At 41.3% G+C, this 72,089-nt stretch overlaps 4 protein-coding genes across 15 annotated transcripts in view; 2 read left to right on the forward strand and 2 right to left on the reverse strand.

Annotated features, from left to right (window-relative positions):
- Nucleotides 1–2,523: 2,523 nt before the first annotated feature.
- Nucleotides 2,524–21,021, reverse strand: LOC117432311 (vesicular glutamate transporter 2). The gene is made up of 12 exons (XM_034054031.3): nt 20,103–21,021; nt 17,784–18,039; nt 16,729–16,847; nt 11,925–12,039; nt 9,717–9,804; nt 9,183–9,269; nt 8,560–8,702; nt 7,562–7,711; nt 6,420–6,552; nt 5,858–5,968; nt 4,675–4,802; nt 2,524–4,288 (listed from the first exon to the last, which is right to left on the reverse strand). Exons 1-12 carry the CDS (start codon nt 20,186–20,188, stop codon nt 3,956–3,958), a joined length of 1,749 nt encoding a protein of 582 aa, XP_033909922.2. The 5' UTR covers nt 20,189–21,021; the 3' UTR covers nt 2,524–3,955.
- A 3,294-nt stretch (nt 21,022–24,315) lies between these two features.
- On the reverse strand, nt 24,316–57,916 carry LOC117432309 (anoctamin-5-like). 5 transcript variants are annotated; one of them, XM_034054025.3, is made up of 23 exons: nt 57,631–57,916; nt 49,621–49,665; nt 48,219–48,289; nt 46,293–46,340; nt 44,635–44,676; nt 41,705–41,818; nt 40,043–40,111; nt 39,057–39,341; nt 38,713–38,826; nt 38,201–38,316; nt 37,597–37,731; nt 37,269–37,374; nt 36,842–36,902; nt 36,574–36,725; nt 34,615–34,689; nt 33,517–33,745; nt 32,650–32,819; nt 31,322–31,419; nt 31,075–31,205; nt 29,417–29,622; nt 28,650–28,852; nt 28,161–28,266; nt 24,316–28,055 (listed from the first exon to the last, which is right to left on the reverse strand). In XM_034054025.3, the coding sequence occupies exons 1-23, from the start codon at nt 57,722–57,724 to the stop codon at nt 27,855–27,857; spliced, it is 2,871 nt and encodes a 956-aa protein (XP_033909916.1). In that variant the 5' UTR covers nt 57,725–57,916; the 3' UTR covers nt 24,316–27,854. The 5 variants fall into 5 exon arrangements, with proteins under 5 accessions (XP_033909916.1, XP_033909918.1, XP_033909917.1 ...); XM_034054027.3 differs by lacking the exon at nt 49,621–49,665 and having other exon boundaries at nt 57,631–57,915; XM_034054026.3 differs by lacking the exon at nt 44,635–44,676 and having other exon boundaries at nt 57,631–57,915.
- A 9,667-nt stretch (nt 57,917–67,583) lies between these two features.
- On the forward strand, nt 67,584–71,163 carry LOC117432139 (U5 small nuclear ribonucleoprotein TSSC4-like). 8 transcript variants are annotated; one of them, XM_059002615.1, is made up of 4 exons: nt 67,589–67,687; nt 68,285–68,423; nt 68,770–68,816; nt 69,206–71,163. In XM_059002615.1, exon 4 carries the CDS (start codon nt 69,282–69,284, stop codon nt 70,215–70,217), a length of 936 nt encoding a protein of 311 aa, XP_058858598.1. In that variant the 5' UTR covers nt 67,589–67,687; nt 68,285–68,423; nt 68,770–68,816; nt 69,206–69,281; the 3' UTR covers nt 70,218–71,163. The 8 variants fall into 8 exon arrangements, with proteins under 8 accessions (XP_033909549.3, XP_058858598.1, XP_058858595.1 ...); XM_059002612.1 differs by having other exon boundaries at nt 67,592–67,699; nt 68,285–68,406; nt 68,770–68,842; XM_059002610.1 differs by having other exon boundaries at nt 67,592–67,687; nt 68,770–68,842.
- A 124-nt stretch (nt 71,164–71,287) lies between these two features.
- LOC117432205 (anoctamin-9-like) overlaps nt 71,288–72,089 on the forward strand; it is a 13,322-nt gene continuing 12,520 nt past the window's right edge. The window contains exon 1 of the mRNA XM_034053778.3: nt 71,288–72,089. This exon is cut by the window's right edge and continues 53 nt beyond it. The gene's annotated coding sequence lies outside the window, so the exon portion shown is untranslated.

Here is a 72,089-nt window from a genome sequence, read left to right on the forward strand (position 1 = left end):
TCTGCTCTGCAAAGCTGAGTGTGTCTCTTTCTGGCACAGCAGACACAGTTCTAAAAACAACTTGGCTCAGCAGTGTCTAGATTGGGTTCCATTCCCAAGCCTCACACACACACATTACAGCCTTCCATAGCTTAAGTGTGTGTGTGTGTGTGTGTGTGTCAAACGTTGATTGGGTGTTAAATGGTATTGATTGGGAATTCATTTCAGTTTGATTTGTAGCTGTTAATTTATCCTCGCTAGCTGTGGGTCAATAACTTTGTCTGATAGAGTGTTGTGACAAGTCAGGCTATTGATTGCCACAAGGCCTGGTTACCCCTGGGAGGGTCTTGGCTGTAAGGCACAGAGGAGGAGCCCAGCAAGATAGTTCAGGACTCGCACCCTGCTTTAGAAACAGGGGTGGTTTTCAGAGTGCTTGTGTCTCAGATAATGGCTGAGCGAGTGCAGGGTAATATCAAAAGCCTCTATGATCAAGAGAAGAACCGTCGGATATCATTCGTATTAATCAAACCAAAGATATCAATAACAGACTGAAAACACATTGAGAGGCACACCGGGCCAGGTGACGAGAAGCTTTTGCTCCAAAACCTGCATTATCATTTTCTTCCTAAGAATGAAAACATTTTTAATGGTACACAAACTAGCACTAAACATTTGTGTTCATGGGGTTCCTAGGCAAATTGATTTGGAAATAAAAACTGTTGAACATAAGAACAAATGAAAAAGTTCTGAACACAGAAGCGTTTCCTCAATGCATGTTTGGTTCCTAATAGCTGCTTGTTTCCAGATGGCTCTCAAAGGATACTGATGAATCAGCAACCTGGCTTGGCAATGGATTCCCTACACCCACCACTCTCTGTGTGAAAATGTGACTTCTTCCAGTCTGTCTCAAAGGAGTCCTCTGGGCTCTGCTGAGTCTGAAATGGTGACTGCATTAGGTGACTTTCTTGATGCTTTCTTTTAGTTTTAAAACTTCTATTTCCTAGACTAAAGAGGTAGTTTGCTCAACTCTTGCTCACAAGTCGTACCTTTAGCCCTGAGATTAGTCACGTTGCTCTCCTCTGAATGTTCTCCAAAGCCTCAGTACAGTACATTGCTGTCTTAGGCGTTTTCAGGTATGCTAATGGAGTATGAATGCAACCCTCCATGTGAAATATCATTCTGTCTTCTCACTTTTCTTGTTGGTTCAATAGACAACCTCCTACACCTTTGTAAAATAAATTTGCAGAGCATCCTGTTTCAACATTTCGATTGGTAATGAATAGAACTATGTAATGCCTTTTAGATTTGAAAGGCAGTGCAGCCTTGGCCTGTTCTCATTGTTGTCTGAATGTTTGCACCACCATCAACAGCTTTAGAAGTGTTTTATAAACTGCCATGAGTCACTGATTGCATTGTTGGATCCCACTGACAGAGACTTAGCCTTGAGTCTTTTGTAAACATGACTTTGTTCCTTCTGTTGACATACAACACAGTCCACCTTTTTAGCTATTGTGCGATTTTTGCCTTTCAAAACAATCGATGCTCTTTGTAAATCGCAAAGGATCACCGCTGTTGCTTTGTCCCAGAATTAGTGTCGGATGGTCTCCAGTTTCGGCAGCTCCAGACAACAATATGTTTTTATTTGTTTTTCACAAATGTGTTTCAGTTAACTGCACATCTGCCACCTGATTGCCCCGGCAGGGAGCTGAAATAGCAGACAGCCTGCTGGTGAGCAGCTTTTCAGGAATGACACATGCAATTTACTGGGGATGATCGCTCCAAAGTAGAATCATGCCCTACTTGGATCAATCAAATCATCTTAGTTCTTTATCTAGTGAACTGAACTGTTCAACAAATTGACCGTCATGTTCTCAGTGATCTTCAGACCTACTTTTATTTACTCAAAAGCCCTCAATCACAGCAATCAAAAATGTATTCAGAATTTATAGAGAAGAAGCACATCAGTGATCACCATGGCAAAGGAAGTGTGTTGTTTGAAGGTGCATTAGACAAGAAGCTGAAGCCAGAATATGGGAACCATACCGAATTGCATTTAAGACGCAAACCTCCGTTCTAGGGGACTGTACAGTTGACTGCTTTGGGTTACAGGATAAGAATGTGTGACTTGTCTTATAGCATCATATGTGAAGAAGGCCTGGGTTAAAGCGTTTTATTCTAGGAGAAAAGATCACACCAGCATTATCGTGAAAGACCAGTTGTGCCTAAAGGAAGGACACATTGATGTTATTATTTACAGGATGTGATATTGAAAGAGTTGCCCCATGGCAGCAATCCATACAGAAAATGAAAAAAAGTTCCAGTTGACATTTATTGGGTCTCCTCTCTCTCTCTCTCTCTCTCTCTCTCTCTCTCTCTCTCTCTCTCTCTCTCTCTCTCTCTCTCTCTCTCTCTCTCTCTCTCTCTCTCTCTCTCAGTGCTGAACATTGGTGGGTTATCCAGGAGGGAGCTGCTAGATTGAGCAGATTCACTCACAGACAGCACTATCAACACTCTTGCCTGTTGCACAGTACCTGAAAGAAACAACACGGGTAGCCACATCATTTTTTTTTTTTATAAAAGGATAAACAGAGCATTTTATTAACACTTTCGACAGCAACAAAGGTGACATAGTCCACACCTCTCCAATAAACACAGCAGAAAAAGGCAAACAAAAACCCACTTTACATCACTCTGAGGCACAAAGCAAAGGAAGGAACCTTGAGATCAAATAGAATACTCTGAAAACAATCCTCAAGTCGTCACAATGCAACTGGGGGGGGGGGAGGGGGCTTCAACCACTAGCACTTATACATTCCAATAAAATAAAAACAAATAAAACACCCCTTCAAATAAGATCACTTAGAACATACAGAACACTAACAGAATGTTTGGTTTGCGTCTTGAGAACCATCCATTCATAGACCCACAGTGTCGTTTACCTGAAGGCTGGAACAGACTGCTGACTTCCATTTCTTTTTATTATGATTATTATTATTTTAAACACAACCCCAAAACATCTACATTAAGCTACACTGTTACATATATTTTAGAAGATGGGATGACACCAATCTGTACCATGGGTTTATTGCTTGGTACACCAAATGCTGCAAGTCTCTTAGATACAGTATGAAAACGGATACTGAAGCGGAAGTGATGTTTTCCTCCTAGAATCCTACACTTGATGTTACCTTTGGTTTATTGTGCAATCTGGTAAGCACCTGGCTGACTAAATTATTGACCCATATGCATTTAATGGAAGTCAAAATTATTAAGCTATATGTCGATGTTGCTCGAGGCTTCCAAAGACTTGACGTAACATGTGCATAAACGTAACGTCTTTTATGAAAGTGTGCTTTGTAAATCTCAGTAAAATCTTTCAATTCACATTGTTCGCCATACTCCTCCCAACACTCTTGGGCAGGAGTACCCGCTCTGTTATCTACATTTTGATCATTGTAAACACACAAATACGAAGGACCTGTTTGGCAGACAAATCCCTGAAATGGTTTTAGATCATGACACTCCCTAGAAAACGAAATAGTTTTTTTTGCCTACATGTAAAACACAGCACAGAGGAAGGCCAAGACATAGCTAATAACTGTATTCAATAATACATTTAAAAATGCTTTGTTTTTTTTCTCTTTGTTTATTACTAAAACGGTCAGTGGTATAACCGGATACTGGCTCATACAGTGAGGATTAGTTGCCAAGTACAGATTTGGTAATCCGACCATACATCGGTCCTAAGTCTTCTACCATGGGTAAGCCTAAATGGAGGTGATAATGTTTCACAATTTTATACAGATTGCACTTAAATCAATATATTAATTTATACATTACAACCACCATTTTGATATGTGTTTTACAATAAATATATATTTTTTACACCATTTTTTTTTTTTTTTTTTGTGCAAACAACCACAATGGAATATCGTCACAAACACTACAAAAAATAATCAGCTGCATCCTGTTTCTGTTATGAGTAGTCTTCCTCTTGCTTGTAATGGTGAGCATCTTGTCCTTCTTGCACATACTTGTCTTTCTTTTCCCAGCCGTCGGGCCATCCTCCATTGAGTTGCGTTGTAGCACCGTAGGTCTTGGCCACCCCCAGGTTGCTGTAGCCCTGAGTAATGTCCCCAGTCTCTTCCGCGAGCTCGTCCTCGTTGATGAAGCCGCACTTCTCCTCGCTCGTTTGCTCTGGGTCTGCCCACGGCTGCTTCTCTCCCGAAGCAAAGATCCCATAGAATATGACTCCTCCGTAGTGGACCAGCGCAGCAATTAAGAAGACGTACTGCCACTCCTCTCGAGTCTGTGGACAAGAACACCAGTTTATTAGCAAGCTGTGGTTCACCCGCAGGACTGACTGACATTGCCCACACAAAATCAGCAAACCAACTCTTGTGTTTCAAGTGTGCTAATTTTGACTGCAGTTCTATACCGATAAAGAGGTTGTATGATTTCTGTGATGCACTTAGTGCTGGCCATCTAGTCTAAAGTTCATTACTTTTCAAAAGTAGTAACTTGATGAAGGTTGCAAGCGGGTAACCTTTTGTTTAATATTTACCCCCCTTTCTATCCATACCTTTTATATTGGCTATTATGAAGGTGATTGTCACAGTGTGCATGCATCCTATACCATTGTCTATTAGTCTAGTGAACCCCTCGCATTCTTCGTTGGTAGAAACGGTATGGTACCTTGTGCTTCGTCATTGCCCCGACTATCAGTGGGCACACCATTCCTGACAGCGTTCCCACTCCATTTGAGATGCCCATTAGGATGCTGGCATATCGCGGCGCGATGTCCAAGTGGTTGACATTGAACCCTAAGGAAAAAACGGAAAATCACCACTGGGACCATGCTCCCCTGGATACATGGGTTTGGGATCACCTGTATGGTACTGGTTTGAACAGAGGTTGTTTACACTTGGAAGAATCTTTATGGTTAGGATCATTTTCAAACAGATAACCTCAAGGAAGCCTTGGCATGATACGGCGCAATATAGGTTGTTAATAGAGAGACGATGAGAAAAAAAAGCCAAAAGACACTAAACTAAATGGAGTAAGTGTGTGTGTTTATACTTGACAAGACCAAGGGCCATGTTTTGACACAATGTTTAATAAAAGCAGTAAAAGTATAACTGCGAGTAACTAGTAAGAAACATCTACTGTTCTAATTTCTGAGTAGCATCTTGCTATTTTTTATATCTTTAATTATTATTCCTTTCTAAAAAAAAAAGTTGCCTTTGTGCTTGCTTGAAATAAAATACCCTGAAATCCTCCTCTGTGTTTTCCTCAGAAAAGCAGCTAAAGATTTCCATGGAGACCCTTTTAACTCACTGGGTCTGTGGTACCGGAGTGATGCTGTTTTAAATTAACAAAGACTTGAAGGAGACCAGCAGTATGCAGTGACTGTAATGGGGTTCTCTCAAGGGTGTGAAAATCGAACATGCATTGAAGAACATTACAATGCGATACAAAGAATTCTCACTGGAGTCCTTTTCACTGTTTTTTTTTATATTCCCTTTCATCATTTCATCTGTTAATGGAACACAAATTTGTACAATGACAATGTCACACTGCAGTTAATCTCAGTTGTAAAAAAGAAAACCACTGTGTTTGCACTTTGTTCAAATTTTGTCCAAGTTCTTGTTGGAGGATGGTGTGTATATCATGCCTATGGACCACATTATTGAACGTTGACATGTTAGATTTTGTTCACGTCCACACTCTTTTCATTGCCCCCTCACCAGTTATGACCCATAGTCTTCTCAGACATAATTATTGCAATGACATTAACCTTCATTGCAATTAATGGCACTGCAGACACTGGTAAAAGCACAGCTGGTAATAAAGAAATTAGCAGGAAAGAGCTTCTTACCTGATATAGCAAACCCACTGAAGCCCACTGCAAGGACCAGGAATGAAATGGCAATGCCTTTACTGTGAGAGTATCCCACCACGAGGAGAAACGTTGCTTCCAATCCGAAACCTGCAGGCCGTTAAACACATTATATTAGAACTCGATAAAAACATCCACTGTTGGATGAGAATGTATTGGTGTTTGAGTGGGATCGTCTAGTCTGACAGGAAGGCGGTAAATAATCTGTACTTTACACTTTTATCTCAGCATCTTCCAAAGATATGGCAATAGCGTTAACCTTTTAAGGTACAAGGGACATGTGTGTCCCACAAATAAAAATGATGTTAACTTTCTTATTTTTGCAATGAGGTGGTGCACGAAAACAGGGTTTAAAATGTACTGACAAGTTGGATCAGTTTCCTCCTCGTGATACTCGAGTCGCTCTCAAATGTATTTTAAGAAGAAATCATTTGAACTACAAGCGCTCAATTCCTTGTGTACCTGAAGGGGTTCATTGAGTGTGCTTGAGGCACTATTGGCCGTGGTGTGCTGCTGTATGCGACTGTGAGAAAGGCGTTACCTCCACAGTTCATGATCTTCCTGACGGTGGTGGTTGAAAGGATGTTTTTGGTTCTGAGGTAGTCTGCAATCTGTCCTCCGATGGGCACGATAATTGTCATGACGAGATGTGGCAGAGCTGAGAGCATGCCAACCTTAAACAGTAAAACAAAAACAACTCAACATTCAGAAAAGATGAAAGTCGGGTTTCCACTGCTGGATAAAACTCGGTTGAGAGGAGCTTGGATTTCAACAGGGACGGACGACAGAAAGGGAAAATGTTTAACACGGCAGTGAATCTTTGCAGCAAGTATCTTTCTTAATCTAAAGCCTTCCCCCCACCTCCCCACACCCATCCCAGTCTGAATTCTGATAAGTGAAAATGCCGGTCATAAAAATGAATGGCAACGCATGTTACAGATAGAGAACGGATCTGGATAGATTTATAACATTCACCTCTGTGCTAATTCATTTTCTCTCAGTCCCCATTCATCAAACCAATGGCATATTTTATGCAGATCACAGCAAATAGGCTCTGCATTAGCATTTAAGAGACACGAGTATGTAATTACAGAAAGTCTTGATGCACATAAATCTTGGAAGATGCAAATCACAGCTTCAGAGCTGTAGCTCAGGTAGCAGATTGAACACTTCCCTGTGGTGCTCTGCACTGACAGGTCACAACAAATGAATGCAAATGCAAACAGAGCGAGAGCCCCAGACTCTGCCTGGCTCAGCTGCTTCACTGGCCAGGAGTGCATCCTTTTATTCATTGTTATGCCAAGAAAATGACACGCTTATATATATACAGTATATATATATATATATATATATATATATATATATATATATATATATATATATATATATATATATATATATATATATTATTGTAGTATTTGTAAATGTTATGTTCAGGTAGGATTGTAATTACACTGAAACTGCTGGTACAGTGCTGTAACCTGAATTAGCCTAACAATGCTAAAAGTATTGTGTCTGCCTTACATATAAAAACATTATAACATTTTCTGTCAACATGGTATAACCATGAAATAACCAATAATGAGGGCGCACTGCATTCATCTGTTCATTATATTGACCTCACTTCGTGATGGACCCCTGCTTCCTGTAATTCCTGGCCAGCTTCACTTTCCCTGCACGTACCTTGCTGATTTCGAACCCAAAGACCTCCTCAAAGTAGGCAGGCTGACTGATTAGAAGCAAATAGAAAGTCCAGCTTCTACAGAAGTTTGCAACAATGATTGCATAGACAGGCATGGAAGAAAAGAACTTCCTCCACGGGGTCTTGTACTTCTGAAATGAAATGAGAATAATAATAAAATGTGTTACCTTGATCAAGGCACAGAGACACACCAGTGCCAGTGTGGTACCAGTGATCTCTAACTTCCCTTTGCCTAATGGAACAAAGGCTCTTCTTGGGCTGGGCTTGCTAGCTAGCTTGGAGATCAATTCTATGCTCAGCTGGTGCCTTCTTCTACGATCTGCTCATGCAGGGGGGAGGAAGCAGCAGCAGCAGGATAGTCTTTCTTTTACAAGGACACCGAGTTTAATGTGTGGCTGTTTCCACCCGCCCTACACCTCAGAGCCGCAGCAGCACTATGGAACAGACAGGTTGTCATCAATCCATTACTTACCAACAGCAAAAGAAGGGACATGTATTTGATTATATGAATGTGGAACCATTTAAAAATTGTTGTTTTGGTCTCTGCAGATTCTACTGACTTTGGACAAGTTATATGGGAAGAAACCAATTTAGAAAGCTGGTTGTCAGCTCAAAGAAAATAAGACAAGCACAACAGTGCTCAGTTGAAGCTTAATTAACAACTGAAATTATTCTGAACAGCTGACCCTGTCTTATGGCGTAACTGTCTCATGAGAATTTGGGACTAGAGGAAACCAAAAATGTGACTGAAGAAGTGCAAGCAAGGATTGATCAACTCCACATATTATTGAAATGTATATTTTACTGATGATTTATAAAAAAAATATATAATCTGGACATACATATTATATTCAAAAACATTTTACTGCCACCTTCATTGGTTTCCATGCAGGAGAATGCGTGAGAATCTGATAGCAAAAAGGAAGTTATGATTTTTGTTTTTTATTAACGTAGTTCAGTGGTCACTTTTCAGCCTTACATCTGCTGGTCCGAGGAGACCGGCGCTCTCCCCGATGCTCTCTTCGATGTAGGTGCGCTCCTCGGCCGTGATGGTGGGGTGGACAGCCGGACTCTCATAGGACACCAGGACCCAGAACATGTACCACAATATCCCGAAACAGCCTGTTAGCACAATCAGAGAAAGAACATGGGGCTGGAGCTACAGACGGGACTCCGGGCTCCATTGTGAACACATGGCAAAGCTGAGAAGAGCAAACTGAAAGCATCGTGTAAAGAAAAAATGCAGACAGGGTTCATCCGAGTTCAAGTGGTCAGAATCCTGGCAAGAATTTTTCCTCTGTTTGATAAACCAAAGGGGTCTAGCATAAGACTATGAGTCTGTAGTTTGTAAAAATGCCCAATTTTGATGATATTTGACCTAGACAGTAACATAAAAGATAATGTATCATTCTAAAGCTTTCCAACAAAAAAGTAATTGATAGAGCAAAATGGTCGAACCCCCCCTTCCCTTTCACTTCATTTGGTATGACCCGTAAGTAGCTGTTTATTCTAGGTCTCTCTGTCATTCCGCTGGTAGAAGCAGTTTAGATTCATTCAGGTAAAAGTACTTAACATAATACAGAAACCTGATATTGAACATACCATAAACATAGAAGACAGAAGACCACCCATTATATTGGACTAAGATCCCAGCTAAAGGCATGGCTATCACAGCTCCTGCATAGGAACCTGTCAAAAGAGAGAGGAGAGATGGTATATTAAGGGGCCAGCATACACATCTTGGACCACGTACATTTACATACATTGCAGTCTAGGGGTCTTTCAGATTTTAGAAATAATACTACTTAAATTCAATTGCAAGTGTTTTAACCAGAAGTCTTTTTGAAGGTCTTCTAAAAGACTTCTAGTCAAAATGTTTTTCATTGAATTTATTGAAGTTATTTTTAGTACAGTATTCCTAACTTAAGCAATATATTTTGCAGCTAGTGTTAAATGGAGCACTTGTTCTCTTGCAACCCAGAGTAATTCTTATGGGAGAAAGTTCCATGAGAAAGGACTCAAACAAAGCATTGGCCAGGAAACCTTATAAATCCCCCAATGGCACTTTAAATGGGTCTAGAGTGAAATGAGGATTGCTCCTGTATTCATATATCTGAAACATGTGATTTTCTTTACCGCAAAAGGAAGTTGTAGCTAGTCTGCTCCTCTCCAGTGGTGGAGCCCATTTACTCCATATTCCATGGCAGGCTGGATAGGTCACCCCCTGTAAAGAGAATCGGTCACAACCCAAATACAGCAAACCCAATTCCTAGTCCTTACCGCTAAAGCAAAAAGCTTAGAATAACTGAAAGCATGAAAATGAAAGGCAAACGTGTCTTACAATGAAGAAATCAAGAAAAAAGGCTTCCTACTGGTTGAAAGTTTTGCTCATTGCTTGTTGAAGGAGTGCACAAGAATTAAATCACAACAATGTATTGTACAGTGCTAAATGGGGCTAGTTTTTTGGTTATCAGTGTCGCCAATAATGTTCCATTTTGAGCATTAGTTTCAGATTAATCACAAATCTACCGTTTACTGCAAAAAGCCTGGCTCTTAAATGGTTCAGTTGCTCTTAGAGAGCCCTTGTTTTACATATTAGTGAGTGGTGGAGAGCAGTTTGCATTTACAGATATACATGCACATATGCGAATGCCTCCATATTGTGCTTTGCCAATCAAGAGAAAGCTAAACAGATTGGTTTTAATAGCATTCCATGGAAGCACTGAGGCTGCTTGAGATTCATTGTGACTCCCAGATAAGATTGAATTACAGCGACACTGTTCCTGTAAATTAGGTTTTATTTAAGATTAATGGGCTCAATTAGAGATTGGCAGCACATTCAAACAGATCAGTTAGTTATTTGGTAAGAAGAGATTTTTCTATTACATTTTCATTATGTTTTAATTGCCAGACAAGCAAACTATTGACAAATGTGAATTGCTCGGGTTTGCTTTGCAAGAGGCCTATGTTTTGAAATCCATTGTTTAATATCCTGTAGTTAAAATACTTACGCAAAGTAACTTGAGTTCCCTGTTTGAGGGTCAGTTAAAGAAGGTTTGTAAAAACGAATGCTTTCTCATGGGTTTCAAAACATTCTTTAACTTTTTAGGGAATGTTTGCAAACACTCTTAGAAAAAATAGTCCTTAACCATTTTCATCACGGATCTTCCTATAATTGGGAATTGGAGTCTGTTTTTGTGTCCGACATGCTCTTTTGTGGAAATTGCGCACAAGGTAAGGTCCAAACTGAGTGGACTCATATTCCTGTTCTAACCCTCAACGCTTACTCGGCTAAATCACTAAACCACACACACTACACTGACGAATAGCACACAGCATTGCAACCCCAGGCTGACCTGCCTCCTTTGCATACAGCCTGGTTGCCCTAGGCTTGCCCAGGTGCCAGCAGAGGGTCAGTGGAAACAGTGAGGGTCTGGGTCCGCTTGTGAGAGGCTTTCCAATCCAACCCTTTCCACTACTCTACAACCCAGTCCCTAATCACTGATAATCTACAAAACCTGTGTGTTTCACATGCATGTTCCAAGGGATGGAAAAATGTACATTTCATTATCCCCTGGGCACCTTTATTGAAGTAAATGACAGCTAAACACCATATTCGCTTTGACATTTCCTATTTTTTTCTGCACGTCGCAGCTTTTAAAGCAATTGCGTTTCAATTATAAATGCAAGGGGGGGGGGGGGGGGGTACTGTTTTGTGTTTTTTGTAAAATTGTTCTTGTGTTTTTAGTCACGGGGATCATACTTTCATGTTGCTTCTGCGTCATTTTTTCGGCTGTTTGTTTTGCATTCTTGCAAAAGACTTCCTATATTCCTGATTGATGCCCATGGCGCCTGTAATAAAATTGCTTCAGAGAGTAATTAAAAAGGATTCCAACTTTATCACATGCCAGCAGAGGTGGCAACCCAGTCCCTCACAATATCAATCTCTGTTGAGATTACAAAGCAGACAGCTATATCCCGCAGCATTGATTTAATATATTATACAAGTGACTTGTGTAAATGAGTGCTTCAAAGGGCACCTCTCTCTTTTTTGAGATTTGATATTTGCTGATGCTAAATCCACCAAGATCCTGTGATAGCCTGCCAAATGTAAACTGCACTGCAGGAAATTTGGGATTAGTGTGGTAAATTACATTGTAAAAGCTGCCTGGTCTTTGGGGAAACTTGAGGAGATGGCTGTGCATAAAGAAACGTGTTTACCACACGTAGAAAAAAAGATTCTAGCATTTCTGTTATTGTGGCTAAAGTCTCTTGCACTTTAAAGAGGCTGAATATTGTTAATGCATCTCAATAAAGAGAAAGTATCGAAGGATCTCCACCTACCTCGACAAGCCCCTGTAATATCCTGACGAAGATCACTAACCCGTAGTGCACCCGCGCCGCAGAGGGAATCAGCATGTTCAGAATCGAGGTGAAGAAGATAGCGGCACCAAAAACCCTGCAAGAGGAAGGACATCATTCAAGCACCTGCAGTGAACAGCCAGGGGGAAACGTGCATAGCAGATATGCTATTGCCCCATGTTCTCATCTTGCATTTATTATCGTTGATCTTAGTTTACCACGACCGTACCCATTCCTTACCATACTTTTGCGGTCCTTGCCTATGCTTTACTACGTGTTTATCATGGTGGTATGCTGTCGTTTCGCTGTTGCAACATTTCATTGTGTTAGTTCCGTTGAATAAGCAGCAGGTATGATGCACAGCTGGACTAACGGGCGGTGCACAGTATGCAGTCTGGTTAACAGAGTTATTAGATTTCTGGCTACTGTACTGTACACGCTATTTCATCTAAATTCAAAATAATAATAATACAATGAAAACGTAACAGAATGGTTTTCAACACATTCACGGTTGCTGAGTTTTGAACACATAATCCCAAATCTTACCTCCGAAATTTAAAGTAAATACTTTTAACTGAATACATGATGTTTGATTTAATTATTTATTTATGTGTTCATTCTTTTTTATGATAGCAAGCTGGGCAATATCCCATACGAACATACACAATTCAATTCCCTGTAGCCAGTACTGTAAGTCAAGTACTAATGTTTTAAATAAAGGATTTAATATATATATATATATATATATATATATATATATATATATATGCAATGGTCACTAACTAAAGGAGTGCAACATTTTGTAATAATAATAATAATAATAATAATAATAATAATAATAATAATAAACACAGAATAGATCTAAAATGCCTATAAGACAGAGACATGTTGCACAGTAATATGAAAACAAATTCAATGTTAAGTCAATTGTATTTTGTGTCATGAATAAACCATATTATAAATTAAACATCACTGGCAGGATCAGCCCCAGAGGTATGTGCGCTGGAGCCAGGGTAACCCTTTCAAACACTTTGCAACAACTACACACGGGACAACACGCGAGGCTTCTCGTCTCACAAATACACACGGGACAACACACGAGGCTTCTCGTCTCACAAATACACACGGGACAACACACGAGGCTTCTCGTCTCACACATGCATATTTTCATCAACAATAAGAATAAGAAGAAGAAAACTATAAAATCACAAATTATATTTTAGAAAACATTGCCGCCTGAACAAAACGAAATATACTCGGCCCTAAATCCATTGTATTTGCAACTGCATGATGATGATGATAATAATAATAATAATAATAATAATAATAATAATAATAATAATAATAATAATAATAATAATATGCGCTGCCTCTATTTATTGTATATGTCATAACATTAAAGGCCCTTCAACAACAGAACCCTGCTGTGCTATAAACGCAGAGCTGATATATAGGGATTTGCTGAAAGAATAAGCCAATTTGTGATATCTAGTTATACCTTTGCATTGTCTCTTCGTGCATCTGCAGAATAAGTCTTTTGCATTTTAAAACCCCCACTGTTTTATCTAGAACACCTCCACGGAGCCATTCAAATAGATTTGGGCATTTGTTATATACAGGAGAAGGACGGTAAGTATCGGTGTGGAGAGCTAGGATACACTGTCGAGGAGGCAAAGACGAAAAACCAAACTACAGCGTACGAATTTAGAAGGAAATCACACCTTCCATTTAAATGAGTGTGGAGACTGAAGAGAATACAATAATGCATTTTAATATTACTATCGACTGTAGTCTGTCTCTTTAAATAACCCAGTGCAGTCCGGGCTTTCATTTAGTTTTGACAGATGCGGCTCCGTTATTAAATCCTGCGTTAAACCCCAAGATGGCTCATTAAACATTAAAGCATTGCACTTGACAAAATTATTCACAAATAACACACACGACCATCATTAGGCTATATTGCTTAAAATGCGGGATTTCAATATTTATTAGACGTACAGCTGGTACGTTTGAGATCGCAATACTAAACCGACTTTAAAAGAAAATACTTCCAGGTATTCAAAATGAAAAGTGTTTTAATATGGTTTACACTACGTTTATTAACGCCCTCCTTGTTAAAAACAAAAATACGTAAACCAACAGCTGGTTTGACTACGTAATATGTGAAACGTTGTGCGTTGAAACATGCCAAATCTATGAGAAACCGATATGTATAATTAGCTTATAGTATATGCCTATATGTATAGTTCTTCAGTATATCCCGTATATGTAGGCCTATACCTACCTGGATTTGAATTGCTATGATATAGAACCATTCATATTAATTCAGGAATGTATGGACACAGCAACCGTGCATCCCATTATCTTTCATTATGACGTGCGTCTTAATATTCTGCAATACCTTGAGCAAGGTACTTTACCTAGATTGCTCCAGTAAAAACCCAACTCTATACATGGGTAATTGTATGTAAAAATAATGTGATACCTTGTAACAATTGTAAGTCGCCCTGGATAAGGGCGTCTGCTAAGAAATAAATAATAATAATAATAATAATAATAATAATAATAATAATAATAATAATAATAATAATAATAATAATTATTATTATTATTATATATATATATATATATATATTCAAGGGCCTGGTTTTGCTGTTTAGCCGAGTAATCAAGGCAAGAACTCTAAAATGATACTCTAGGATTATATTTAATTTATGGCGCAAGAAACCTTACAGCGTTGTTTAAAAAGCACCACCAAACAGCAGCAGTAAACGGTTAGGGTACACGCAGTATTAGCACACAATAATTACACACGCATGTAGCGAAAGAATAGGAGATACGGGCACAGTAGCGCTATAGCTGCACATCAAATTATAACATGTTTAAACATTTTAGCATTGTAGCTACTGGTGTGAATTTACTCTTGAGACTTATGATTGGTATGTTTTCCGATCCCACTTGTTTTTTATTAATATTGTAATAAATGCATACCTGTGCGTTCAGATTCCAAAATGATTTGGATACATATATTAATTAAATTCGTGTTTTCTTAACAAAAAGCGTGCACCAAAAAGCGCTAAAATTGAATGTGTATATATATATATATATATATATATATATATATATATATATATATATATATATATATATATACATATATAGATAGATAGATAGATAGATATAGATATATATAATGTGTGTGTGTGTGTGTGTGTGTCTGTGTGTGTGTGTGTGTGTGTGTGTGTGTGTCTGTGTCTGTCTGTGTGTGTGTGTGTGTGTGTGTGTGTGTGTGTGTGTGTGTCTGTGTCCGTGACTGTGTGTGTGTGTGTTATTGCCTCACCCATATTGTAATACATACTATTATTATTATTATTATTATTATTATTATTTATTTCTTAGCAGACGCCCTTATCCAGGGCGACTTACAATCGTAAGCAAATACATTTCAAGTGTTACAATACAAGTAATACAATAAAAGCAAGAAATACAATAACTTTTGTTCAAGTGTGACAAACCACAATTCAATTTTGGGTTAGCAGTTTGCTTGGTATTTTGCCAACCACTTCTGGTGTTGCTCACCTTGGTGTCCTAACCCCCCCATGTGTTAAACGCGTGTGGCACTAGGACCCAGCGTCTTTGCCGCCGCGTTTCTGCTGCAGTTAGTTGTCTCTGACTCTACCTCTCTGGGGTCCTAATTAACAGGTGGAAGAAAGCCCTCGGGGTTGTGTGATATTGCCAGATCCCCTCGCTTTCTGTGAGCGGCCTCGCCTCCACCTGCACACGCCACTGCACGAGCCTGCACCAGCTCTGTCAATAGACGTGGATTTGATCATTGGGAGGCGCCGGCAATGCTGGGAAAATAATACGTTCATTGAATTTGGGCGTTGTTTCCTTTCATTCGTCACAATGGCAAACATTAACGCTTTAATACAAATATGTGGAATAGTGGTTAGGGCTCTGGACTCTTGACCGGAGGGTTGTGGGTTCAATCCCCAGTGGGGGACACTGCTGCTGTATCCTTGAGCAAGGTACTTTACCTAGATTACTCCAGTAAAAACCCAACTGTATAAATGGGTAATTGTATGTAAAAAATAATGTGATATCTTGTAAGTCGCCCTGGATAAGGGCGTCTGCTAAGAAATTAATAATAATAATAATTAGGCATTTTTTACATTTTCAAAAACGGTATATTTTTGATGCACTTTTTTTTCTGAGAATAAAACACCAGTTGAAATCTATAGGGTAAGGGTGCATACAGTTCGTGGTAATTCAGTCTGATATCATAGAAACACAAGAAAACTAATTACCAACCCCATTATTATTATTATTATTATTATTATTATTATTATTATTATTATTATTATTATAAATGATTAAACCGCAAATTTAACGTGTGTGTGTGTGTGTGTGTGTGTGTGTGTGTGTGTGTGTGTGTGTGTGTGTGTGTGTGTGTTGTTTTTTTTAAGGGCCACAAATCAATGAAAATAAAAGATATACAAAACATGGTTTTGTGTACATTTAATTATTAAAGGCTATCTCCTGAAAACAAACTGCGTGAAATACGAAATCCCAACGTTGTGTTACAGACCCCTGGTCCCCTGTACACAAATGAAAAGGCAATTACATCATCTTCAGCTATCCGTGATTACAGTAGCGCTGCACATCTGTCACAGAGTCACACCGCATCGTACATTCTCATCCCGGAATGTTGAAATGCTGGCGGAGATCAGAGTGCAGCGCTGTGAACACAGAGTTTCATTTGGAGAGCTGTGAAGTTATTTATTACCTGTTTGCTGCCAGTCTCGATGAAATGTATCCTCCGGGGATCTGAGTGACAATATACCCCCAGAAAAAGGATCCGTGAATCATCCCGACTATCTCCGGGTCCCAGTTAAACTTTGCTTTCTTCGGGAATAATAATAATAATAATAATAATAATAATAATAATAATAATAATAATAATAATAATAATAATAATAATAATAATAATGTGCACCAGTTAAGATTATGCACTTTTTGGTTTGTTTCATCAAAATAAACACATAGAGCTATTAGTTATTGAGCAAAGTAAAACAAAAATATGTCTATCTATCTATCTATGGTTTTTGTGCAATAAATAGTAAAATACAATATAAGTGAAAAGGGCTATCAATAGGCCATACGATTTTTAGGGAATTAGTCGTCAGCTATTTTATATAGACAATCCCATTTCTTAAAAGCAGCCATTTAATGAACACAGAGGCGCAATTAAGGAACTATCCCGATTATATTGTGTAAATACAGATTCTTTAGGGTGACGCTCAACACCTTTCAGTATGTGTTTACTTTTCACACTACAATGCTTCTGATGCTTGTGTCCTTGTCATCCGTGCTTCTGAATCAAGCCTATACATTTCTATACCATTAAATACATTTCTATACCATTAAAAGGAATGATAAACTGTATGTATATAAACAAACTATGTCAAACTATGTCTCCCTTGAGAAAGATATGTACAACATATCGAAACGTTGGGCAGCTGGCTCTTTGAGCTAATATATATATATATATATATATATATATATATATATATATATATATATATATATATATATATATATATATATGATAAACTATATATATGTGCGTGTGTGTGTGTGTGCGTGCGTGCGTGCGTGCCTGTCTGTCTGTGTGTGTGTGTATGTGTGTGTGTGTGCGTGCGTGCGTGCGTGCCTGTCTGTGTGTGCGTGTGTGCGTGCGTGCCTGTCTGTGTGTGCGTGTGTGTGTGTGTGTGTGTGTGTGTGCGTGCGTGCGTGCGTGCCTGTCTGTGTGTGCTGCAAGGTGTCGTGCTGGGGGCGCACCTCTGTGATGAGTATCTTATCTCCTTCGTGGATCGTGCTGTTGTTGACCATGCCCACTATCGCCACTCCCAAGTTGCAGCGGATTCCGAAGGAAATGCAGAACCCGAGTCCGCTCATGATCGCGATGATGTACCGGCGGGGCAACCCAAAGCAGGTGCAGTCGCACAGAGGCGCTTTCTTCTCCTTGTTTTCCAAAGGACGGCCATCTTCCGTCAGTTCTATCACCTCCCCAGTTTTCTGTTTCTTTTCCAAAACCCTGCATGCAAATGAGAGAATCGCATTAAAGGGGGTTGTCTTGATGGTTGTACAGTCTTGGAATCGAATGTTCCTCTGTAGGGGTTCTGTATAGAACCCCCGAGCAAGCTCTAGAACTCTTATTTTCTTTCGGTTCCATAAATAACCATTCAAGAACCATTCAAGAACCATTCAAGGATTCTAAATACGGCACCTTATTTCTTGTAACATTTGCAATTTGTTTTTCGTCAAAAATATTGTGCAAACTTAGAAAATGTGTGGTTTATTTTTTAAATTGTATTTTAATATTTAAAAAAAGTTTTGATAAAACAGAATCAGTATTTTTATAATGAAAGAAAGTGTGAAAAGGCACCAGCATGACGATGTGGGGTTCATCTTATAATACGAGTCTGTTATATATATATATATATATATATATATATATATATATATATATATATATATATATATATATATCATTGAACAAAAACTGAGAGAAGTCTGAGCTTTATTCGTTTATATATATATATATATATATATATATATATATATATATATATATCAATCACACAAATAACATCTTTTTTTGTTTTGTTTCTGATCTATATTATTTGTAGTGAAACAATCACCTTTGAGACAAACAACTATATTCAAATGATGTGCTTTTGTTCATTAAGTTTAATAACATATTGAGTTGTCATCAAATTGATTAAGGGACTATCTCTGTGTTTGTGAAATCATGCAACTGGATAAATGTATGTGTGCATATCTATCTATCGTGTGTGTAAATATTTTATTACCATTGTTTATAAAAAATAAAATAGCTCTGCAAGAGAACAAATTATTTAAAGAAAATGTCAAATGTAATTTTTAATGTACAGGAATGGAACATATTCCTAATACCGTCATTTATAATAGGTCAAATGAAATGAACAAATACTCGTGAATACAAAAACGTCTTATTAAGAAGTAATAAAAAAAAAAAAACCAGAATAAATAAAATACCAGATTTGACTTTATTTCGCCAATAATAAAATCACATGATAGCATCAAAAATAACCGTTCATATCAGAATCATATGAACATTGTGATTCTTTGCTCTTTAGATTATTATTCTGTTAGAAACGTAAATGAAATATATGTGTTAAAATAGTTGATAATACGACATTTGAAATACAAAAGAAAATAGGACCCAAAAACATAGGAATCAACATGGTGTATCGGAATGCAAAATGCCTGTACTGGATTATCAGTGATTTCAAATGCAATGCAGCATTTCAAAGTATAAACGCTTGCATTATATGCATTATGAAAAATACGCAACATTTGTCCTTGGGTGCTTGCATTGCAATTTTCCTGTTGTGTCTGTCTTAAACGATGCAGCTAATCGGGTTGATGTTAAAATGGATTATTATTATTATTATTATTATTATTATTATTATTATTATTATTATTATTATTATTATTATTATTATTATTAATAAATACATAAATAAAAGAAAGAAAGATTTCACATCACAATAAATCGACCTGTTTGCGGCTCATCTGAGATATAATGTAGAAGAGACCCGAGGCTCGGGGCAGAAATTGTAACAATTTATTATTTATACCTTTCCAGACTGGGAAAAAGCTTTCTGGGAATTTCCAGATCGAACACAGCCCTAATTATACATTCCCAGTCTACAATACCGCAACAATCAAATTCAACAAAACCGGGCTGTGTCTTTTAATAAACTGTGTGTAATAAACTGAGATGCCTATCTGATAAAAACCGAAACACTGGAACCCGAATACATGGGAGATAACGCATCTACGAAATCAAGTGCGGGTGTACAACCACCCGATCCTTACCAATAAATACACAGGTCATGTTTTGGGTTTTTTTCAGTGAATTAGCAATCACTAATACTTGGAAAATAAATACAATTCATACATTGTCTTACGAAAGGGACGTTGATCAACGTCTCAGGAGTTGAATTGCAATTGCCTGTAGCTTCGCCAGATAGAATAACGCCCAGGTTTGGATTGTATAGTTTAGAAAGATTCTTGCAATAGCAGTTTTAATTCATAGTCGTTTTCCCTTACCTGTGAAGAGTTCCCAGTGATTTCCCAGCAACATTTTTCAGACCCTCCTTAGCAGGGGTGAAAACTCGTTCCTTTATGCTATCCATTCCTATTGATGATGTCGATAGTTTTTTGTTAAAGTACCATATTACGGTGAAGTACGAATGCACATACCGATGTTAAGCAATTTTTTAAAGAATAATAACCAGGTTCCCAAAAATAGAGAACAAGTTATCACGCCTACACTCGAGGAAAAAGTGGAAAAAAGCAAGCTTTTCTGACACGACGTTCACACACCAAATTAGAAAGACGTCTTCAGTGCTTCACTTGATTCGCTCAACGCAAATGTAGCTGGGACCATTGCGCTGGGAGACGCTGCTTTTCTAAAGATGGCAGGGGGGAAATAAAATAAAACAAAACAAATTGTAATTTATTTCATCAAAACGTTGCGATAGGGTTCACATCACCATCACAGACCCAGTCCCGGAGTTAAGTCTGTTTGCTGAGTAAAGGCGGTATTAACCTTTGACCAAAACACGCTTTGACACTTTGACAGAACTTAGTGCAATCTGAACTGGCAGCCCCTTGGACAGAGCAAGCAGGCTTCAGAGGGGTTTTTCCAATTGGCTCAATTCTCTTCTCTACCGGGCGCGCACGTTCACGATTTCAGCACCTGGACAGCTCCCTCTCAGCCGCTGATCGACCCGCAGAATCTGGACTTGACCAAGCCCGTTTGTAGCGTTAGATTTCGGGTTAATTCCGTTTCATAGCCTGGGAAGCAGCACGGTTTAGAGGCTGTGGGTGCTTCAGAAGACGGATGTTGTCCTAGTCAACTTTCCAGGTCTATCTGTGTAGATCAAAGCGCCAAATCCCCTTCTAGTCTCCAGGGCGCGGGTGCTATGGAAACCAGATGAGGGATGAAACCTTCTCGTCCCAGGTTCCCAGAGAGGACAGTGGCAACACCCCTGTACCAGAGAGGGGGGTTGTTAAAAATGAACAAGTTTCATACAGTACCCACCCCCGTCAAACCACAAACACTTACATTCGTTGAGGTAAAACCCAGAACCCATTGTTAATAAAATGAATTGCATACTGTTTTTCTGCATTTTGTTATCTTTTAAAAAATGGCAGAATATTTGCAATATGATTATATTTACAACTTCAAGACAAATACCAAGATATATATGAACTACTACTACTACTACTACTACTATTACTACTACTACTACTACTACTACTAATAATAATAATAATAATAATAATAATAATAATAATAATAATATACTTTTTGCTTTAAATTGATTATTATGCTTATTTTGTTTTAATGGCTTTGTGTCACGTCATTGGTTGACATATTCTCAAACGAAATTAAAATACCTTTTGTTTTAAATACGCAATATATGTGTTTTTATCATAAATCAATGATAAATTGATAATTATATTGTCTTAAAATGGGGTTTCTGGGGACGCTATACAGCACGCTATACAGAATCACGTGGTAATTATATATATATATAGATAGATAGATAGATAGATAGATAGATAGATAGATAGATAGATAGATAGATAGATAGATAGATAGATATTGAATATACGTATATATTGTTCTACGTGATAGGATTTCAATAACACTAGAACATGAATGTGTCGTGCTTGTAATCATTAATTAGATGATACTTGTATTATATATATATATAGTTCTGAATGCATGCTTCACTTTGATACATTTTTTAAGCAACTGAAAGAAGCAGATCAGCCACCCCCCGGAGGACTGTTTGCACTTTGCAGTATTGTGTGCACATTTATCTTCCCCACAAATGAACACGTCTTGACACGTCTGGATCTTGACGCTTTTGTTGGAGAAAAGCTGCTGACCTTTTCACATTCCTCCCACTGCACAGTGGCATAAAAAGGGCAATGCGCCCTCTGGTGGACACTTTTCTGAGGTGCAGATATTTAAATAACACTAAATAGAGATTTTTGTTCTGCGATGATAACTAATATTTTATACATTTTATTATAGCAACTGAATGTAGGTTTAGATGGATGTGATAGATAGATAGATAGATCCACGTGTTCCCCGGGTCCGAGCAGAGGGGATCTCTCACTGCAGGCATCTCTCTCCTCTCTCCAGCTCTCGTAGGGACACTGAGGGAAGTGCGGTTTGTGTCTTGTAAAGAAACACAGAGACGTCATAACAACAATAAAACAGCTTGAAAGAATATGAAAGACTTTAGCAGCGGCTGCGATTCTGAATACAGAGATAACTGGATATACAATACTAGGTTATATGGAAGCTGGAACTGTAATTTCTGGTTTTGCTGCAGTTAATTTGGCAATGTTACCAATTCTTCAGCAGCACAACGCAAAGTTGACCGTGTGATAAGAGTCATTCGGAAGTTGACAAATGGGAGAGCCCGGTTGCAACATCAGTAATCTGTCTGTTATATTTAACTTCCATATACCGTGTGCGCTGTAAGCCTGGACTGCGCTTCGCTAGAGCGGAACCATTAGCCAAGCACTGGAACTAAGAGGCAATACCTGCAATATAAACACCACAACACTAGAGGTCAGTGTTGTAGCAGCTGAGAAAGCATACAGTACTGATACATTTACTAAAGAAAGTTTGACACAGACAACCCTTGTAAAACACACTGCTGCATACTAAATTAAACTACAGTAACTGGTACAAAATGTCTAAGTGTGCCACTGAGTTCAACTGGCTTCTATTGTAATTTAAAAAATGCATTCTCTGCAATTCCTGGGATGGAAATAAGCCTTTGCATAGCGGTTTCATCCATTAAATGGTTTACTATGAGTTTAATAATTTTCACCTGTGGCTGGTCAAGCTTGTAGTAAAAGGTGGAATGGGTGAAAATGCTATGCAATAGGAGTCTTATTTCCTTCCCTGTATTCACCTAATACAAAACAGGGCTTGACCCGGGTGAAGAAGATCCAGAGGGACAGCAGGTTCAGGATGAGCCCCACCACCAGCACTCCTAGGAACACAGTCGGGATAAAGACCATCTGCACCAGGAGCAGCCACTCCTGGCCTATGTCACAGTACATCATCTCCGCTGCCTGCTAAGAGAAACGATGTGGCGTAGCTGTGTGTGACTGCGTTTGGGAGGGCGTCTCTCCCTTGAAGTGCTTGCTTCCCAAAGCAACCAGCCTGCTTCGCGGTACACAAATACAAGCCTGTGCAAATACGCTGCAAAACACTCTCCTCATTTCCTCAGTTACCGTTTTCCATTGTCTGCACTTTCCAAGAGAGACAGTTATTGTTTCTAAAAATACACTGTCAAACATGCAAAGGTGTTTGCATCTCCTCGTAATGTAAAACATTCACAGTGGTCAATACAAGAGTGTTTTGAACACAGTCCAGGGATGTAAATAAGACTCCCATGGCATAGCAGTTGGACCCATTCCTCATTTTACTGGAAGGTTTCCTATCTATGTATCTATGTTGGCAGGGCAACTTCTCGAACTCCACAGAGTTCACACAAACTGTTAATGAATGACTGAAGGGGATAAATTTATTCAGTCGCACCTGAGCTTGTTGCTTATAGACTGGCAAACCAAGCTTGTATTAAAAGATGGACTGGGTAAAACTGCTATGCAATAGGAGTCTTATTTCCATCCCCAAACATGCCAAAATTGGCCCAAATCCTACAGAAATGGAATTTCCTGCAGAAACATTCTTAGTTTTTCTCAGCATATTAAGGTGCAGCAGTGGAGCTAATGGAAATGTGGAGCAGCGGCTCGTTCCTGCTCCAGGTCTCTGATGTCAGGCATGTGCCAGTTTAAATGTGTTTCACATGATTTGAGTTTGACAGGGGGCTTCATCTGCTACATATGTGCAAGATTCAGCGGGGAAAGAGGGTAGAAATCCTTAATTAGCAAAACAATACAGCTCCAGCGAATGTGGGAGCATAGGGGGGATACAGAGTGAAAAAGACTAAAGAAACTCTTAGGGGTGGCCAAAGTGGTTCTTCCAGTCCTGGTCTTTGTTCAAACCCTGATTGTTTGACTGAACCAATTAAATCTCCATCCAGACTCTGAAATAGTTAATTATCTAATTTTACCTGTTAAACCTGGAGTGGGATGGCGCTCCAGGACCAGGATAGGACTCTCCTGGCCTGGAAGTTACAACAAAATGTAGCATTTCTCTCATCCAGCACTTTATTGCAATCACATTAGTGACTCCAGTTCGAATGAAAAACACACTGTAACATGATTTTAAATTATATTTATTATAATAATTATGTATAAAGTATTCTGGTGCATTCAAGTTAACAGTAAAGAGGATGGAATTGTGAATACATGTTTTTACATACATTTTTCTCAAAACAAAACATGTGGCTGTCTGTGAAGACAACATCTTGAAAAAGAACAGCATTGAACATATTTACAAATCTATATAGTGTAAATCATTTAAAAACTAAAATCAATTTTTATTTCATTCAAAAAAAAATTACAATGTATAAATAATGTATAAAACTACCAGCCATTAAAATAACAATACAGAAATAAAACAAAGAAAGAAAAAAGCTTTCATTAAGCCACCCACATTGTAAATGCTAAACAGATACATGAAAGGCATTTAAAAAGTGAACGTCTCGTGGATACGCGTAGTGTATTATAAAAGTCTGTAGATAGCACTAAGGTGTCAGTGAGTAAGGTGAGAAAACATCATAGAAACTATTTTCTGTTTAGTTGCTTGTGATATTTCCAGGCACTTTTCTCAAAGCAAGAATGTCTATTGAGAGTAGATTTAAATGACCTTTTCTTTATTTTGTTAAGTTTTTTAGTCAGTGTTCTGGTGCTTTCACCTGTAAAATCCTTCATCTCACCTTGAAACCAAAACATAAAAATAAGAGAGAAAATGGCTTTTCAGCTGCAAGGTATGGATCACAACAGAGAAAATGTCTACATATATACTGTATATCTATGCAAAAAAAAAAATCAAACAGCGAGTCGTATTTTTAAAAACATGGGCTGCTATTACCAGCTACCCGGAGTCTCTGGATAGAATCCTTGCTAGATCATGTGTACAGTCATTGCAGACAAAATTCTGGCATTGTCTATATACCTGTATAGAAAAAAAACTCCAGAGACTGAGGCACGTGCCATTATTTGAATAATGATATTCTGATTTTATGTCTGTTTGCTGTCTTCTAACTCAGTGTAAGTAAGTGCTCTGTTCATTAAAGAGCTGTAAAAACATTTTTTTTTACCCTTAGGTTAAAAGCAAACAAGACCCATTTCTACGTCCCCTTTCATCCGAGGCACACAGATTCCCTGAACACTACAATCACTTTTGTTTCTTCTTCTTGCAGTTTAATTAACACTAATGTAGGCACAGGCACACTAATGTAGCATCTTTACAATTGGCACACAATAGGCTGATAAAGATGCTGTACACACACTGAACTGCAAACATCAGACACAATTCAATCCTGACTTCCCTGCAACCCCATTATCTCACTGCCACTGGGCTCTAAATGCCATTGACGTTTCTGTTTGCTTTTTCACACACGTACATCACTGCTACCCACAGTGGCCTGGCCGTTGAACTTGTATCTTGGCACCAATTTTGAACGAAATAAAATAAATGAAAATAATCGGACACACAAAAGGGTCAACGTGACACTAACCATACGGGAGCGTTGAGCATTAAAAGGAGCTTCTTTCATGGTTCTGCAATAGCAGCTTGAGGTCTTCACTGTGCAATACATTTCGACAAGGCACTGAAGAAGGCGCGAGAGAGGGGCTGCTTTTTAATTGGACGAACCAAGAACAGCATCTCATTAATACCATCAATATCCAGAAATACCACCATCCACTTAATTTAATGGTCCACCATGAAATGAGCATTTGAGTTTATTATGGCTCATAGGAGCAGCCCATCAGGACCAAGTGGCATCACTGCCTGCATAAGTGCGGGTTATGCTATGGCTGGATGGATCGAACTTTCAGCATCTCTACAAGAGCAGATCTATACTTTCAGGCTTTACAGGTAATAAAACGTAGTTTCATACACCATGATACCTTGTTTAATATCCTCTCTGCTGGCTGTTGCACGTTACACACAATCACCCCTCGTCCAAATGTATTTTTTTAAAGGCTTCAGGGTTCCCAAAAGCAGAATTACTAATTAAACAACAGAGCTGCAATGTCTACAAATCAGTTATTCGTACTTCACGCTAACGACTAAACAAAAACAACATCTTCAGCACCAACAGCCCTTTACAGCGTTATTTTTAACTATGGCATGCTTTCAGACCAGATTACAATAATAGAAAACTCATACATGGCCTGCACAGCTGTTTATTACCTAATGAAATGAAGGGTCGATCTGTGGGGTCTTAAAAGGGAAAGTCTCATTCCGCAGAGTATGGGAGAATATCCTGGAGGCTTCTAAACAGGTTTGTGTGAGATGGACGCTTGCTTGCTGAGCTTTGTCAAAATGAAGAAAGATTGTGTGAAGTGACTCAGAAACGTTTCCAACCACCCGTGCTCACAAAATGTCTTGGTATACCTTGGTATTCCTGAATAGCAAATACTGCAAGCAGAGGAACCCCAAAATATTATTAATATACTTCCAAAAGAAGGGAGGGGGTTGTACTGTATTTTACACCTCAAAAAGCTGCTCATAATGTGACGAGAATAAGACAGAGCGATTGAATTCCCCAATCCAACAGAATTCTATATAGCAGAATTACACCTGTATACATACCACTCTGTATTCTGACTTCCCAAAATACCATAATTTCCTGAACTAATTTCACATAGCTTTATCAGATCAAAAAGTATCTCTCCCGCAGAATTCAGATTGATTGTCACAGATTTTTTTTAGACGAGTGTAACCAGAAGCACGTCCAACTACAATGATTTCTTTTTTTTTTTATTATTTACAGCTCTGGCCAAAAGTTTTGCCTCACCTAGAATTTTAGGATTGAGACATAATGAAAAAATAAAAATAAACTATAGGAACATAATTTAGATCTTTTATTTAACATCATGTAATCAAAGAAACTACAATTGCAAAAGTTTACCGGAAGTCATAATAGTAGTACAGTATTTCATGTTAGATTTTGAAATGTCACCATTTTTCATTAAGTACTATGTTAATGTAATATTGTTCAGCAGGTTTCACTCGACTTTAAGCAAAATTAGTTAATTCTATAGGGTGACGTAAAACGTTTGGCCATAGCTGCATATAAATTAAAAAACACATATAAACACCATAAAGCTGTAATGAAATACCTGAATACATTGTATATTCCGTATATTCTTGTATATAGAGTTTCAATAGCTGCAGATCTTTTGGTCATTCAGCTACAAAAGCAACACTGCAATACTCCCTGCATTTGTGGACAGCACTGACTACGTTCCACCTTTAGATATGACTTCTAAGACAACTCTGGCAGGCTGTGGTGTGCGTCACTGTGCAGAACACATGGCAGAGGATTCCTAGGCTGGGCTGAGGGCTGGTAAGCAGCCTTGTGGAAATGCCAGCAGAAGCACTCCTGGTCTTTCTCTTCGCAAAGCAGACTGAATGTTCTAGCTCCTGTTAACACTGTCGCTGCAGAGAGACAGCCAGGACTACGAGGAGGACTGCTGTTCATTAGAAAAAAAAAAAAAAAGTCACCCAGCACAGGTGGAGCGGGGCTTCAGTATGTAGTCACACTGCTATGGTGGAGAGGAGTTTGCTTGTGCGCTGGTAAAAGCATCCCCCCTCCCCGGTTGTCCTGGAGGTGCTCGGGGGGGCTATATGACCTCGGACAGCACCTCGTGACGGTCCGTGGAGGAGGAGGAATTCTCTCCCAGCTGCTTCTTCAGCATCTCGATCTCGTAGTTGTGCAGGTACTCCTGGGTGAGGTACTTCTCCCTCTTCACCCGCGCCTTCACGTCATTTGGGACGTCCGGGATCATCCAGGCCACGAAGAACTTCACCATGAACACCACGTGCTGCCCACACAGGAGAGAGGGGTTAGCTTCAGTTAGAGAACACAGCTATCTTCAGCTGTGTTGTACGTGCTGTGTGTTTTATAACACAGTAACTGTATATATTACCTCCATGATGATAATGAAGGCCATTTTGGCCGCCAGGACGTGCCAGAACTGCATGGTGTGCTCGTACTCCTTATCATGCCCTGGAGGATAACGGTAATCTCTGTACCTGCAAGACAGGAAGGACATTAAGAAAATCAATGAATAAATATATGCAATCCAGGGGTGCGCAGAGGACTCGGGGTTCAGGTGCATTTCCGACACTCGTTTGGGATCTACAGTTTAAGCCGTTACCTTCCTGCACCGGGGATTGTGTGCTGGGACCGAACTGAAAGCAGTCTGCTTTGTTTCCATCAGCAGTAGATCGATATCAATGGCGATTGCGAAGTGGGACTCTTAAATGATTGCGGATTGTATTTCTAGATTCCAGACTGCAGACGGATGGAGCATTGAGCAAACAGCCACCGGTTTGATACTGGGAACAAAACATGGTTTCACAGGACAGACGGAAGTGTGGCCCTGAAGGAAGGAAGTCTTCTTGCTGTCTTTTACCTGCAGCTGGTGATGATGGAGCTGTTGAACCAGCTGGGGCTCTCTCCATCCTCCGGCATGTTGTGGGGCTTGAACTGGTGGATGTTGAAGACGGACAGGCTGTTGTTGATGTACCCCTCCATGGAGTTCTCCGTGCCAGGGTGGTAGGCATAGTAATACACCAACCGTGGGATCATGTCTGAGGTGAAGGCCACGATGAAAGCCTGCAGGGCGGGAGAGAGGGGAAAGGGGACTCCTAATCTGCTGTGCAGAACCTGCATATATATATGTTCTCCACATTTCCATTGTGCAAACCGGACCCTGCATAGATATCCATTGTCATCCATGCTCGGTTTGTTCAAATTTGTCCAGGGTTCATGGTTCATAGACCAGAAGATCCCTTTGCTCTCCTGGATATACTGCCCTGCCTATACATGTAGTGTTCTGCCTGTGTGATTTGTGTGGTTCCTTTTCAGTAGTTCTACTTTAATGAAACACACACACACACGCTCAAAATGAAAAAATGTATTCCAATTTTGCTGGCTTAATGGACAGGTGCACAAATCAGCATACACACATTCTTCTAAATGGGACCATTAAAAGATCTTTTACACTAACTTTACCATGGGGTACCATGACATCCACGTCACCCAGATATAGTATGTATGTATAAAAACCAAGACTCATTTCAACATCACAAACATTGAAAAGACTTCCATCCTAAACGCTTGTCATTGAAATGATAAACCCAAGCACCGCTGAGCGCTTCATAGCCCCGACACACTCACGTTGGTGACGACAGACAGGATGGCCACTCCGTTGAGGATCTCCTGCCACGCTCCGATGCTGTGGGCCTTAGCCGCCACAGGCCTGCGGAACTGGGTGGTGAACTTCCAGGCATCCACGCGTACTTCCAGGATGTTGTTGCAGAGAGCGAGGAGAGGAGCCAGGGGGAAGGAGGCCACGAACAGGGTGATGAACCCAAACTGGATCACTGCAGAGAGACACACAGGTCAGGAGAGGGGGCGGACAAGCAGGGCACCCAGGAGAACACCTCGACAGGTCTATGAGCTCTGCACAGTATGTCATGGTCCTGCTGTGCTGTTCTACAGCAGTGGTCCTCAAAGTGGTGCCCACAAAGACAGACCGTCATGCCTGCGGCAGCTGTTCTTAAATTATGGGTTGTGAACACATTTCTGGCTGGTCGTAGCATGGGGAAATAAATAAATAAAGCTTTAAAACACGTTTTTCAAGAAAAGCTTCACAGCAGTCTGTTGAGAGTGCTGCTCGCTTATGCTGTGCTTGTACGTACTTGACATATTTTTTTTTTCCTGAAGGGCCTCTGCGATACAATCAACCAATTGAATATCTCCATTTTCTCTGCGGTAGCCCAATCATAAGTTAGCTGGGTGGGACATAAACTGTGTCTGTTTCAGTTGCAGGTACTGACAGTAAGTTTAACCAATAGGAGAGTCAAATATCTGCCAAGTTTTACACAGCTGTCCAATCATAAGCAAGCAGAAGCCGTTCATGGTATTCTGCATGAAAGTTGAAGGAGAGTGAGTAGCCAATGGGAAAGTGAAAGATCTGACAGCTCTCTAATCATTCGTGAGCAGAGGCAGGGTGTTAATATGCCAGGTAAGCACTGAATTTCGCTGACTGTTATTGAGAAAAATAATACATTTCAGTATTTAGAATTAAATTCTCTCTATATAGTGTTGACAAATTTGCCAAATTGAAACGAAGCAAGACGCTATCTACCCTCTTATTTTAATTTATTCATGGTTATCTGTGTAAACATGCTATTTAAAAATATTTGCATTGCATTATATTTGCATTATATAAATTATTTAAAGAATAACATCTCAATATATATTGTATATGTCGCGGGAAGGCAGTGTTTAAGATAAGAACCTATGTATTAGTCGTCGTGCCCGCAAACAGCCCAGTAAGATCAGTTTATGCCCTTGCCCAAATTACTTTGAGGACCACTATTCAACAGCCACCAGGTGTCAGCTATTCTACAGCCACCAGGTGTCAGCTTTGATAGATTCAGGCTTTCAATTAAAAATGTAACTGATAAATAAAAGACTAATTAAGCGATTGATCAATGAAGGTAACACAAGACTAACACTGCATTTCCACTATGAAAACTAGTGACACCTGATCATAATGTCATGTCCCTAGACTTAGATACAGCTCATCAGGCTAGAGCAGAGCCTGAAATGGCTTGAACTGTTTAATTCGAGTTTAATTCATTGATTTTAATGTTACTTGACTCTAAGCCAGATCAACTTGGCAAACTATTAGAAGCCACAGCACACACACAGGTTTATTGTGTTAAACTTTTCTAAGGAATTTGACTCTGGATCATTTGACACCTGGCTGCTTCTGGGGCAGGTCCCCACTACACAGAGCTGAGGAAGGGGGCCTGTGTGGTTCTCACCCATCTCCAGGTACTCGTAGAACAGCCCCAGCTGTCCGAGGCACTGGAGATCGTGGTCCTGCTCCCAGCGGGTGTACAAGCCCTCAGGGTGATTGCGCGCCTTGCGGCTTCCCCACCAGTTCTTCAACCACCTGAATGGAGAAAGAGTGGAGGAGGGGGGGTCAGCATCAACAGGGGAGCCAGATCCAGCAAAAGACTGAAATACAGGATCTCTCCGGTGAACGGGGCTCTGAAAAGCTCTACTTACGGCACAAGGGCTTCCTGAATGTTACCCCAGATTTGCTTGCCAGCCATGACAATGAGAAGCTGAGTGGTGAGTTCAATGAGACAGCCGCCGGGGTCACACTGCAGAGAGAGAGAGAGAGAGAGAGAGATAGATAGAGAGAGAGAGAGAGAGCACAAGCATGAGCAGACTGCCCCTGGAATCTGTGGGGATTTTGCAAGGTGTCGGGCATCATATAGGTAACCCTTTGCGGTCCATTGTCGGACTGGGTCCGACATTGCAATTATTCCTCACAGGTCCTTTGTCGGACTGGGTCCGACATCATTATAGCAACGCAATAAACGGGTGTTTAGTCGTTTTTTCTCCGGAAAAAGCCGAGAAAACCATTCAATTGCCGAGTGGGAGCGACAGGAGCCGAGACAAGTCGGAAAAAAAAAAAAAAAAAAAAGGCGTATCTCATGATTAGTCATACATGGTATCAGGTATCAGATAACGGGGGCAGTCTGAAGTAAACAAGTTGGCTGTCTGAATCAGCGCACAGAAAACACAGACATTTGCAGAGCTTTTTTGAGATGTTATAGTAATAAAATAATGACTTGGATCGCATTATTGAGGAGTTTGGTGATAAAACGAGTGATCCGGAGATGATCGATCGGTATGTACGACTATTATTATTATTATTATTTATTTCTTACATAGGTGAACGCTATAGCAAACGAAAGGGTGGGGCGGGGCTGGAGATGCCTAGTGAGTGCTTTGTTGATATGCAGGGCCATTTAAACCCGTTTGACTGTGAAAAAAAATGCTTTTAAACTGCGCGTGTGAAAATTAATTAGACCTGGTGTGCCTGACGCACGATTAATAAATGGACCGCAAAGGGTTAATGTTGGTTGTCTGACTGCATTTTGGTTGCTCATGCAGACCCATTATGCCAAATCAGTAAGCAACCCCGCCAAATTATTATATAAATTAATGCATTCAAACTTATTCTTGGAAACTGGTGCCCATTGCATTGTTTACTCTATATGAGGTAGCATGTTTACCAGGGGGCTGCATGGCAAATGTCTTGATATTGCAGGGATGGAAAGAAGACTCCCAGTGCATAGTGGTTTGATCCATTCCTGGTTTCACTAGGAGTTTATCAGATGCACCTGAGCTTGTTACCTATACACTGTGGCTAATCAAACTTCTATTAAAACCTGGAATGGGCGAAAGTGCTGTGCAATAGGAGTCTTATTTCCGTCCCTGAGTCAATGTGAAGAAGCAACACGAGCTACCCAGAATTGAGACAGCTCTGTTTTTTGCAGGGATGCTGCTTCAGCTGCGAATGGCTGACAGCGAGGTCACTGTACCTCCTCGTTTCTCAGCACTCCGAACATGTAGGTGTAGTTGCCGGGGTAGCCCACGAACTTGCCCTTGAAGAAGGCCACATAGAAGCAGGAGGAGTAGTAGTTGACGAACTGGAAGAGGAACATCTTCATGGTCAACCGGTTCTCATACTCCAGGTGAGTCTTGGGGATTTCTGTGGGAAATGGCAGAAAAATCAACAGATGAGGTGTGAAGCACTAACTAGCGTTTCAAAACTAAAGTCAGCTACAACTCACTGATGGCCGTTCCTTACATCTTATAATATTATGCTATATATTATAATAGTATATAGCATAATATTATAACATATTTAAATAGATTAAATAGATATTAACTGTAAATTATATATATATATACACACATACACATACATACATACATACATGTATAATATAGCATAATAATATAATCTTATAATAGTATACCCTCTTATAATAATATTCTGGACATTGGTTGTCTCTGACTTTCTATCAGCTCCATGTTGTTTTGTGAGTCACTCCTCCCTCTGTCTCTCTCTCTCTCTCTCTCATTTATTATTATTATTATTATTTATTTCTTAGCAGACACCGTTATCCAGGGCGACTTACAATTGTTACAAGATATCACATTATTTTTACATACAATTACATTATATTTTACACATTATTTTTACATACAATTACCCATTTATACAGTTGGGTTTTTACTGGAGCAATCTAGGTAAAGTACCTTGCTCAAGGGTACAACAGCAGTGTCCCCCACCTGGGATTGAACCCATGACCCTCCGGTCAAGAGTCCAGAACCCTAACCACTACTCCACACTGCTGTCCCACCTCTCGCCCCTCTGACCTGCCTGTGCTTCTTCTCCTTACCCATATCAGTGATCCAGATAGCGACTCGCTCATACAGGATGTTCAGGATCATGATGACCACAAAGTTGAGGCAGGAGGCTGTGACGGAGGTGGCGAGCTGCGGGGTGATCAGGGAGCCCACCAGCTGCAGGTCCTGGGTCTGGTTCTCCTTCATGATGCTGGCGAAGGCGGCGTAAACAGCGAGGCGGTACGCAATCACGGCGATGATGCAGGCGATGATGAGGGCGATCTATCAGACAACATGCCCCCGTCACACCGTGCAGTTACCAGACGTTTTGCAAGGCAGGAGGCACGTGCAGAAAATAAAATCGGATTCTCGTGATCAAAGTCACTTCCCCTTTAAGATTGTAATTACAGTGCTCTTTATGCCAGGCAGTGGCGTGGCTGGAGATCCCAAATGCCCCATAATGGCATTCCATTGTCACTTGTATTCTTGTTACAAGCCTGGACACAAATAGCATGGGTTCATAATGATGGCTCCCGACTACAGCATTACAAAGGGGGAGCGCTGTACAGTAAATTCGATTTTTAACAATCACACGAGCTGCAAATTATCTGTTAAAGACCTCAATGGAACCAGGCTCTCAGGGCAGCTCAATTCAACAATTCAGTTCAATTAAGAGCATGGTCTGGAACAAAGGTCTGGGACAGAAATGGACTGAAGGAGACACAAGTGAAGATTACTGTCTTAAAGGGAAAGGTACTTTATCTGGAATTTAGAGGAAGTTGCACCTTTAAGCTCATGCCTCGTACCGTTTTTATTGATGCTGTGCACACTGCAGGTCATACAACGCACATCACTGCGGAGGTCATTCTGGGGCCATTCTTGCACTACCAGCAGTTCTTTAGCATCTAACAGCCTATCCACACTACCTAAATAATGCACAAGCAGCACGCTTGAAACCATGCTTGCCACTGACTTCATTCACAATACAGGGAAGGCACAAGTTATACGTCTGCAGAATTTGGTTCGTTTGACTGTGTTTCCCTCTAAACTGCTGGTTCCGTTTTCAGACCCTGTCATTTGGCCAGTTCACCAGGATGAGTCCCAGAACCACGGCTCCGCAGCTGGAGGACGATCAGAATGAAGATGCTCACCCAAAACACGACGGTGGCTCCAGACAAACAGAAACGCGCACACTTGCTTGTTAAGGGCAGGAAGGGCTCCAATTCCTGCATGAGCAAGCAGAGCAAGAGTTAAGTGAGAACAAACAGAGTGGGCTCCAAAGCTGTGAGAAGAAACATCCCATTCACTAGACTGGGGAAACACTGTTTCATTGAATAACATCAGCATTAATGGCATCCAGCTGCACGTTTCTCTAAGTGTGGCCCCTCTGCTACAGAAGGATGCATTTGAATGATCTCCAGTTAACAGCGACATTGAGGAAATACTACCAGCAGGAGCTACAGTGCTGCTATACAGTATTAAGATCCAGCCGCAATTGAGATCATTCAAATAGATCCGTACAGGAGGGTTGGAAATAAGACTCCCATTGCATAGCGGTTTGATCCCCTCCAGGTTTTACGAGGAGTTTAACAGAACACACCTGAGCTTGTTACCTACACACTGTGGCTAACCAAGCTTGTAGTAAAACCTGGAATGCGAGAAACAGCTATGCAATAGGAGTCTTATTTCCAAGCCTGCTACGGTTTCCTTAGTTATGTATTCTCGAGAGTTGCTTCTAGAATTCTGCAGGGGTCTGCAGGGGTCAGACAGTGATCTGCTGTTCTCTCACACAACTTGGTTTCCCTGGAAGCCACGCACATTAATACACACGGAACAAGGAAGGTTGGGTTAGTCACACTGTAACGATCCAGGCAATCCAGACTCCCCCGTCTTACCCAAAGGATCACTGTGGCCCAACAGATCACCATTTTCCCACAGATATCAAGTCTGCCTCTATTCAGAACATTTTCCTCCTCCTAAAGGAGAGGTAACACAATGATATATCCATCTTCACACTTCTAGGCAATAACTCAAGCCAGCAGGGTCTGACGGTACTGCAAATGTCATCGAGTTGCCAGATAGCATCAGATATATGAGTTTACTAGCGTAGCCAGCAATGGCAGTTTCACACACAATTATTGAGTTTAAAATGTAGCATGTATCTGTAAATGAATGGTTTGTAATTATGAAATAAAATGCGTGTTACTTGAATTCAATGATATGACCTGGACACCACCTGTAATGGAACTTATTATTGAGAGAATCATAGAATACAGCGGAGGGGCCTGTGTCATTGACACTGGCACAGTTTAAAGCTGTGGGCAGTGAAAAGGTTAATATATACAGCACTGCATAACACTGGCAATGCAATAGAGCGCTGTACTGTTCATGCCCCCCCCCCTCCTCCCCCCTGTACCTGGGTGATGTGGTTCATGCCCAGCCCCTCCTACCCCCTGTACCTGGGTGATGTGGTTCATGTCCAGCCCCCTCCTCCCCTCTGTACCTGGGTGATGTGGTTCATGTCCAGCCCCCTCCTCCCCTCTGTACCTGGGTGATGTGGTTCATGCCCAGCCCCTCCTCCCCTCTGTACCTGGGTGATGGGGTTCATGCCCAGCCCCTCCTCCCCTCTGTACCTGGGTGATGGGGTTCATGCCCAGCCCCTCCTCCCCCCTGTACCTGGGTGATGGGGTTCATGCCCAGCCCCTCCTCCCCTCTGTACCTGGGTGATGTGGTTCATGCCCAGCCCCTCCTCCCCTCTGTACCTGGGTGATGGGGTTCATGCCCAGCCCCTCCTCCCCCCTGTACCTGGGTGATGTGGTTCATGCCCAGCCCCTCCTCCCTGTACCTGGGTGATGTGGTTCATGTCCAGCCCCCTCCTACCCCCTGTACCTGGGTGATGTGGTTCATGTCCAGCCCCCTCCTCCCCCCTGCACCTGGGTGATGTGGTTCATGTCCAGCCCCCTCCTCCCCCCTGTACCTGAGTGATCTGGTTCATGCCCAGCCCCACTCCTCCCCTCTGCACCAGGGTGATGAGGTTCATGCCCAGCCCCACTCCTCCCCTCTGCACCAGGGTGATGAGGTTCATGCCCAGCCCCTCCTCCTCACTGTACCTGGGTGACGGGGTTCATCCTGCGCCTGGTGCACTTGGTCTCGTACTCGGGCCGGAGCTGGAGCTGCTGCTGCTCCTCCTCGAAGTCCACCAGGTCCCACTCGTACTCCAGCCGGGCCTGTCGGCGCTTCCAGAACTCCAGGAACATGGTCACTGAGGAGGGGCGCCGGAGACGCAGGTTAGGGGCTCCGATCGCAAGGTGAGCACACCATGTAATAATAATTAAAAACAATACTGCATGCATGCATTGCACTGATTGTGCAACTCACCCCATATGCCCATGAACATGGCAAAGAATAATGTGCCCACATTGTCAAACAGATGGGATTGCTAAAAGAAAAGAAAAAGGATTACATTACCAATCTGCATTGACTGCATATATATATATATATATATATATATATATATATATATATATATATTATATATATATATATATATATATATATATATATGCACACGCACACACACGCACATTATCTCTCTCTATATACATGGCATCTCATGCTACAGTCCAATGTGCTTTACATTGTCTTTATCTTCTCAAGCCGTTTTGTATGGAGGTACTGATAGGTTTGTAGAGATGCAAGGGGATTGTACGATCCCCCGTCAAACTATCGTTCTATACCAAGGACTCTCTGAACTCTGGTGTTTTATTCAATCATCGTTAATGTCAGGACTGTTTTCTGTACTCACAAAGGAGGATTCGCAGGTTGTGTTCAGTTTCCAATAACCACACTTCCGGTCACACAGAGGACACATGACAATCTCGCCTCCGATATCCACACTGCAGATTTCCTGGCTGAAAGAGCGAGAGAGAGAGAGAGAGAGAGAGAGAGCGAGAGAGAGAGAGAGAGAGAGAGAGAGAGCGAGAGAGAGAGAGAGAGAGAGAGAGAGCGAGAGAGAGAGGATAAAGTTGTAGAATGCACTGGTGAAGTCACAAAGTTAACCCTTATCCCTTTTTCAAGCACTGCCAATAACACAGAGACCAGGACAAGAGCTCACAGTGGGAGAAGTTACTCACCTCCACACATTATCACTGTAGGTGGAAGCGCCGTAACAGAAACAGATTAAACCAACGAGCGCCGCATAGAAAAGCATTTCTGTGTAGAAACCCAGCCAGGCAAAGTAGATGCCAATCTTCTCTCCGTAGTACTTCCTGTCCCAAGCAAAAAGAACAGAGAGACATCTTACTTACAAAGTGCCTCTGCTCTAACCACTAAAGAACACTGCCTCCCAGTCCCTCAGCTCTAACCACTAGAGAACACTACCTCCCAGTCCCTCAGCTCTAACCACTAGAGAACACTACCTCCCAGTCCCTCAGCTCTAACCACTAGAACACACTACTCCCCAGTCCCTCAGCTCTAACCACTAGAGAACACTACCTCCCAGTCCCTCAGCTCTAACCACTGGAAAACACTGCATCCCAGCCCTTCAGCTCTAACCACTAGATCACACTGCCTCCCAGCTCTGACCACTACAGAACACTGCCTCTCAGTCTCTCAGCTCTAACCACTAGAGCACACTGCCTCTCAGTCCCTCCGCTCTAACCACTAGAGCACACTGCCTCCCAGCCCCTCAGCTCTAACCACTAGAGCACACTGCCTCCCAGCCCCTCAGCTCCTCACCTGATGAGATTCAGGGGCTGCTCCTTGTAGAAGCACATGAACCTGGCCCATGATCTGTACAGGGTGAACCTTTCATTCTCACAGTTCTGATCCCTTGCTTTCTTCCAGTACCGGCACTTTGAAAACCAAAAAGAAGAAAAAAAAATCAAATAAATTCTTTCAGTATATATAGGTTTTGATAAACACTCTCCAGAGAGAGAGCAGACAGTAGAAAATATGCAGAACTTTGCACAACCTAATTCACTGTGTGCTTAATACAAGGGCCAGATTTATCAAGACCTTTACACCTAAATAAAATGCAAAACAAAACTGCTATCAAACAACATAGGCACACTTCCGAACCCCGAAGCAAACCTCCCAAGCTGCTTGTTACTTGTTTTTTCTGAACATTCATTCAGTTTAAATGGACATGCAGTTGCATGTTGGTGTAAGCGCCTTGATAATTAATCATCTTCATTTAAGGCTCCTGAAAGTTTGGTATGCGTTCGGGTTCGGGAAGGTGGCATCCATACGTCGTGAAGCGGGAAGGCTGTCGTGTAGGAGCCGTTGTTCAGAAGCCGCTTGATTCCCAGTTTTTTCTTTCCCTCCTCTGTCGCGTAAGGGCACCGTGAGAGAATGTAGTACACCTGTGGAATAGAGAGAGAGAGAGAGAGAGAGAGAGAGAGAGAGAGAGAGGGAGAGAGAGAGAGGACAAGAGATCAGCAATTTAAAAAATAAAAAAAGGTGGTTGGGTGGTCTAATAAGAATAATGAACTAGTTTAGGACAAGGAGTGTCACATTTAGTTCAATGATGTGTACGGATCATAGAGGTTGTGTATCACGATACAGGACCAAAAGCACAGCCTGCTGTACTCACGATCCTGTTGCGGGTGGAGGGGGGGAAGACGGTGTCCTTGTCCTCGATGAGGAAGAAGCCCGGCTTGTTCTTCTCGAATGGCGAGGTGAAGTAGTCGGGCTCGGGGTACATCACCTCGGGCGGGAGTTTGAAGGGCTTGAACAGCCAGCTCAGGGGCGTCTCGCTGTCGCTGGGGATGTCGCTCTCCTTGAAGGGCACTTTGATCTTCAGGACCTCCGCGTACGTGGCCAGCACATCCCATGGAGAGTGGATCTTCAGGAAGTACGTCTTCCCGTCGTCCGACTCCTGGAAGGGGAGACACGGGGTCACACGGGGTCACCAGAGATGGAAATACAACTCCAACTGCATAGCAGTTTTACCCTTCCAGGTTTTACTACGTGCTTAATTAGTCACAAGCTCAGGTGTGTCTTATTAGACTAGTAAAACCAGGAATGGATCAAACCGCTCTGCAATGGGAGCCTTATTTCCATCCCTGGTTAATTACTGCATTTACACTCGGAAACAAAAACAGCATAAATTCCCCAGCTGAACCCATCCATCCAAACCTGGTTTAATAAGGTCTGACACAGTGATACACCAATTTAGAAATATGTTACAACAACAACATTTCATTTATATAGCGCCTTTCATAACAAGTATCCCACCCACATTTGTGGGTTTCCAGACAGTACGGTCAAGCAGGGAAAAGCACTGATCAGTAGCATATGGTTAGCTATGATAAATGAACAGTATTATCATAGGAAATCTGTGGTAAAATGCAAGACTACAGTACCAAGGTAAACTTTTCTAAGGTCTAATTAAGCCACGTGCACAGTATCTTTCCAGCATACTGAAAAATCTGATGATGATAAAACATGACATAAATTCATCAGTGCAAAATCTGAGCAGCAATCTGTTTAATTTAGTGTCGAGCAACTGGAACCCCTAGAGGGAGCCTCATCCCTTGCAGTGTTTCAAAGCCGGCCGCACTGCACTGCCACACTTACATTTTTACCCTCTGTCTCCAGTTCCAGACCGGCCTTCTGCAAATTAATTTCAAATTCCTTTCTCCTTTCCTAGAAGGAAAACAAAAAAAAGAGAGAAGAGAAGGAATACATGTTTACAGCAGGTACTCCAGAGTGCATCTCTGTAAAGTCAAGAATGTTTTGGTTCAAATACTGGATTGAACGAGTTTGATTTAACCACTGAGCCTTTTCACCAACCCTGCTGCCTGTAAGGACATCATCCAAAATGAATTCCAGTGTGTTTAAATCATGTTATACTGTAGACGCATGCTCCAGACTAAACTGCCCACTGGCAGCCCTTCCACACACTGCGGCTCCCCTGGACCTGATTCTTGTGATCTGCAGTTTCCTGTCTTGTCCCACAATCTGTCAACTCCCTTTACTCGCTTACTTACTGGATTTGAGCAATGTTTTGTTTAATACGCAATACCATAGATGTGCACCGCTTGTGTTTTGTTGGTTGACAGTGTTTCAGTCTAGCCAGGGTTTCCCTTCACACTCTGGTGACACTGTGTAGTACCAGACTGCTGCTAGCTTTTTGATTTATTTAAAGGGGAAGTGTCATTCAAATCGCATGTCTGGACTACAGCATTCACAACTGCTGCTGAGCAGGGTAGCAGAGCAGTGCAAAGGGAAGCGCAGTGACCTCTTGTGAAATGTGAACAGTGCAGAATCTGCCACTGGAGACCGGCGTGATCCTGACTGGAGCACTTTACATGGATGAGCAAAACTGCGCCACGTCCGTCAGCAGTGACAGAACATTTACAAGGGGAGTACAGTGAGTCCTCATTATTTCACCATTTGATATTTCACACCTTTTTTTTTTATATCATGTGGACATCGTTCAAATTTACAGCGCATTCAAATAATTTTGCACAGTCAGCTGAGGTGGCCTCACAATCCTCCAAGCTAAACTGTCCACTGGTAGGCATTCCACCCCTGGCAAACTCCCCTTAAACCCAGAACAGCTTAGCCTTTCATTTATCTGCAGGATTAGAAAACACAAACACTGAAAGACTGTAAGTTACCAGTTCAGATGCATCATTACAGTGATCATCATTACATTGTCTTAAACAAAGAGCCGATTACATGGCAATACTAGCATGCCTTGGGGTTTTGTGTGTGTTAATGTAGGAAGTTACATCTAGTTTCAGATCTCGAATCACATGCCCATAAACACCAGATCTTTTATTGATCTAAGTGGCAGTGTAGCACAGTTCTGCAAGTTGTAAACCACCTCCCCTCCCCCACCCCAGCTAAACAGAATACTGCTTTAAAATCTGTATATGCAAGACCACTGTTACTTAAAATAGACTCTACTTAATGAAAGACTATATATTAGTATTGCATGGACAATATTTACTGCAGCAATCTGCCAGGAAGAGATACTTGGATGTTAATTTAGCAGCTGGCCAAAAATGCAAAGGCACAATGGACTTCCCTTCTCCCCTCGGCACTTTAAAACCACAGAACTACAGTACAAGAATCATCTCAATGCCTCAGAATGATCCAAGAGAAATACAGTACTGTTAATGGAACACATGAATGCACAGAACCACAGCCTACGTAACTGCTCCCTCCTCCCCCCAATGAAAGGTATACAAGGGGGAAGGCGACTGAAATGAAACAATAAATGTGCTTTACCGCTTTCTTCTCTCCGTCCTTCGTGGGGTCGTCGACGTACGAGAGGACAAAGTCGATCCTCCGGATGCCATCCCTGAAGAAAATTGAGTCTTTGCTCTGAGGCCTTTTCTCTATCTGCAAAAAAAAAACCTAGCATAGGTGAACCTGGCCCTCACTTAGGGGTTCAAAACTAATCACCGAGGTCTAGTAGAAACGGACCAGAGAGCACACTTTCACAGCTGGAACTTCAGTACATGTGCTTCACTTCACAGCAGAATGCAGGATGTTTTCTTACCTGATTCTGCAGGACTGCTCTGTAATTCACACACCAGCACTCTGGTAAAGAGCTTTCAAATCAATGCACTGCAACTGGCAATTGGAAAACTCTGCTGTACCAGACATGTGGTCAATTCCAATTCCACCAGTGTGCCCAGGTTCGACTACAATTCCAACTCCAATTCAAATTCCACAGGTGTGCCCAGGTTCGACTACAATTCCAATTCCAATTCAAATTCCACAGGTGTGCCCAGGTTCAACTACAATTCTAACTCCATTATAAATTGCAATGAATTACTAGTTGCACAATTCATATTGTAACTGACCCCAGGTCTGCACTGCACTCATGCACAGCATCCAGTAAAGACATGCAAGCTCTAGCATACTACCTGATTGCACTGGCATTTCTTTTACTCTGCAGCTGTGCAATATCACATGGCAGCCACCGCAGTTTTCCTTGGCTGAACAGACGTTAATAGTCTTGGAAATGCCATCACTTTTACAAAAGGGAGGAGGGGAGTGGAGAGGGGAGGTACTTTGCCCCAGATTCTCTGTCTGAATTCCTTTACCCCTGCACAGGAACATGAGCCGTCTGTTTACAAGCAGGCATGCTCTAACTCTGGACAGTTACATCCAAAATCACTGAGCATGAAGCAGCACAGCCAGCCATGGAAACCTGCACTCCTACACAGAAGCACACAGCTCCCATGGAGACCCAGATAGTGAGCTTTCCTTGGAAACAGCGCTTACTGGGCAAGCGGTCATTCAACTACGTGGGGCTGTCAGGGCCAAGTGTGCAAGGTCACCCAAGCATCATACAAAGAGCCTTTAGGCAAATCAGAATGTGTCCTCCCCTGTCTTAGAGAGGCACTGAGGAGGGAGGTGGGTGGGGTGTGTTCCATCTTATAGAGGCTCCACCACTGAAACCACAGTGTGTTTCTCAATGACCGATAGGGATTCGACTTCCCCTTTCAATATCACAGCAGAAAGTGTAGCATGCGACCGCCGGGCTGTGAGCAGAAAGGTTAACAAAGTGTTAAAGGTGAAGTTATCTAACTAACACCAAGTAGGGCCAGAAACATTCAAAACACCCCTGTTGAAATAAATACTTGTATTTTTGGTTCTGTAGCCACAGAATCGAACTATTGACCTTTAAAAAGCACGGAGGCCTGCAGAGCAGGAGCAGGGCAGCATGCAGCTCTGTTGTAGGAGGAATGATTGAAGGATGTTCTCCGGCACTGTGATACAGACCCTCACTGATATATAGAACAGGCTGCGATCTGGCCTTTATTATACAGGAAGCAAGGTTTGTATATCATGGGGCATGGGGGGGGAGGTTAGTCAGCTGGTATTTCTTTTTTCTGTTTTTACAAGCTTGACGTCGTGTGATCCGTGTGCACTGGCACAAAAACTCTTCCCTCGGTACTGCAAGTGAACGCACTGGAAGCAGCTGACAGAGCACCCTGTCCCTCCCCCACCCCGCCTCCTGCAGCAGTTCTTTCCCAAGCTCATCTGACCTCAGCTTGCTTTTAATAGCTCTGCAGCAGGGTGGGAGAGACCAAGCCTAGCTTCAGCAGCCTTGCAGAGTACACTGTTCAAAGAAGACCTTGATTTGTGCCTACTGTTTATTGTAATTGTATGCACAGATTTACAGGGTGGGGGATACTGCTGAAGGGAGGAACAGAGCTCTCTGGTGTGGTGGCAGCACATGCAGGGTCACATTACAGCAGAGATATTTTCAAACACGACAGTCCTGCACTGGCACAGCTGCGCTGCCAGTCACTGTTCAAAAAGAGGCCAGCGAAACACAGAAAGAAGCATCTGACAACTCCCAGTGTAAACGTATGAGAGAGAGAGAGAGAGAGAGAGAGAGAGAGAGAGAGAGAGAGAGAGAGAGAGAGAGAGAGAACCCACTGGTTATTGACCTGGCTGGGACATTAAAACAACACCCCGCCAGCCCCCTCACGATGCTGGTTTAGTAAGGATTCACAGCAATGTCAACACGAGACTAAACTACACCCAGGCAGCGAGCACCTAAAGGCTGGTGGTTATGCAGCAGAGATTATTGAGCAACGCTCCCACCATTGCACTGCGCCATCCACGCAGTGTACCCTCCAATACAGCCTCAGATAGAGACAGGGTCAAACAACACAGCCCAGTGCAGCCCATGGACTCTTCTTCAGAGGGCATGTGTACCACTCGGTATGTTTGACCGAGTGGGGTATGGGGAATATTTAATCTCTTACCTGCTCATCATCCTATAGCATGAGATCTGTGCTGTTGTTTCTGCCTGGTTCAGTATTTGCTGCGCTTCCAAATGATTCAGATTTTGTGAAAAAAAATCTATCCAAGGCTGATTGCAAGCAAATGAGGTGGTGTCTGTTAGCATGTGCAATACTAGTATACTTTTTTAGAAGCCCTAGCTCCGTGGCCCCAAATTCCAGTCCAGATTTTCTTCCCAACCAGGTTCCGGCTAAAGATCAATCAACAAATAAATAATTGACTGGAACAAAATCCTGGACTGGAGTAGATCTCGTGGGCTGGAGTAGCCCAGTTCCAGGCAGAGGGCACACTGCTGCTGGTAAAGAGCAGTTCAATAGCTGTGAATCATGGCAGGCAGAACAGTCCAGGCAGCCCTGCCACTGCCCAGCTCGCCCCCATTTACCATACAGTACCCTGCAGCGGCATTTCAGGAACAGCACCCTCTTCCTCCAGATCTGCGAAACAACCAGCACAGTTTAGGGGCGGCGGTACTGAGATCCCCGTTGTTTAGATCATTAAAATAGACCCACGCCCTCCCTTGCTGGCGTTAATATGATCAATTGATTAAAGTTAGAAAAGCAGCAATTACTTTACATATTTAGTTTTAATAACTGTTTCAAATACATTCCACAAGGCTTTTACTGTCACCCCTCCTTCTAATAAATGGTTTGTGCCAGAAGTAGACAGCATGATTGTTTTCTACAATGAGAGATATAGCGAATCGGTCAGTCTGATTGGCTGAGGGGAACTTAATGGCCTGTCTAATGAACGAATGGTTCTGTGCCTGTGAGATCAGCAATTTCTTCAGTTTGCCGAGTAGATTGTATCATGAATGCGTGAGCAATGCTAAGATTCACAGAGAGCACAACTGAAACAATCAATTAGAGATAATGCCAATTAAAGGACTAAAATATCACCTTAACTGTAGTGCTGTTTGTAATACAGTGTATTTATATCAGAGTATTGTACATCAATACTCCTGCAACGTTTATGCCAGAACAAAACCAATCTGAATTTTTGGTTTGTTTGTGTGTGTGTGTGTGTATGAAGGGCTGTGGGCTCCTTGAGATGAAAGCCGCGATAGAAATGTGAATTGTATTGTATTGTATTAGTTTTAAAAAGTAACTGGAATGCAATAGGGTTCTTTGTCCAGTACACGCTTCCTTAAAATGACATGACCAAGCATCAAGTGAACGGAGCGATTGCACAGCAGTTAGGTGATTGTGCAGATTAGGCTAAACACTCAGGGCTGGGGAGGAGTTCCCTGCGGTCAGTGATTCATAAACCCGTGGTCGATGGTGCTGCGTGCATGACGAAGGGGGCTGTGTACTGTATGGGGCAAATGAGAGGTATGATCTTATAACCTGTGCGAGCGGTAGAGAGGGAGCACTGCAGCACTGTAAAGCACGTTTTAAGGGCTTTCCAATAAAAAAGCAGTTCATTATGGTAAGTCACTGAAGTGAAAGGTTCAGGAACCCCTTAGTCCACTTGAGCTGGAATTTACAACACTGTTGCATCCCAGAGGTGTTATCCTGTGTGTATTACATATATAGATACCAAAAAAATATTGTAGCGTTTTAAAGTAGTGGCTGCAACAGCTATACCACAGTAACCCACTTATATTATCAAGAGGGTAGATAGTATAGAGAATCTGTAGGTGTTGGAAACGAGTTACAGGACTTGTTAAGAACTTTGATTCTCAAATATTCCTATTCACAGCGCAAACAGTACAGTACAGTTCAGCACAGGCATATTAGTTTGGCAAATATAGGATATAGACATGGGGATTCAACAGACTGGTCATTAGTCAGGTGGTGTTTCAATAGCAGGTCTCCACTGTAAACAAGACTCTGCGTCTCAGTCAGGCTTCCCTGGTTAACACGCTTAATTTAATACATTTATAACAGTTTTTTCCAGTCCACTAGATTACCAGTAATGGGCTACTTCATGCCCCCCCCTCCCCAGGTGTTAATGCCATTAATATACATGTGTTAACGACAACACGCGGCCCCCACACACGCACGCACTCACACACACACACACTGGAGCATGGTGGTCATTCCCTGCTTACCCCTTGCATACTGGAGATGAGGCAGGAGGACTCTCTGGTGCTAAGGGTCTGTCATTAAGCATGGAGGGAGGGAAGGAGGGGGAAGAGACAGGGAGATTAGTGGAGAAGTGGACGAGTGATGGGATGTGGTGAGTTCAGAGGTTTCCGATGGGTAATCTCCTCCTCGGCCCCCTTTCAGGCACCAGACACTTTGCAGCTCCACTTTGTCTGACCGGTTTTGCATTAAAAAAAATAAATTATAAAAGTTTACACATATATATATATATATATATATATATATATATATATATATATATATATATATATATATATATATATGTATATGTATATGTATATATATATTTTCATTTCAGATGATGGACAGTTATAGTCAGCTGGGATTTCTGAAAGTCTCCTGGTCCTCAGACTTGTAATGTGATGTTACAATGGAGTGAGTTGAACAGTATGACTAAAACAGGGTCAGGAAGAGGCAGTGAGGCGCCAATGGGGTCCGTGGCCCGGGCCGAGGTGTAAGAATTGCAAGTGATGAATGCAAGCCACGCAGTACAATATCAAACTTAATCTGAATAAGAAAATGAAATCATAATAACGGCCAAGTGAATTGTCAAGAGACACGATCCAGACCTCAACTGCTGACGATCTGCACCTTGATTACAAATATCAAATTAAACTAAAACAGCAAGGCGCATTTAAAACGTTGACATGCTAGTGGCAGGATCATCGTTGGAAACCAACACAATTAGCTTGCGTTAACGTGTACACAATGCAGAAGGAACGTTCCATTTGCAATACCTTGCAGAAATGAAAAAAAGAGAGACTGGCACAGGGACACATTATGCACGGCACAAACTCAATTTACATTCCGGCACCTTCATTTGTACCTGCAACTTGTCATCAGTGAGTTTATACAATGGTGTGATGGTGCTTTGTCTTCAAACTGAGATTCAAACTGAATCGCTTCTCACAGTGCAGGGTGAAAATAGCAGATAAACATGCTGGAAGACAGATCAGACACATCTTTGCACGTCGGTGCTTTCAGAGTCTCTAAAACAAATACAAGTTTTACATGTTTTTGGCTGTGTAATAAAAGCTGGCGAGGGATATGAGCTACTGCTAGACGAGGGTTTGCAGTGCACTGCGTGTTGCCAGATGTTAAGGATCGTGTTGATACAATATGAAGTACTTCTGAGGGCAGGGTAGCCAGCACAGTTCGTAGAAACCACGCTCACAGCATTAACCTTTCCCCAATGGGATTGCCCCTTGCAAAAACCTCCCCCGTAACTCCACCCCCTGTTTTCCTGTTTCTACAAACTGTGTTGCCGTCCCTTTCCTAAAAATAAAAAAACCTTCAGCTGGTGATGGGAGGGATGACTCTGCCAGTTTTCTTGTGCTGTCACTGTAGCCTCCAGCAGGAAGTGAGACTAGAATACACCCTGCTCTCTTCCTGTTGTGCCCCATCTCTTTACCTCTCTGCCTCACACTGCAGAGCTGATCTCAGGGCACCAGCATGTTTGCAAGACTAGATCTCCTATTCGAGTTGTTTAATAAGGTCTAGGTTTTCATTTTCGGTCTATTTGGCAATCTATTTGAACTGCTGAATGAGAATAACACACGTGCCTCATATCCGCTGAGAACAAAGGCTCCAGGAAATCACGTCAAAAGCAAAAAGTAAACTAAAAAGTAGAAGAAAGTTCAAGATGTTGGTGGAAAAACAAGAATACAATTCACAGTCCAAGGACAGCAACTTTGCAGTCAAAACAAATACCCTGGCGCTGAAGGAAAATTCCCAGAGGATTAAGACAATTACATTTCTGAAACTGCAGGAAGGATGTGTAACGATAAATTGCACAGTGTTTGCATTAGGCCGTGCTAGACTTAACTTAGCATCCCTGTACTGCCCTGGCGTGATCATTGCATCTAGTTTACCTCGGGAATGCCGGGAAGGTGGGAGGCTGTGGCGGAGCTTGGTAGACAGCCGTGTCCATTATTGTCTTCCCCTGGAAGAAAGAAAAAAGAAAAAAATATATAAATAGGCCTAAGTAACGTATAGTTATTAAGGACAAAAGAAAAGGTGAATGGATAAGTGGTCATTATGGCCTCAGTAATGACAATGGTTATTCAAGTTGGGAGAAGTTCCCCATTATACAACTGTAGGTTGATATTACTTCCTCCCTTGCTGGCTGTGGAAGATGATGATGATGACGATGATGATGATGATGATGATATGGAAATGATCTGTCAGTTTCTACGAACACATTTTAACCCATACCCATTTGAAATGCTAAAAGATGGAACTGCATACTATCTGGAGGACAGTGAAACACAAGAGGGATGCTTTCCTGCATATCACTGGCACTGCATGACAATAAAGAACACTGTACAGCAAGGCTAGATTAGGGATTGAGGTTCGGTGTGCTTTTTCATCCAGGGTAGTGCTTTTTATTTCTTTTTTTCCAGGTCACTAGAAAGTTTTAAAAATGACCTGACAAGCGGACTGTGTAAAAAGTGTTTTGAATGGATAATAAGTGTTCCTCATTTAACCTTACAAGCAATTGACAATGAGGGTTAAAAGTAGGTCCACTAACCGGCCCGGGGTTCCAGTTCCTACTGTACATGTGCTTTTAACATGCCGAAGATATTACTATTCCCAGTTCAGCAGGCAATTCATTTGAAATAGGATGGAAAGAGAGAACCAATAAGGATTATAAAAGATCACTGTATGAAATAAACAGGATCAGAAAAGGAACAGCTTCTTTATAACCTTCATTTTGCAATTCTCCCCCCCCAGTTTCAATCTTGTTAAGGTTTCTACAAACATTTTGGAAAAAAAAAAGAATTTAGAGACATGGGCAAAATTGCGCTGATTGTCGTTGAAAGAGAGGCTTGACATTAAATTCCTGTGTATTAATGCAGTAGGAGCAAGTACAAAAAAAAAAGCGCAGGATTCAATCCCTAAACATACAGTATGTACCTGTCTCGTCCGCACCCCCTGGAACCATTAATTGGTACAGATTTTGGAGGGGGGTTGGGTATGATATAAATGAGGGTCATTGCTTATGTGATAAATGGCTTTGTCAAAACAGCCGGGGGGGGGGGGGGTCTATGGAAAGAGAGGATCCTGGACATGAACATAAAATGTATACATATAGAAGAATGAAAACACTGCTGGACAACCAGAACGCTACAGAGATGCTACAGAGAGAGAGAAGGAGCAGTGATCCTGGAGAGGGAATGCGAGCGACACTGGAGAGAAATACAAAGAACGAGGAACGAGCCCCCGACCCGGACACCACAAACACAAAGACTTCAAAACCATCTGAACCGATACCTGCCAGCCATTTCATCCTGTACCCGGTCAGCACTGCTACCCCATCTTCAAGGGAAAAGAAGAGCAGGTTAAGAAAAAAAGAAAGCTCAGGAGACCTGGAGATGCCACCATGGTTTTTGAAAATAAAATATCATAATAACAATAATAGCACAAAGTGTGCCAGAAATCCTACCGTAGAACTGTGCGCGTTATTTAGTTGTTTACATAGGTATGATTTCACGAAAATAGGAGGCACTTTTTTACACAGAGAATTGTGAGGGTCTGGAACCAACTCCCCAGTAATGTTGTTGAAGCTGACACCCTGGGATCCTTCAAGAAGCTGCTTGATGAGATTCTGGGATCAATAAGCTACTAACAACCAAACGAGCAAGATGGGCTGAATGGCCTCCTCTCGTTTGTAAACTTTCTTATGTTCTTATGTTCTAATCACTGAAAACGGCTGCAATTCATGTTTGCTTTAAAAACCTTGGCAACAGCAGGAACTAACTGCCCCATGATATATTCTATACATTGTCAGTGTGCTCCAGGCTTGTTAGCACCTATGTTTTCATCAAAGATCACATTCTACTGTACAGTATGTGGACTATTATAAAGCTTCATTTTATCGTTTGTAAAGTACCACCTTCCTGCAGAAGTAAAGAATTCCACCAGGCAAATTCTTCAGTGATAGAATTTCACATACTGCAATTGAAGAACGGTAGTTCATCACACCCAGTTATCAGTGAGAACTGTTTCTACTAACATGGCTTGTGTTTTTCAGGAACAATAAAAGAGGGTTGAACCTGCATCAAAAACACACGCCAAGTTAGTAGAAACAATTGGGGCAACCCTGACCCCGACCGCTTTTACAGTTATGCCTGTTTGCTTTGTGCTGGATAAGGATGCCCCAATGATTTCGTTTTTGATATCTCTACTTTAAATGGCCGGGCACATTTGATAACTTGGTGTTTTCAATGTGTTTTTGTTTCAGAAACAGAACACATGACATCTCAGAACGAATGCACTTCCAAATGCAAATAAACAGAGTAATAAAAATGCATGCACGGCTTCATTTCTTCAAGCACAGCAGGGTATACAGTGGGCAGTAAATATGCAAAGAAGAGCTACAATTTACAAACAAATTTAGGGTCATGCAAATATTTGAGCTCTGAGCTCCAGGAAATCCATCAAAAAGGTCAGTCATGGATCAGAAGAATGTACAGAGAATCAGACAGGAGGAGGAAACCTCAGTAAACCTCAGGCTTCTCTTTAATCTTTTCAGGGTTGTGTACTGTAGTTCAAGCTTGGAGCTCTGTATGGACAGGATTGTTCCCTTTGCAGTTTGTGAAATCAGTTTTGTTGTCCTAAGCCTAAACATTATCAGTGGATGATAAATCTCCCATCACCGAGGTGTCAGTGGTGCACTGGGTCATTCACAGTCCCAACCACAGAAAAAGGCCTGCAGTGGGCACTATATATTTGATAGTAAAAACCTGTTGTAACTTTCTCATCTCAAGCGTTTTCCATTGGAGCACAAAAGGCATGACTTCTCGTCAACACTTTAGTTTTATTCTACTTCCTATCTAATTAAAGTTTCTTTTTTGAACTATCTTCAGCATGAACCACAAGCAGTGGCTGAAGACTAACACTGTCCTCAGTGGGGTTTTTTATTTTATATTTTAAATAATTATATTTTCATAAACAGTCTCAGTGTTTTGGCAAGGCGTATTGCAGCTATGACGAAAGTGGATCAACGGCAATATACATTTATTTTTTCAGCAATGCAGTAAGTGCAGACTCTCACAACATGAAAGGGCGCGCAGGGAGATCTCACAATGAAACAGGTTACTTTTGATCTTCTACTCAGAGATGCAGGATGACTTGGGAATGAAGCAGGCTGTAGATACTCTTCAGATGTTGAAACACATGCCTTCTTTCTGTGCCTGTTGCCATGGGAACACCCACTCTCAAATTTACTGAAATACTGGAACTAAATACTGTATAGGCCCAAAGCACCTAACCCAGCATTTTTAAACTTCCATTAAACTTCTAATGCTACAGAACTAAGAAACAATATGCATGTAGTGAATGAACTCCCCGAGGTGTAACTGAAGCTTTGCAACATAAGCATTTTCTAGAAAATAAAATGATGGTTTTAAATTTAGCACTGTATCTAATAAATATGACCCTCTGGTAAAAAAAAAATAAAAAAAAAAATCTATTCCTTTAATTGGTAAGCGTGTCTGAAAACCTTTTTCCAGACCTGTAAATATAAAAGATTTTCTTTAGCAGAGATTCATTTTTAAAGAAATTCCAAAGATTTCCACACTGCCAACCCTTTTCCAGCCTTGGTTTCCATGGGAACGGCCTTGCACAGTCTCCATGCTTCACAGCAAACAGCACAGTGACCCTGGAGATGATCACACTGCAGACTGGAGTTCATTTCATGGAAGTAAAGCAAAGGGACTGATCATGCAACGGGCAGATAAGGAGCTGTGAAGCTGTCTTATTTTATTGCAGACCAACCAATCTTAATAATTGCTATAAAATGATGTGCCTTTTCTCTCTCTCTTGCTTGCTTGCTGACCTTGTATTTATTTCCTATGGGTTTACTAGGAACAGTAGAAACTGTAAAACAGAACATGCATAAAAATCACCAAACATGAAACTCTTAACTTCCACTGAAATGATCTATATCTATCTATTTATCCATCTTTATATATTGTTGTGTAAATGTTTGCAACTAGCATGTATGTTTTCTGTGGGATGAATAAAGGTTTGTCTGGTAAGTCAACCTTTCAATAGGTTGTACAAAAATAATTAGAAAGCAATTGGTGTGTGCCCAAATGAAACAAACAATACCTAATACTACATTATCCCTTATAAAAGCCTCCCATAGTACAAGCCTACCAAAGTGTAATAAAGCACAGTGAAAGCATGGTAAAGCACTGGTAGGCACTGCAAAGAATTTGCAAGGTATGGTAAAGCATATTAATAAATATGGCAAACCAGGGTAAACTGTGGTAAAAGCACAGTATAACCATGGAGACAAAACTGCAAGCATAGAGTATCTTATCAACACTATCATTTGATCTAGTTGATGGGTCCTGGTTTCAAGTTCCTGCCTTTACTACTCACTACTTTCATTACCCTGTCCTTACCACCGTTTAGTTCAACTTTGTTTATAAATGGCTTTGAAACACCTAATTAATTACAGCACTAGAGTGACTTCCTTTTTTGGTAGTATATTTACAAATTCCCGAATTACTACTCAACAGACAGAGTTATTTTTAGTCTGGCTACACTGACAGTTTTGTTCCATGCTGAGGCCTTGAATTGCCGCGAGAGATTAGTAAAGGAAGCCCTTCTAAACTGGTGAGGAGGAAATGGGAACGATTCTGGGTCAGTCTCTGCATGTCTGCTGCTCCAGATACAGGCAGCCAGTAGCATGCACGGACTGTACCCTATCAGATAGAGGACCACCCTGCTCTGGGGCTGCGCTGATAACATTCAGAGCTGATGCCCTTCCTGAGCTGCCAGTTATTAGAGTTCTCCAGGCAAGGCTGGGCAGACCCACTGATCCTTTACTGAGGGTCAGGAGCAATAATCCCATTGCAATAGCATCTATAGTTTGTTTTACTTCATTGATATATTTATATTCATTTTTTATATAAAGTCAGTAATTCAACTTAGAGAAATACAGTTTGACAGTGAATTCGACTAAGAGCAGTTCAACTTCTAGTAAAAATATTTGCTTAAGAGTAAGTTCCATTAAGAGCAAGTAGTAAGTACGATAAATGGATAAGAACAATTTCAATTATTATTTTTTTTATTATTATTTATTTCTTAGCAGACGCCCTTATCCAGGGCGACTTACAATTGTTACAAGATATCACATTATTTTTACATACAATTACCCATTTATACAGTTGGGTTTTTACTGGAGCAATCTAGGTAAAGTACCTTGCTCAAGGGTACAGCAGCAGTGTCCCCCATCGGGGATTGAACCCACGACCCTCCGGTCAAGAGTCCAGCGCCCTAACCACTACTCCACACTGCTACCCTATGTAAGACCAATTGCAAAAAATGTGAATACAGTTACCTTTAAGAGTAAAATCAAGTACAAAATACATAAAATAGTTATAACTGAAAGCAGTAGTAGAATACAGCCAAGTGTGGAGCAGTTCAGTGCAAACACAAGGTGATGAACGCGTTGATACAACTGGGTGCCATATACTCCAGTATAGCCAAGGGCTGTGCCGTTGCCAGAGCACCATAGCCATAAAACCACTGGTTACCTGTCGGAAATACAAACCACTCAGTAGCGTTCCTGCCACCACAAGACTGGTTTCTATTGCCACTTAGTATTTGATTCACTTCATTAAGCAGATGCTTCCTCCTCTGGGAAACGTGTGTTTTGGTTGAATCAGCTGATGAGTAAAGCAGTCCCACAACAGGGGAGTCTGTGTGTCACAATCCCAGCTTAACACACAGTGCTGATATGAGAATACTGCTCGAGCAGGGGTGCAAAACTAAACATGAACAATGATACGGCAATCTGCACACACAATCACACAGGGTTACAGTAATAAAATGGTACAATCTGGAAAGCTGCAATGCAAGCAGTCCTTTTCATGGGTGAGGTCAGGAAACAGAAATTACTGTGCAGGTTAAGCTTCTTATAGGTAACATCTTAGGTTTGGTTGGTTATACTTCATTAAAAAGCCACTAAAAGTATATGGTAAGAAACCACGACAAATTAAAAAACAAACGTAATCCTAGCTCCAGACACGACTACAAATGGGGAGAAAGGATGGTAATGCAGAGTTAAGATGCACATGATGTGTCACCATGAAACTCTTCATCCTGTGTGTGTGTGTGTGTGTGTGTGTGTGTGTTTACAAAAGCTGTGGGTCATGGTGGGTAAGAGGAGACTGTGGAGGGGGGGTGGTCGTGGTGACTCACCCAGACTGACTACAGGGCTTCACTGCATGCCCATGTTTAGCTAAAAGGAATTCTGACCATGTGGACAGGATTCTTAAAGGGGATGTGCAGCACAGCTTCCCCCACCCAGTTACTGGTACACACCAACATCCCAAGCTATTCCCTTATAAAAATGTGTTGCTATTCTTTACAGTGCTTTATTACACTTTGCAATGCTTTTACGATGGTACTCTTTTATTAAGGATAATATAGGGTTCGGTATTATATTTTCAGATAACCGTTTAGACTCGGGAATTTCCAATTGTAGCTCATTCAATAAGTGATGAAATACTGATCTAATAATGCAGCAGGATTCAGGATGCAGTAACTACAGAGCACCAGAATATGCATGCAGTGTTCATCAAATATCTCTAAAATGTAATTACAGTGCAGTGCAGCTATGTCAACTGTGATTACTAGCGACAGCATCATTCTGGGAAGCACCTACCGCAATGTAGTATTTTGACTATATCAGGATATAGGCTACAGTAATTAACAGTGGTGGTGTTGGTATGCTTGTATTGTAGCAGTTTTAGTCAGATTCGAAAATGTTCTTTGTGCATTATCACAAGACAAGACTGCTTTCTAGGTATAAGCAATGGTAGCAAGAGGAAGCAACACATCCCAACAAGTTACCAGGAAAATCGTACAGCATACAGACTAGCACATCAGGCACACAGTACCGCATACAGACTAGCACACAGGCTAACCCCCAGGCAAACAGTACAGCATACAGACTAGCACACCAGGCAAAGAGTACATCACACAGACTAGCACATCAGGCACACAGTACAGCATACAGACTAGCACACCAGGCAAACAGTACTGCATACAGACTAGCACACAAGGCACACAGGCTAACCCCCAGGCAAACAGTACAGCATACAGACTAGCACACCAGGCAAACAGTACATCATACAGACTAGCATATCAGGCACACAGTACAGCATACAGACTAGCACACCAGGCACACAGTACAGCATACAGACTAGCACACAAGGCACACCGTACAGCATACAGACTAGCACACAAGGCACACAGTACCGCATACAGACTAGCACACAGGCTCACCCCAGGCAAACAGTACAGCATACAGACTAGCACACCAGGCAAACAGTACATCATACAGACTAGCACACAAGGCACACATTACAGCATACAGACTAGCACACCAGGCACACAGTACAGCATACAGACTAGCACACAAGGCACACAGGCTAACCCCCAGGCAAACAGTACAGCACACAGGCTAACCCCCAGGCAAACAGTACAGCATACAGACTAGCACACCAGGCAAACAGTACATCATACAGACTAGCATACCAGGCACACCTTACAGCATACAGAAAACATACCAGGCAAACAGTACAAGATCTGCGCAGGGGCGCTGGAACTAGGGGTGGAATGGCTTCCATCATATACAGGGGTTACAGTTTTGTTCACTGGCTTTCAGCACCCCACTTTAAAAATGGTTCCAGTGCCACCGGATCTGTATGCTTGTTACTTAACTTTCGATCAAAACCGAGACAGAGGTTACTTAGTTTCCCTTATGCCCTTAAAAGTGGTTTCAAGAACTGTCATGTGACAACACTGTGTCTCAAGCCTGTTCAAACACACACCTCTGAAATTCAAAGCAGTCAAAGTTTAAGTTTTTAACTCCCCAGGCTTCTAGAATTTCTGTCGATTAAACAACACAACTGCTTTTCCATAAATGTCCCGAATGATGCTTAACTAAGTGAATGTAGGGATTGTGCAGTGCCGATGCGTGCATCCTGCGTGTACAACGTATCCTGAAAATGATGTCGTTTTTAAGGGCACAGAAACAGATGCTGTACTGAAAATCTGCTAAACCAGTGTGCGTGTGACTGAGTGTGCGTGTGACTGAGTGTGCGTCGTGCTGCGTGCGTTCTTGTGTGACTGAGTGTGCGTGCGTGTGTGACTAAGTGTGCGTGCCTCTGTGTGTGTGTGTGTGTGTGTTGTATGGGAAATTGAATGCAGAAAAATGTTGTATTATTATTTTACACATAAAGGCTACATTCAACTATTAAACAAAAAGGAAAACTTCCCTCATGCAACTGACTACAAAATATGCTTTACAACCTAAAAGAAATCATACGTTGTTTTAACTTTTATTGATTATTATATTGATTATTATTTTTCTGTACACTGTCTCCTTTGTTGTATCCCTCACACGCTGCGTATCTGTTCTGTGTTTGTGATAGCGTTTGCTCTTGATAACACCTGATTTGACGTGTTTGTTTCGATAACCTGGGTGAAAATGATGTATAATTTAAGGTGAACATGATAACGAGGCCACGCCCTAATTTTCCTACCGACACCCGGCGGTACCGAAGGCATACATCGTATGGTAATATAATAATGGTAAAACCTCACCACACGAGCAGTCCTTATGACCGTTGCTTTTGATTAACGCTTTGCTCTGTGATCAAAACGGGGCCTTCCATGTTAAATTATTAACACATTAGCGCTCTCTTCATTTAATTTTCAGCCGGACTGTTATGTCAACATTACCACCGCATCCCGTGGATACATTTTTAAAAACACCTCGTTGAAATCAACCAGTAAATTATGTATAATTACATACAATAATACAAAACATTCCGAATGCCAATTCTAGAACGGACACGACAATCCTGGGCGTTCTAAACGGTACGACACACAGTGCTGATTGGAAGTCATGACTAATACATTTGTGTTCCCGTTATTATAGTAAATGTAATTTATATATATATATATATATATATATATATATATATATATATATATATATATATATATATATATATATGCTTACGCAGCTAAACTTTTCGTATGCTCAGATCTCTTGGCTAAATTTTCGATTACGTGTGGTGTGTGCGTAGATGAGAAACAAATTATGTAGCATCTTACAGTACTGAACTCAGCGCAACGTTATTACTTTTGAAAAAAATGAAATCTGAAATGCACTTCTAAACTAATCTTCCCGTATGGATTAAAACAATAGGCTAATCATCTATATGGTTTGTGTTTTTATTTTTTAAAACTCACCTCCACTTGATTCGTCCGTCTTCGGGGACATTTCTATTAAAGTTGGTTCTTTCTCGCCCCCCCTTAATTTTTTCATACTGTCCGTCTCTGCCATGCAAAATAACACAAGAACACAATTACTAATCAGACCAACCCGGTACCGGTACCAGTGCCAGTGCCGATGCCAGCCTGCTTTTTGCTATTCCACAAGCCGGTTCGTTCTAGTCTGGTTCTGCAATGAAAGCCTCAGACTCTCTCTTCTCGACGGCTACTTTTTTCTCGGCGTTTTGACAAGATCTCTCTCTCTCTCTCTTAAAGGGGAGTGGCCAGGATCGGCTAAAAAACAAATGAAACCGAGACGTGACATCAAACGTCCTGTACTCTACTCATGTTAGTTAATTACTGTGACTGTTTTTATCTTTTGTAAGATTACACAGCTTCCTCCAATCGTGGTTCGGCGTTACAACCTTACGAATGCACCCAAGTTTTTTCTTTTTTTTTTTTTTTTTTTTTTTTTACTATTTGAAAATATTAGCTATGTTATCTGCGCGCTGTATAGTTAAAATAGATTTTTTGAAGATAGATCACTATTACCTTGACGGCACGATCTCATTCAACTTTTTAATTAAGCTGATTTAAAAAAAAAAAAAAAACTACTCGAAAGAGTAAAATGTAATGAAAGAACTCGTGCATTGATTCCAAAAAGGTAAATTAAACCACGTGGCACAGCAAAGACCGCGGTATTTTTGCAATGTTGCCCATGCTTCCCATGGCAATACAATGGATGTGTCACAGCTTACCCTTGTTTGCCATGTCTATATGCTTTACCATTACCTCGCTGTACTTTTCAGCGCTTTGCGTTGTGCTTTATTACACTTTGCTATGCTTTAACTACGGGAAACTTGAAGGGGGGCAGTTTTTAAACTTTCAAACTTTGCATTGTAACCAAAAAAAAAAACTCAGTACAGCGCCTGACCCTTTTCTGACTGATAAGTTGAGACACACACACACACAGACGCACACGCACGCACACACACAGACGCACACACACACAGAGACGCGCGCACACACACACACACACACACATATGCACCCTGGGGGGAGAAAATTCCAGCAACCAGTACTTATCTCCGATCAACCTCAGATGAAGACAAAAGAAAAGGCTATGCACAGAGTCAGATATAAATGCTGAAAGTGTGTCTCATGGCAGCATCAGGGCTCCTCTACAGTTATGCAGCCCCCAGCCCACAGCCCTGTAATCACAAAGCTCCCAGCCTGACACTTTTAGCAGCAGTGGCCTCACTGAAGCCACGGAGTGGAAACAAGGCCAGGGCATGCTTACTAATTAAACAACTCTGCCCAGGGAGTGGCATCAAACATCTGGCTGCCACCGGTGGTTTCAGAGGCTGTTCTTCCATTTCAGTGAATTATATACTGGTATTTATATATGTAGTGGCCGTTGGAATCCATAGATCAAAATAATGATTGGACTTTGATATTTGATATACACAGATGTATCTTCTGGGGAAAGGATTTGGAACTGCACATGACAACCCATTGCATGGAATATTAAATTAGTACGTTCAACACGTGCCCAGTTATTAACACACAGTTTGCATACTAGTTTAGCATTGTAGTTTGGAAGATAATCATAATCTGTACTGCTGCAATGCACGCTGATGTGTGGAGTAAAGTCTATCAAAATCATTGGCAGCACAGGCACGCACGGTGATGCTCAGAGAATGATGGTAAAGCAACATAAATGTGTGGCATAAGGAGAGGAAAAGCACACTGCAAACCAACACTGCAAATGCATCATCTCTATATCTACAGAGATATAGGAGATTCTGCTGTGGCAAGCGGTTTACAGGAAGGATTCTGAGCCTGTGTTTCCTGTGTGTGATGTGTGCCTTCATGATGGAAACACGCACACAGTTTCAAGTGGGAATAGCGGACGGTCTCCTGATTATTAGATAGCAACACTGACTAAAGGTGTAAATTGGCTTTAAACATTCTTCCCTCTCTTTTGCAAAACAACATGGTCTCAAGTTGCTGTTTTGCTGCTGTTTTTACTTGCTGTTGTTTTCTGGGTTGTTTTTTTTTTTTATCACACGGGCTGGTGTAGAGCTCCTGTCACAACACGATGGATTTGCTGGCTGTACTCAGTTCATAGGGGGGACTGGCCAAGCCAGGCATATTTTTTAAGGGCATTGATAACTTTTTAAAATAAACTACTCTCATGTACAGTATAATGTTTTCTGCGGTTTAACAAACACCCTGAACCTAACACTTTAATTATAAACAGTCCTATAATCACTCAGGACTGCAAAAGCATTGTAACGTCAGCAAAACTAAATTGGGTTCCTGAGTGACAGAAACCTAGCTGGGGCTGGCTTATATTTCAATAAAGACAACTGGACTGATTGAGCACAGCTTATATATATATATATATATATATATATATATATATATATATATATATATATATATAGATGTCATAAAAACACAAGGGGAAAGCCAAAGAAATGAATTAATTCGGAGCTACTCGCTCTTAAAAAGGGGGTTCTTTCTTGTTATTGGGGAGCCACTGCCCCCCTACAGTCTGATTGAAATGACATCCAGTCTATTCTGATGTGACTGAAGGAGACCCAGGATTATATAAAGGGTTAACCCTGTGCTGTGGGTTCCACAGCTGCTGCAGCTGCCAGTCCTTCATAAATAAACAATGTGGTAACGCAGCCACACAAAGCTGCTCATCAGTGTCTAATGCAAACCGGACAGGAGGAGGAGGTGATGATGATGTGCTCGTCTTTAACACCTGTGGTTTCTATAGGAAATGGAAAATTAATCAAACCCCCGGGAAAAAAAACAAAACAAACTTACAAACAAGGCTCTGTGCATTCATGCACATTTGTTTTCCTGCTGATACACAATGTATGTATTGAGCATGTATACAATACACCCAACAAACTGTATACACTGTGTAGAAACACACCTAACAAACTGTATACACTGTGTACAACACACCCAACAAACTGTATACACTGTGTACAACACACCCAACAAACTGTATACACTGTGTACAACACACCCAACAAACTGTATACACTGTGTACAACACACCCAACAAACTGTATACACTGTGTACAACACACCCAACAAACTGTATACACTGTGTAGAAACACACCCAACAAACTGTATACACTGTGTACAACACACCCAACAAACTGTATACACTGTGTACAACACACCCAACAAACTGTATACACTGTGTAGAAACACACCCAACAAACTGTATACACTGTGTAGAAACACACCCAACAAACTGTATACACTGTGTACAACACACCCAACAAACTGTATACACTGTGTACAACACACCCAACAAACTGTATACACTGTGTAGAAACACACCCAACAAACTGTATACACTGTGTAGAAACACACCCAACAAACTGTATACACTGTGTACAACACACCCAACAAACTGTATACACTGTGTACAACACACCCAACAAACTGTATACACTGTGTAGAAACACACCCAACAAACTGTATACACTGTGTAGAAACACACCCAACAAACTGTATACACTGTGTAGAAACACACCCAACAAACTGTATACACTGTGTACAACACACCCAACAAACTGTATACACTGTGTAGAAACACACCCAACAAACTGTATACACTGTGTACAACACACCCAACAAACTGTATACACTGTGTAGAAACACACCCAACAAACTGTATACACTGTGTACAACACACCCAACAAACTGTATACACTGTGTAGAAACACACCCAACAAACTGTATACACTGTGTAGAAACACACCCAACAAACTGTATACACTGTGTACAACACACCCAACAAACTGTATACACTGTGTACAACACACCCAACAAACTGTATACACTGTGTACAACACACCCAACAAACTGTATACACTGTGTAGAAACACACCCAACAAACTGTATACACTGTGTACAACACACCCAACAAACTGTATACACTGTGTAGAAACACACCCAACAAACTGTATACACTGTGTAGAAACACACCCAACAAACTGTATACACTGTGTAGAAACACACCCAACAAACTGTATACACTGTGTACAACACACCCAACAAACTGTATACACTGTGTACAACACACCCAACAAACTGTATACACTGTGTAGAAACACACCCAACAAACTGTATACACTGTGTAGAAACACACCCAACAAACTGTATACACTGTGTAGAAACACACCCAACAAACTGTATACACTGTGTAGAAACACACCCAACAAACTGTATACACTGTGTAGAAACACACCCAACAAACTGTATACACTGTGTAGAAACACACCCAACAAACTGTATACACTGTGTAGAAACACACCCAACAAACTGTATACACTGTGTAGAAACACACCCAACAAACTGTATAAACTGTGTAGAAACACACCCAACAAACTGTATACACTGTGTACAACACACCCAACAAACTGTATACACTGTGTACAACACACCCAACAAACTGTATACACTGTGTAGAAACACACCCAACAAACTGTATACACTGTGTAGAAACACACCCAACAAACTGTATACACTGTGTACAACACACCCAACAAACTGTATACACTGTGTACAACACACCCAACAAACTGTATACACTGTGTACAACACACCCAACAAACTGTAAACACTGTGTACAACACACCCAACAAACTGTATACACTGTGTAGAAACACACCCAACAAACTGTATACACTGTGTACAACACACCCAACAAACTGTATACACTGTGTAGAAACACACCCAACAAACTGTATACACTGTGTACAACACACCCAACAAACTGTATACACTGTGTAGAAACACACCCAACAAACTGTATACACTGTGTACAACACACCCAACAAACTGTATACACTGTGTACAACACACCCAACAAACTGTATACACTGTGTACAACACACCCAACAAACTGTATACACTGTGTACAACACACCCAACAAACTGTATACACTGTGTACAACACACCCAACAAACTGTATACACTGTGTACAACACACCCAACAAACTGTATACACTGTGTAGAAACACACCCAACAAACTGTATACACTGTGTAGAAACACACCTAACAAACTGTATACACTGTGTACAACACACCCAACAAACTGTATACACTGTGTACAACACACCCAACAAACTGTATACACTGTGTACAACACACCCAACAAACTGTATACACTGTGTACAACACACCCAACAAACTGTATACACTGTGTAGAAACACACCCAACAAACTGTATACACTGTGTACAACACACCCAACAAACTGTATACACTGTGTACAACACACCCAACAAACTGTATACACTGTGTACAACACACCCAACAAACTGTATACACTGTGTAGAAACACACCCAACAAACTGTATACACTGTGTAGAAACACACCCAACAAACTGTATACACTGTGTACAACACACCCAACAAACTGTATACACTGTGTACAACACACCCAACAAACTGTATACACTGTGTAGAAACACACCCAACAAACTGTATACACTGTGTAGAAACACACCCAACAAACTGTATACACTGTGTACAACACACCCAACAAACTGTATACACTGTGTACAACACACCCAACAAACTGTATACACTGTGTAGAAACACACCCAACAAACTGTATACACTGTGTAGAAACACACCCAACAAACTGTATACACTGTGTAGAAACACACCCAACAAACTGTATACACTGTGTACAACACACCCAACAAACTGTATACACTGTGTAGAAACACACCCAACAAACTGTATACACTGTGTAGAAACACACCCAACAAACTGTATACACTGTGTACAACACACCCAACAAACTGTATACACTGTGTACAACACACCCAACAAACTGTATACACTGTGTAGAAACACACCCAACAAACTGTATACACTGTGTAGAAACACACCCAACAAACTGTATACACTGTGTACAACACACCCAACAAACTGTATACACTGTGTAGAAACACACCCAACAAACTGTATACACTGTGTAGAAACACACCCAACAAACTGTATACACTGTGTAGAAACACACCCAACAAACTGTATACACTGTGTACAACACACCCAACAAACTGTATACACTGTGTACAACACACCCAACAAACTGTATACACTGTGTAGAAACACACCCAACAAACTGTATACACTGTGTAGAAACACACCCAACAAACTGTATACACTGTGTACAACACACCCAACAAACTGTATACACTGTGTAGAAACACACCCAACAAACTGTATACACTGTGTAGAAACACACCCAACAAACTGTATACACTGTGTAGAAACACACCCAACAAACTGTATACACTGTGTAGAAACACACCCAACAAACTGTATACACTGTGTACAACACACCCAACAAACTGTATACACTGTGTACAACACACCCAACAAACTGTATACACTGTGTACAACACACCCAACAAACTGTATACACTGTGTACAACACACCCAACAAACTGTATACACTGTGTAGAAACACACCCAACAAACTGTATACACTGTGTAGAAACACACCCAACAAACTGTATACACTGTGTACAACACACCCAACAAACTGTATACACTGTGTAGAAACACACCCAACAAACTGTATACACTGTGTACAACACACCCAACAAACTGTATACACTGTGTAGAAACACACCCAACAAACTGTATACACTGTGTAGAAACACACCTAACAAACTGTATACACTGTGTACAACACACCCAACAAACTGTATACACTGTGTAGAAACACACCCAACAAACTGTATACACTGTGTAGAAACACACCCAACAAACTGTATACACTGTGTAGAAACACACCCAACAAACTGTATACACTGTGTAGAAACACACCCAACAAACTGTATACACTGTGTACAACACACCCAACAAACTGTATACACTGTGTACAACACACCCAACAAACTGTATACACTGTGTAGAAACACACCCAACAAACTGTATACACTGTGTACAACACACCCAACAAACTGTATACACTGTGTAGAAACACACCCAACAAACTGTATACACTGTGTACAACACACCCAACAAACTGTATACACTGTGTACAACACACCCAACAAACTGTATACACTGTGTACAACACACCCAACAAACTGTATACACTGTGTACAACACACCCAACAAACTGTATACACTGTGTACAACACACCCAACAAACTGTATACACTGTGTAGAAACACACCCAACAAACTGTATACACTGTGTAGAAACACACCCAACAAACTGTATACACTGTGTACAACACACCCAACAAACTGTATACACTGTGTACAACACACCCAACAAACTGTATACTGTGTAGAAACACACCCAACAAACTGTATACACTGTGTAGAAACACACCCAACAAACTGTATACACTGTGTAGAAACACACCCAACAAACTGTATACACTGTGTACAACACACCCAACAAACTGTATACACTGTGTAGAAACACACCCAACAAACTGTATACACTGTGTAGAAACACACCCAACAAACTGTATACACTGTGTAGAAACACACCCAACAAACTGTATACACTGTGTAGAAACACACCCAACAAACTGTATACACTGTGTACAACACACCCAACAAACTGTATACACTGTGTACAACACACCCAACAAACTGTATACACTGTGTAGAAACACACCCAACAAACTGTATACACTGTGTAGAAACACACCCAACAAACTGTATACACTGTGTAGAAACACACCCAACAAACTGTATACACTGTGTAGAAACACACCCAACAAACTGTATACACTGTGTACAACACACCCAACAAACTGTATACACTGTGTAGAAACACACCCAACAAACTGTATACACTGTGTAGAAACACACCCAACAAACTGTATACACTGTGTAGAAACACACCCAACAAACTGTATACACTGTGTACAACACACCCAACAAACTGTATACACTGTGTAGAAACACACCCAACAAACTGTATACACTGTGTACAACACACCCAACAAACTGTATACACTGTGTACAACACACCCAACAAACTGTATACACTGTGTACAACACACCCAACAAACTGTATACACTGTGTAGAAACACACCCAACAAACTGTATACACTGTGTACAACACACCCAACAAACTGTATACACTGTGTACAACACACCCAACAAACTGTATACACTGTGTAGAAATTACAAAATACAGAGATAACATGAGAGAGATCCACAATCATATTTTATTTTTCACAAAACACATTTAAGCAAATTGGTTTGTCTGTCATTGTCCATCAGTCGCTGTTCCTAAAATACTGCTATGCATTACAGACAAACATTCTGATTCTTGCCAGGATTCTAATTTTATTTTAATTAATCAATGAAGATGAGTAGATGCAATGTACTTGGCACATATATCTTTAAGAAGTAAATCTATTCGATTGTTACATATAAATGCTATGAATGACTGCACTGCACTGCACTGCACTGCACTGCACTTGACACGCCCTGTAACGTTCCACTTGTGGTGCATGCGCCATCTAGCGCAGGGAACACGCAATTAAACTTCATTTGCTTGAAAGGATTCACTTTTACAGGAATTCTGAAAGCGTGAAAGAACAGTTAACGCTAGACCCGTTCAGATGTATTTATTTATTTATTTATTTATTTATTTATTTTTAAACACAGATTGGTTTGCGTTTCCCAAAATGAATTACTGTTGGATTGAAAAGTATGCTATTTGTCTTATATTACAAGTAATGGTTTGTGTTATGGAAAAAAAAAAAAGCTAGCTTTTACATTTATATTTTGTTTTATTTTTTTATTGGCTTTTGTTTTTGCTTTTAGCTAAATTATATCACTCGATTCGATTACACCAACCCATAAATGCTATCGGCACTCCATAGATGCCTTCATCCTCTAGCGAGCATTAAAAGAAAAGTCCTCTAATCCCCGCTGAGCAAGTCACTTAACCTCCTTGTGCTCCATTCTTCAGTTGAGACGTAAAACCGAGGTCCTATTGTAAGTGACTCTGCAGCAGCAACAGATTTCACACCCTATAGTCTGTAAGTCGCTTTGGATAAAAGCCTCTTCTAAATGGCTAATTAATAATAATAATAATAATAATAATAATAATAATAATAATAATAATAATAATAATAATAATACAAACAAGGGCTGGTTTCACACAGACCCTGCTAAGAACTACTCTTGAAACACCTTACATAAATTAACATTAGGGGCCAAGATTAGGGTTAATCAGGATCTGTGCTTTAAAATATAAACAACAGGACTTTGATAAGGCTGAAGAGTTTAATTAACCAAGCACTGGAGAGTTTTAAGATCTCTAGTGCATTCAGTAGCGTGGATGCATGGCTCACACGGAAAGTCCTTCTGTAATTGTAGTACAGCTAAATTAAATTATACATGCTACAGAATGTCCTCGTATTAGGCAGCCATTGAAGCGTCCTTGTGAAAATGCTTGGGCCTCAGCAGAGGAACGCAGACCTATGTTCAAGACAAAAAGAGAATAATTACAACACCTGCAATCATCGGCAAGTATGATTTCTGTTCCCTTGAAAATGTACTGCCTTCAAGTGTTTTGTTGTTACTAATTTGGCCCGCCATCTATTTACTGTTAGTAAATAGTGATACAGTACCCCCCATTGTATCCCACTATTTGTTGTTTGTGGTGTGTGTGTTACAGTACATCGAGATGCATTGTGGGGGCTGTAGTCGTTAGGGCAACAACAACATAACATATTTTAGTAAATTAATTCTTTGGCATTTCTTAAACGTGATGTCTCCACACAACCCTAGTCTTTCCACCCACATGCCTGAATGCACAGGATAAGTACAGCTAGGCACAACTCCCAGAATGCATTTTTTTATAGTGTAACCTGGATGCTGTAGTTCTTAAACTCTCTACTCTCGAGTGAAGATCGCCTGCTTCCTAGTCATTTAGAACTACGATTCCCAACATGCAGTGGGCGGAGGGCTAAAGCTTCTCCGCGGGAAGAAGGGTAAGATGGAAGGTGTAGTAAATCATGTCAAGATGTTTCTGTTTATCTATTGTGTTTCTGGTTTTTGGTGAATTTCTTCGACCTCAGCGGTGGATTGCAGGGTTATCGAGTCTTTTAAATGTTTTTTTATTCAACAGCAAATATACAAATACATTAATAAAAACGAGAAATACAGCTCTGAATAGAAAGACTGGTACAGTATTATTTTAATTTAAGAATTATTTTCGCTCTTGGGTGATTTAAATCATCCAAACGAGCATGGATTAGCTTAGTTTTATTCCTGGTAAACGTCTACGACTTATCATATATCGATAATTGAGCCTGTAATTGATAATATGTTGTAGTGTTAGTGAATCAATATATATATATATATATATATATATATATATATATATTGGGCTAAACAAAGAAACGTATGCTGACACTCTCCATCTAGAGCCATCAGTGATTGAAAGCAGTTTTGCACGGGACAACAGACGGAATCTGGGGCTACACAATAAGCAGTTCTGTTTTGTTGGTGTTAATCCTTGACCTGTATGACATTCCCTTGCGTTGCCACGCAGCGCACCCAGTTAACTCGTGTCTACTTGTGCGCAGGGTACTGACTGATACATTAATATTGATTGAAACGCCATGGAAGACGCTGGATCAGACATCAGTGCACACAGATCAGCAATCATATCCGAGATAAATAACATCCAAACCACCACCCAGATCCCGTGAGTCACCCTGCCCAGTAAGACTGATACCTCCTACCAGAAAACCAGAGAGAGTGGAAAGCAAAGTGTACAACTTAGTGGGGAGGGTTTTATTTGGAAGTCTGAAGACGTTTCTTTGGTCCCCTGTGTGCAGCAGGTATTAGGGTCCCACTGAAACCTCCTTTTGCCGCACTTGGAATTTGGGTGGAGTCAGGTGGGATCCTAATGCCTGATGTACAAGGAGTGATTCTACAGTGTGGTGGCAGCCAGGAGAAAGGGCTTAATCATGAATAATAAGCTACTGTGTACTGTAAGACATGTTCTTTAAAGCCTTGCTTATTTTATTAGCACTTTAAACGTGCTGTTTCTATTGTGTTATTTCAGAGTAAAGGACCTGCAGGCATTGGTAGCCCCGACTGACCCAGAGGGAGGCAAGTTAATCCAGTCTCAAGATAAAGTGAGCCGACACATTTCCCAATTTCTCCAGAATTTTTATTATAAATACTGTAATAGCATGCATACATGCAAAGAGTTGAAAAACCTGTAATTTGATCTTTTTCTTATTAAACCATTACTGTGTTTGAAGAGTAAAAACATGCCCATATTGGTGCTCATTTGCAGGGACGGAAGTAAGACTCCTGTTGCATAGCAGTTTCACCCATTCCATGTTTTAATACTAGCTTGATCAAACACAGTGTACGGGTAATGAGCTCAGGTGTGTCTTATTCCTAATAAAATCAGGAATGGATCAAACCGCTGTGCAGTGGGAGTCTTATTCCCATCCCTGGTTTGTATTGTGATTGCTGTTTTCCCTCTCCAGGCCCTGAGCTCTTTGGAGGTCTGAAAGTCCATGTTTGCAGCAGCTGCACCTGATACAGAGTAGAGACACCACTGCAATGAGCGACAAAGATGACGACGGGGATGCCAGACAGGTAGTGCCCGGCAAGGCCACAGACTGCGACAGCACAGTGCTTTCAGACACCATCTCCCTGAGCGACTCCGACCCCGAGGACTCCACCACCCCCTACGACCCTGAGGTGGAAGACTTATCCTCGGACGAGTCCTCGGATGGGGACTGCAGCTCCGGAGAGCCCGCGAGACGCCTTGGATCTGCTGGTACGAAGGAGCCTTTCCAGCTGAAAGGTACCAGCTCGGGCTTCTCCTTCCGCAGCCAGAGCATATTCGACAGCCTGGGAACCGCTGGCAAACGTGCAGCGCCTTCCCTAGGGGACGACGACCTCATCGACGGCCCCTTCGTGCGCCCCCTACCCCCGCTTGCCAAGAAGAAGGATGCGGAACACGGGGCTCCCAAGCCCCTCTCCAAGGCCGTGCCAGACTACCTGGCCCACCCAGAGCGCTGGACCAAGTACAGCCTGGAAGACATGCCGGAATCCAGCAACCAGAGGAACACCGCGGTGGCCCAGGAGTTCATGGGCAGCCTGCAGAAGAGGAAAGGAGAGTCAATGGACACTCGGGAGTCCTTCTCTCCAGCCTTCAACCAAGAGAACTCCAGCAGCGTGTCGGGCTGCAGGATTGTCTTCTCCAAGCCCAGCAGAGCTGTCACTGCTGCAGAGAAACAGGAGGAGGAAGAGGAGGGGGAGGAGGAGGAGTGCAAGGGGAGGGAAAGGGGCCGAGAGGACTCGGTAAAGAAGGTAGGTCTGCTACACCTGAAGGAGCTGGAGGATGAAGTGAAAGCAGACCTGAAGAGGAAGAGGGCCGATGAGGGGGAGGGAGCGGGGGGGCTGGTGGCAGCGGTGGGATTTCACAGCAGCCGGAAGATCAACAGGAAGAACATCCGAAAGACTATGGAGAACCAGAAGGAGGATGACTAGATACCCACGAGTCTTCTGTCAGCTGCGAAGAGGGATTGGAGAGGGGGAGAGGGTTGAGGGAGAGGTCTTTTACTAGCTTGTTTATTTTTTTTTTCCAATCGCAAGGAATGACTGTCCAGATTTTCTGTTTTGTTTTGGATTAAATGTTTCTGTTGCCCTCCAGACATTGTTACATTGTTCCTTTCGTCATTGCAACAGTTTGTTCAGGACAGTATATAACATGTATCATCAATTCTCACGAGTCACAAGCAACCTGCATATCCCCTTCACATTTTTTATTATATTTAAGACATTTTAAACCAGCTTGTGTGAACTCTATGGAATTTGAAAAGTTGCCGTTTGGGGGGAAAAAAAAAAACATACGTGCATTGTGATATATAGATACTGTAGGAAACTTTACATGGTAAAATTGTGCACAGTGACTGAAGGAAATATATACACACCCAGCCTGCTTATCAGTAGCTGAAAATCATCCTTTAGAACAATGCAATACAGGTTAATAAAACCAATAGATGTCCACTGCCATAGAATATATGTCTGCTAGCTGTCTTCTTTATCTTCTGTCATTTCTTTAATATGCACATGAGAGATCATGCAAGGAAAGGGTCCCCGTAGCTTGAAACACTGTATTTGTATTTGTAATAAATTGCACTGTATTCAGTTCTATGTACGAAGTTGAACATTCATACTTTTACAATGCTGCATAAAATGTGAAACTGTTTTGGTTGTTTGCTATTAGTAATATGTTTTGATAGATGAGTGTGAATATAAAATAACAAAAACATTGCAATAGTACAGTATTGTTGAACAATAAATAGATTTTAGAAGAACAAGTTTTGTCCTGCGTAAAGCGTTACCTGACACTGCATACTAAAACATAATGCTGCATTTGGACCTGGTTGTTTCTGTGGAACTTAAAATGAAATAAAAACTCTCAAAATGTTAATTTGCTTTATTTAAATTAGTTTCTATAGCATTTTTAAGACGGCCAAAACGTGTAAATTCGTGGTTTAACACAATGCAGTTTTGTAACTGCAAAGCAGGTGGCGACAGTGGGTTACTCTGCTGGGGACTGGGGTTCTACGATTGTAATGTGTTTTACGGAATGATTCAAATCAGGAGTTCAGAAAGTTGAGAAGTAGTTAAATTGTGTTCGTAATACGTCTTGCACGAGAATCTGTTTGCAAGTTAAACTGACCTTACTTAAAGGGACTGAAAATAAAAACTTCGAAAAAAAAAAACAAAGCATCGGAAGTTACTGCATCATGTTTTGCAAAGGAGTAGTTGTCATATGTTATAGGCTAGCTATATCAAACACCTTCGTGTTTTTCGCCTTGGCTTCGTTTTGACAAAGAGTGATGTGTTGTCACATTGGATATGGAACTGACTTTCGTGCAAGCAACGAGATACTTTCATTTAAATTCACCAGAACACAACACATACATTCAAGGTGCAGTCCGTTCACGACATTCCGCTGACTTATATTCATAGTTTTAGTTTCCTTGCAATGCAATGACAGTTGTCTCTAAAATAAAAAACATATTGCTTAAGGAATTTAAACTAAATAAACTTTAAAAATATAGACGCGGACGGGTGTTGGGAGGCGGGAACACACTTTGGAATCCGTCATCGAGCAGCTGTCGATACTGAGATATACCTGCGAGTGTACCTGTCCGTACCTGTGATCGGGTGAAATGTAAAATCATGATTGAAGCTGAGCAAAACAACGCGGAAGTGTTTGCTGTTGTAATCAACGCTCCCAGCAGTACGCAAGAAGTCGACTGAAGCTCAGTAACTAAACAAAATGACTGTGTAGTTTCGGGTTCTTCCAAGAAAGTTTACCCATTGAATTATCATCTCTCCTTTTAAACG

This window comes from Acipenser ruthenus, chromosome 27 (assembly GCF_902713425.1).
Source record: "Acipenser ruthenus chromosome 27, fAciRut3.2 maternal haplotype, whole genome shotgun sequence".
Taxonomy (NCBI): Eukaryota; Metazoa; Chordata; class Actinopteri; order Acipenseriformes; family Acipenseridae; genus Acipenser; species Acipenser ruthenus.

What these genes read in the sequence shown, in the direction of transcription:
- LOC117432309 (XM_034054025.3), bottom strand. Translation starts at nt 57,724, where the DNA reads ATGGCAGAGACGGACAGTATGAAAAAATTAAGGGGGGGCGAGAAAGAA. An exon ending in AGGACGGAGAGAAGAAAGCG is followed by an intron (nt 40,112 to 41,704) that starts GTAAAGCACATT and finishes TTTTCCTTCTAG; the next exon opens with GAAAGGAGAAAGGAATTTGA. An exon ending in TCCTGTCTGTCGTCACCAAC is followed by an intron (nt 28,853 to 29,416) that starts GTGAGTGTGTCG and finishes CCCGCCCTGCAG; the next exon opens with GCTTTCATCGTGGCCTTCAC.
- LOC117432139 (XM_034053658.3), top strand. Translation starts at nt 69,282, where the DNA reads ATGAGCGACAAAGATGACGACGGGGATGCCAGACAGGTAGTGCCCGGC.
- LOC117432311 (XM_034054031.3), bottom strand. Translation starts at nt 20,188, where the DNA reads ATGGATAGCATAAAGGAACGAGTTTTCACCCCTGCTAAGGAGGGTCTG. An exon ending in ATAAGATACTCATCACAGAG is followed by an intron (nt 16,848 to 17,783) that starts GTGCGCCCCCAG and finishes TTATTCCCGAAG; the next exon opens with AAAGCAAAGTTTAACTGGGA. An exon ending in GTCTCCTCGGACCAGCAGAT is followed by an intron (nt 7,712 to 8,559) that starts GTAAGGCTGAAA and finishes ATTTCATTTCAG; the next exon opens with AAGTACAAGACCCCGTGGAG.